Source organism: Onychostruthus taczanowskii, unplaced genomic scaffold, assembly GCF_017590055.1.
Source record: "Onychostruthus taczanowskii isolate IOZ18803 unplaced genomic scaffold, ASM1759005v1 scaffold30, whole genome shotgun sequence".
NCBI lineage: Eukaryota > Metazoa > Chordata > Aves > Passeriformes > Passeridae > Onychostruthus > Onychostruthus taczanowskii.
Window position 1 is genome coordinate 7,661,716 of NW_024500350.1, and position 70,152 is coordinate 7,731,867.

Sequence of the window (70,152 nt, forward strand, 5' to 3'; positions counted from 1 at the left end):
TTAATTCCTTGTCATTCCCACAATTAGGCTCCATGGTTTTAATTAATATCACAATATCATCCCAAGGAGAGCAGGAACAAAGCCTGGCTGCCTTCAGCAGGGCTGACGTGATTCCAGCTCCTGCTGGGATGGTGGTGCTGGGCACAAATCCCTGGGAAGCTGGCAGGTGGATTTTCCAATGGGGATTTTCCTTATTTCCCACAAAGTGCTCTGAGTCAGCCCTGGGAGTCTGAGAGGAACCCATTCCCTGAGGGCCACCAGCATCACCTCACCCCATGGAAGAGGTTCTACAGTGACTTCTGTGAGCCAGAGGGGAGTTTGATAAGAGGATCCATGTTTAACCCTGGAAGAATTCTCTACCAAGGTCATTGACACAGAAACCAAGGAAGAAAGAAGGAGAAATAAGAGAAACCTGCACCTGCCTGTTCCAATGAGCACTTTGTTTGTCTCTCCTGACCAACAAGTAAAGTGTAAATTTATGAGCTTCATAAGAATGTATAAAAAGCATGCATGCTGGAATAAAACCAGGTTTGAAGCCTTCTGAAAATTGAGTGTTGCTTTGTATTGTGACTGTCTCAATTACAACATCATCCCAAGAGATTTCTTCCAGAGGACAACACCTGGGACAAGACCTCTGGAAGACTCTCAACTACAACACCCCTAAATCCATAAGATGGCCACCAAAAAACTCCCATCTCCCAGCCTGGCCAGTCCCATCCCACCTGAGCTGGTCCCTCAGTCTTCTTCCCCCAAAATCCCTCTCCCAGGCCCCAGAGGTGCTGCTCACTCCCTTCACTGCTCCAACTTGCACAGCAGAATTCCCACAAATCCCAGGGTATCTGATTTCCCTCTGGCAGAAACCTCCCAGCTGCCCAGCAAACAGCAGCTCCACTTTTAATTTAAACCCCAGAAGTTAAACAAAAAGAACCTCAGAATGGATTCTTGGGTGATTTGGGGTTTTTGTCTTTAAAACATTGTGGTTTGGAGCTCCTGGTTGGATTTGCACATCCCCAGTGCTCCTCCAGCCATGCCAAGGAAACCTCTGGGGCTGCCCAAAAATCTCTCACAATTCTCCAGCTATTGTATTTGCGGGGTTCCCAGATGAAGGAAGGAATGATGAATCTGACTCCATGTTCTCAGAAGGCTGATTTATTATTTTATGATACTATATTATATTAAAAAATACTATACTAAAGAATACAGAAAGGACACTTACAGAATGCTAAAAAGATAAGAATGAAAACTGGTGACTCTCTCCAGAGTCTGACACAGCTTGGCCCTGACTGGCCAAAGAGTGAAAACAACTCACAGCAGAGTCCAATGGAACAATCACCTGTGGGTGAACAATCTCCAAACCCATTCCAAAGGAGCAAAACACAGGAGAAGCAAATGAGATAAGAACTGTTTCCCTTTTTCTCTGAGGCTTCTCAGCTTCCCAGGAGAAAAATCCTGGGCAAAGGGATTTTTCCAGAAAATATGACTGCCACATCCAGCCTGTCCCCAGAGGTGACAAAGTCCCAGCAGCACATGGGAAGCACTGAGGGAATGCTCAGGGAACAGCAGCAGGCCTGGGATGGATGTTTCTCAGGAGAGGAGGGAAGAGGTTTCTCCATCAGGATCCACACGAGAGACACAAGACCCTGGAATGGTTTGGGCTGGGTGACCTGAAAGCTCAGCTGCTCCAGGGGCAGGGACACCTCCACTTCTCCCAGGCTGCTCCAAGCCCATCCAACCCTGAGCACTCCAGGGATGGCCATTCCCACCAAACCCTCCCTTTGCCCAGATCCCAGCACCTCCAGTGGGAAAAGCAGAGCCTTCCCAAAAGCTCAGTGTAGAGCTGAGGACCCCCAGGCCTCTCCTTTTCCCTCTCCCACCCCGGGACCCTCTGGCTGGGGTGCGCCCGTGCCTGGCACTGCCCTGAGCCCGGAGCAGATTAACCCCCCCGGGCCGTGTCACCGCGATTAAATCAGATTTACTGCCCCCCTCCCCTGCTCCCTGCCCCTTCCCGACAGGAATTCCACCGGCTGGGCGAGAGCAAGGGTTGTTCTCGTCACTGAGAGGAGGGAAATCAGGAAATGCTTCGTTCTGCACTTGGAATAATCCTCCCCATGAGCCAAGAACCCTCGCTGGGTCCAGGGCTGGCATTGCCAGGCTGGGGTCGATGCATCCCTGCGGCTCCTCTGGGGTGCAGGGTGATCACTGATCCAAAGCCCTGGGAATCACCACCCTTCCCTGGGGCGCCGGTTAATTAGCAGGCACTAATTACCATGTGAATGCCGCTGGGATGTATTTTTAGCCTAAACCAAGGAGATCCATTTGGGTTTCTCAGCTTTCTTTCAGCACCGGAGCCCAAAGCCACAACCCTATCACCACAATAACCACAGGAGCGTCCTCCCCTCTCCGGGAGAACATTCCTGCAGTTTCCACACCCACATCCCCGGCAGCGGGCAGCCAGCCTCCCAATTACAGCAATTAACATTACGGGTATTAATAAACCAGCCTGGGTTTCCTAACAGGAAAACCTGCAGGGGCTTGTCGGAGGAACAAGGAGCCCTGGGCGATTTTTGGGGGCGGATGGGGGAAAAATTGGAATTACAGGATGACACTGTGGGGTCTCCAGAGGTTTTTGGAAGCACATCCTGCTGTGGGGAGAGGTGAGAAGACCACGAGTGTCCTCCCCACCCATAAAGCTCCTGCAGAGCCTGGAACCAGGGGGGTGAAGCTCCATTTCTATGCAGGAAGATGAAAACTCCATTCCACGGAATTATCCAGGGGGATTTCTGTGTCTGCACCCCCAGGGTTTATGGGCCACCCATTCCCAACATTCCCTGCAGGGACCAAGCTCCAGGAGGCGTGCAGGGAAACAGGGAATGTGAATATTTCCTCCTCCTGGGGCCAGGAGCAGCTCCTCACCCTCTCCTTCCAGCTTGGGAAGGTTTATCCCCCTTTGTAGGGATTTTTAAGGCAGGGTGGCTGCAGGTACAAAAGGAACCATTCGCTCCAAGCCCTGCCCTTCCTCCCCTCTTTCCCAACACTTCAGTGCCTGTTTTCCTTTTCCAAGCACCAGAGAAAACGCTCGGGAGCAAGACCAGACACAGAGAGGAAGCAGCAGCTTCCTTCCCCATCCAAGACCAATTATCCAGGTGTTACACAAGGCACCATTCCCACCCCAAACTCCGGGATTGGGATCTGCACCTTCCCCGGAGCCCTCAGGCAGCCCCTGCCTGGAAATGTCCATCCCGGGCAAAAATTCCATCCCAAGGGAGTTTTCCTACAGGCAGGAGGTGGCATCACTCCAAGCTCCCCAGGTGGGATTCCCTGGAAATGCCCCCAGGATCCTCAGAGCTGCCCAGGCATTTACATCCCATTTTACAGGGAAAACACTAACATGGGATCACACCTTTTAAAACAGATATTTCCACCTCGCTGAAGCCCAGGCTCTTCCCCCCCTCCCCACCAGGCTCTGCCATCAGGCCTCGAATTTTAATTGAAAAAACGTGATTTAGGTTAATTGGCAGCAGATGAGTTACAGGGCTCAGAAGCAGGGGAACATTTGATGCAGCAGATTTATGGCAGCAGGGACCCGACCATCCCAGGTTTTGCATCCCCCTCACAGCCCCACTGCCAAAACAGCTCAGCTGGCCAAAAAAAAAAAAAAAAAGAAATTAGTGTTTAATTTCTTAACAATTTTTTTTTACCTTCCTTTTAATTGCTCCACATAAAACTGTCCTAGAATTTTACAGCCTGGCCCAGTCCTCATTGCTGGTTTTAATTAGGCTGAGGCAGGGCTGGCACTTAATTTGGAGAGGGGGAGGACGTCAGGCCATGCTCGGGGAAGGTTCTGCCATTCCAAGCACCCGGAAAACATCAGCAGGAGCAGCAGGGAGCAGGAGCAGGGCTCCCAGAGCTGGAGCTGGGGTGGCTCATCCTGCTCATGGCTCCACAAAAGCTCTGGTGGAAGGGAGCAGAATTCTGCCAGCAGAATTTCCTCTCCTTGAGGGCGACCAAAGCACAGGAGCTTAGAGGGAAAATGAGCTTAGCTCGGGGTAGCTTTGGGGTAATTCCCATTCCTGGGGGATGAGGTTCCAGCCCTACCTCAGAGAGGGGCTCTGGCACCCTACAGAGCACTGGGAACATCCCAAAGCACTCCAGCCCGGAGGAGCAGCCAGGGAATTCCGTGCAGGACATCAGAATTCCTGCCCAGGGCCTGCCCAGCGAGGGTTAATGTTTGCATTTGGAAAGCAAACCCATAAATCCATGGATCCCTCCTGCACCCAGGCTGGGTTTCCTGGCAGGAAGGCCAGGCTGCTCTTCCAGCTGCTCACCCAGGAAGGTCCCACCCTTCCCTGGCTGTGTTTGCTCGGGGCTGGGGCATCCAAAGGCCTTTGAGGGGAATATTCCTCAGGAACCCCAAAAATCCCACATCCCATATCCCTCATAGTCCACCCCGGACCTGTCCCTGTGCCCATCCATGCATCCATGCATCCATGAAGGATTCTGTGCTGGGAAAGGATGGCACAGGGTGCTTCATAGTCCACCCCGGACCTGTCCCTGTGCCCATCCATGCATCCATGCATCCATGCATCCATGCAGGATTCTGTGTTGGGAAAGGATGGCACAGGGCCTCGGTGCTCCGGTTTAATGGACACGGTGGGGATCAGCCACAGCTTGGACTCAATCCTGGAAACCTTTTCCAACCTAAATGATCCTGGCAGAAACTTCCAGTCACCCTGGCTGCTCCCAAATAATGATTCTGAATCCATGCTCATGAGGCCACTGTGCTTTTCTTATGACAGGACCCCTTTTTATGTTAAATAATGTTCAAAATCCTAAAAAAATAATTATCATAAACGGTATTTCCACTACATAAATATCCCTTTCATGTTCTATTTCCACAGGGCACCTTCCGGTGCTTACAGGGTAGGAGGGAACAGGATCCAGGCACAATTAACAACAGGATTTTAGGGGAAATAATTTGCATTTCAGTGCCTTTTGGAGCAGGAGGGATGGCAGTGGTGGTTAAAGGCTGGAAGGGGAAGAGGGAAAGGACAGGGGAGAACTTTCCTGCAAAATGAAGGTGTTAAACTCCTGGGCTGGCTTTGTTAGGACAGGAGCTTCTCAAGGTTTCCTGGACAATCCAAGGCATCCCCAAAACCCCCTGGAAACATGGCAAATGGAAAAGCACTCACAGAGCCAAGGGGTTTATTAAATGCAATTTAATTGTGTCTGAGGGTGACATTCCCCTCACTGTGGCATTGCCCTCGCTGGGGTTTGGCTTTCCCCTGCTCCTGCTCCACAGTCCCAGCTGCACTGGGATCCACTGGGATGCTCCAGCTGTGGCACAAGGACCAGGCTGAGGCCACCCAGCACAGGATGAGCCTCTGCCAGTCTGAAACCCCAGCAGCAGCTCAGCTCCTGCTCTTCCAAAGGCTCCAGTCCCCACCACGGGATCCACTGCAGTTCCAGCATCCTCAGGAAACACCCAAAACCCCAAAAAACAGCAAAAAAAAAGAGCAGAGGGGTAAAAATGAAGACCAAAAATATCCACTGGAAGTCAAGCAAGTGCTTGGTCCTTGCCAGAGAAAAGCACTGAGCTCTTGCTTGAGCCAGGAGTTCTTCACCATCCATCCATCCATGGGCAGGATCCCAAAGGATAATTCCCAAAGCCCAGCAGAAAACTGCTCATGAGTCCTGTGAGTTCCACGTGGAGGAGCTCAGCTCCTGGAGGGATGTGCAGCCCAGCCAGGCTGGGCAGGAGCTGTGTGGAGCTGGGTTTGCTTCTGGAGCTCAGGGAAGAGCCTCTCCCAGCCCTGACGGTCCATGGCTGCCCAGGGGAGCTGCTGGTCCTGAGCTGCAGCTGCAGTGTCTGTGCTGGCCTCAGGAGCTGCTCCTGGCTGTCCCTCTGTCCCTCTGCTCCAGCTGCAGTGTCTGTGCTGGCCTCAGGAGCTGCTCCTGGCTGTCCTGGCTGTCCCTCTGTCCTTCAGCTCCAGCTGCAATGTCCATCCTGACCTCAGGAGCTGCTCCTGGCTGTCCCTGTGTCCCTCACCCCGAGCCTCCAGCACAGACCCTGTGAAGGAAAAGCAAGGTTAATGGAAAGTCCAGGCTGGGCTGGAGCAGGGGCTGATCCTCCCTCAGCACCAAATCCAGGGTTTGGGCGATGTGGAAGGAGGAGATGGAACAGCAGCCCCAAAGCCTCCTCCTCCTCTCCCCCAGCCTCTCCTGAGCACTCCCACACGCTGCTGGTGACCACAGCTGAGAGCTGCAAATCCTCCTGCCTGCCCCAACACCTCCTGCCCCCTGGGCACCATGGAGCCCTGCAGGGCACTGACCCCGAATTCCAGGGGCTGGGGTCACTGCAGAGTGGGATCTGGGATGGGCAGGGAGCTCAAACATCAGTGGTGGAATCCCAGAGGCACCCAGTGCCCCCTAGAAAGGTCCAGAGGCACCTCATCAGCATCACTGGGGTTTGCAGGGCACCAATCCTAAATTCCCAGGGGATGGGGACCTGTACACAGCAGGATGTGGGACAGGCAGGGACACTGGTGATATCCCAGAGGCACCCAGTGCCCCCTAAGAAGGTCCAGAGACACCTCATGAGCATCAACCCTGAATTCCCAGGCTCCGGGGAGCACAGACGAGCAGGATCTGGGACAGACAGGGAGCTCAAACATTGCTGGTGGCACCCCAGGGGCACCCCATGAGCATCCCCGGGATTTGAGGCCACCAACCCAACCTCCCAGGCTCTGGGATGTGGGACAGGCAGGGACACTGGTGACACCCCAGAGGCACCCAGTGCCCGAGGAGAACATCCAGAGGGTCCAAGCCCTCGGCTGGCAGCCCACATGGCCTCAGGGGGTCCCGGAGCTCCAGCCCAGCCGGGGCGCAGGGAGTGCCCGGGCAGAGCGAGCCGCGTTTGAAGCGCCGCGGCCGGGAGCGATCAGAGGGCACGGGGCGATAGCGCAGCCCGGGGCTGCTCTGATCTGTTATCTCGGCCTCCAACCCGGGCAACACCCGCACATCAAAGCGCTTCCTGCCGCCTCCACCCCGGAGCAGCCTGCGGGCAGCGCGGGATGCGCCCGGGGCTCCGCGGGGATGGGGCAGGGGGCGCCGGCACTGCGGGCACAGAGGCACGGAGCGATGTCCCCTGCCTGTCCTGGGGACATCAGCACAGCACTGCAGGCAGGGACACACCGGGAGCGATGTCCCCTGCCTGTCCTGGGGACATCACAGCACTGGACACACCGGGAGCGATGTCCCCTGCCTGTCCTGGGGACATCACAGCACCGTGGGCAGGGACACACCGGGAGCGATGTCCCCTGCCCGTCCTGGGGACACCAGCACGTCCTGAATGTGTGACCCCTGTTCAGTGTCCCAGTCTAACCCGCAGGACAGAGCCCTTTGCTCTCCCCCACCCAGACCCACCCAGACCCCCCTGCCCTACAAAACCCCGCTCCTTCCCCAGTGCCCCCCCCAGCCAGGCAGATTTCAGGTGCAGATTTTCCCGTTCCTCCCCCATTCCCCAGGAGGGACCATCTGCTTCCCTGAGCCCCAAGGAGGAGCAGCACAGCCAGGCCACACACTGCGAGCCACCAGCGTCTCCTGGCCACCAGCCCCGGGGTTTTGTCCTCTCCAGGAGCCCCCACAACATCCCAGGAGAGCAGGGAGGGAACGAGGGCTCAGCAGCATCCCACAGGAGGAGAGGATCCACCCCGAGCAACAGCGGAGGTGCTGGGTCTGCAGCAGGACAGGACCTGCACATTTTGGGATGGGATCTGCCTCCTGCCCTCTCCAAACCCCTGTTCTCCAGGAGCAGAGCAAAGTGCAGGAAGAAAACGGGAATTTTGGTTGTGGAGGGTGGGAACATCCACAGACAGCGAGAGCACGAACTGTGTGGGCAGCAAAGCCAAACAGGAAAGGGATCCAAGAGGCAGGGACAGGATTCTGGCAGCTCCCACCTCCCTGCTGCTCCCTCAGACCCCTGGGTCTGCTCAGACATGCCCCAATTCCGCTTTTAGTGCTGCAATTCTTCCATCCAAAGGGCTGGATTGACAAAAATGCAGCTGGAGAGCCACAGCCCCATTGCAGGAACTGCTCCCAGCAGAGCTGCCTCAGCACATCGTGCCCTGGCCCTGCACCCACACCCAGGCTGGGCTCAGCCTGGCCCCAAAAAACTGGAAAAGGGAAGTCCTGGCATGTCTGTGTCCATCCTTCTCTCCCTGTGTCCACCCCTCTCTCCCTATTTCCATCCCTCTCTCCCTATTCCCACCCCTCTCTCCCTGTGTCCATCCCTCCCTGAGTGTCACACGTGTCCCATCTCACAAGGGGATGCTTCCAGCTCCTTCCTCCCTGCTCCCCCACATGCAGAGCCGCCCAGGCTGGGCCAGCTCACGTCCCCAGCCTGCCCAGGAGGTGACCTGGGCTGGGAATTTGGGATCCTTGGGAAGAAACCCTCGCCACGCTGCCTCCTCCACCACCAGCACTGCGGGACGTGATGCACTGTGGACTCATGGAATGGTTTGGGGGGGAAAGGACCTTAAAATTCATCCAGGGTCACCCCCTGCCACATCCCACTGTCCCAGGCTGCTCCAAGCTCCCTGGAACACTTCCAGGGATGGGGCAGCTTCTCTGTGGGCTCCTGTGTGCCCCCAGTGCTGTCCAGGGCTGGAGCAGCTGCCCCACTGCGGGAGGAGCTGAACCAGCCCGGAAGGCTCAGCCAGGCTCAGGAGCTCCTCGCCACAGCCACAGCTGCCCTGAGCCCAATTCCCAGAGCCTGTCCCGAGGATTATCCCCAGCCCCAGCCCCGGCAGAGGTGTGGTTACAGCCAGGCCTGTTCCCAGGCCACCCGCGCTGGGAAGGTGTTAATGAGTAACCCTGACCCAGACGGCTCCGTGAGTCACCCAGAGCCGCCTGTGACTCACGGACACCTTCCCGAGCCCCCGGGCCACGGGGGATGCTCAGTGCTGGCGGTCAGACTGGATGAGGCGACCCCCCCCCCCAAACGCTGCCTCTTTAACCCCAAAATATCCCGGGGGGGTGGAGAGCTGCCCTGAGATGTCACCACACAAACCTCAGAGGTGCAGGAGGAGCTGCAGGAAGGAGCCCAGGACAGCCCAGGGATGGGCCAGGGCAGATCCAGGGATGGCCTGGGAGACTTCTGGCTCATTCCCAGAGGGATGCTCTCAGAGCATGGCAGCCCCTGCTCCCAGCTCCATCCACAGCTTCCTCCTCAAATTCCAGCCCTGACCAAGCCCCCAAACCTGAGCACAGGTGGAAGCTAAAAATAGAATTTCTCACCTTCCCCCCAGGCACACCCCTGAGGACTCTCTCGTTGACACACTCCAACCTGTTCTGCCTCCTGCTCTTTCCAGCAATTTCCCCTCCCTCCCCGCAGGAAAAGGCCACCCTGGCTCCGCAGAGCCCCAGAGGTGTCACTGGGCCTGGCAGGCAGGGCCAGGAATGAAGAAAGTCCCATTCCCCTTCATTTTTGAGAAGGATGACAAGCACGGGGTGACATCACCCGGGGCCAGCCCACGCTGCCCCAGGTTTCAGGAAGGCTCTGGCACCTGCTGACAGTTCTGGGTCATTTATTCAAGCGTCCCCACAGCGACAAACCCCTGCCAGGCTGAGGGATGGGCCTGAGCCGTGCAGGGACATTCCCTGAGCAGGAGCTCTGCTGATTTCCCAGCATTTCTGCTTTTCCTGCTGGGACTGCAGAGCCCCTGGCTGTGGGCAGGCAGGAGCTGGGCAGCTGCCCTTGGTTTCTGCCAGCAGGTTTCTCCTGCTGATCCATGTGATCCCAAAGGAGCTGGAGGGCTCTGCCCCCTCCTCACCTACAGGAGATCTCCATTTCCTGCAGGGAGGTGATGCCTCTTTTCTATTTTTCAGGTTCTGTGCTGCTTTAGTGTGTGGGTCTGGCTTCACATCAGGGGATGGTGAGCTCTGCACAGAGCAGGGAGACAAAACAATTCCTGCTCCAGCTGGGCACCAAGGACAAATGATCCAAATCTCAGCCCCAAGAGCACAAACACCGTGGGCTGGAGAGAGAAAAACAAGCAGGATGGGACTGGATGGGCTAAAGCTGGAATTGGACAATGAACTGCAATCTGCACATGGAGCAGAGCTGATCCCAGGGAGAGACCCTGTGAGCGCCCGTGCATTTTGGGACCATTTTGGTTCATCTTGGGTGCAGCCCTGGCTGGGCTCTTGTGCTGCCCAAGGTGGATCCATGGAGGAGATCCTTTGAATAAATCCCTGCTTTATTCTGTAGCTCTGTCCAGCCTCTGCTCCAGCTCAGCCCTCCCAAGGCATCACAGGGATGCTCTGAGGCACCTCCTGCACCCACAGAGCTGAGCAGGGATTGGATCTCCAGGATAAAAGGGATGACAGGGATTTTCCCCTCCTCATTCCCACACCTGTCTCCCATTCCAGTGCATAATGAACTGCTTCCAGGGTGGGAAGAGCTGCAAATCCCCCGTGTTTGTCCCCAGGGAGGGGATGGCTTTGGCTGTGCATCCCACAGGATCCCATCCCAGGGACCAGCTCTGCTCCCCACGGCCTGGGGGTGCCCCAAACCCACACATCTGGGGCAAGGTGCTCTCTGGAAAGCTCTGGATCAGGGAGTGACACCAAACAAGGGTGCAAAAGCCACGCTGGAGTCCTGGCCTGTCCCCACCCCCTGTCCTTGGAGGTGGGAAGGAGGGAGGGAAGGAGCAAAACCCATCCGGCTGCGCATTGATTTCGCAGCTCTGAGCTGATTTCCAGCCCGGGGATTACCCATTTAAGCAGTGTTTTTTCCTGTGCTGACCCTAAGCTGATTAATTCTCTGTTCCCCCCACTTCTCCCCTCTGTCCCTTCCTCCCTTCCGTGGAAAATGAAGGAATGAAATCCCTGGAACGAGCTGAGGCAGAGCTGGATGCAGTGCGAGCGGAGCCTGACGGGATCCTGCCTCCCTGCAGAGCTCCCAACCACCACAATCTTTATCTTCTTATCCCAAAGGATCTGATATCCCTGAGGAAAGGGAGAAATCTCCCTGCCCATGACCCCAGCAGGTCACGGTGAGGCCCATCAGCCCCAGAATTGTCCTCCCAGTGCAATGGGAACTGCTGGTCCTGGAGATGCTGGTGGGACTCAGCCAAGAGCAGCCAAACCTGCCCTGGCACGACCCAGCCGTGCTTCCCAAGGGCAGGAATCTCCTTTTCCAAGCGCTATCACTCCCTGTGAGCCCCGGGATGCTCCAGGGTTTGCTCCTTAAAGGAGGAATTTCAGAGGCACAGGACTGGGGGATGCAAAAAGTGCAGCCCTCGGGGAGCCCCCAGGGCACCTCCATCCCCGTGCCCAGAGAATTCCTAAAGCACAGAGCAAAGCCAGGTGTGCCAGGGCACCTCTCCCACCCTGGCACAGCAGGAAAGCTGGGAACACACCCATTCCTATAAAAAAATAATGACAGAAGCCAGCAGAGGGAAATTAGCACACCAAAATTCTGCTTAATTGCCACCCGGAATTCTCTGCTGGATCAAGAGGCAAAATTCCCTCTCAGCTGCAGCAGAAGGGCCCTGGGGCCAGGGTGAGGGGCTGGGGAAAAGTGGGAAAATTCAGGACTCACCTGGAATTATGTGTTCAGAGGGGAGTGGATTTGGGGCTCTTTGTCCCTTTTGGGTGCCCAAAGCTGGAGAGTGGCACCAAAAACCCTCCAGGAGCATCGAGCAGGGCAGGGCTTGAGCCAGGAACGGCTGGGGAGGCCTAAATGTGGGGAATTGAGAAAGGGATTCCTTGTAAATGACTTCCCTTTGAGTGGAACAGAAAACTGGGATCAAACATGGGTAAAACACTGCTAAAATAGGGATAAAATGAGTGAAACATGGATAGAACAAGGATAAAACACTGCTAAAATATGAATAAAATGGATGAAACATGGATAAAACATGGATAGAATGGGGATAAAACACTGCTAAAATATGGATAAATGGGTGAAACATGGGTAGAACAAGGATAAAACACTGCTAAGGACAGGAATGAAGCCAAGGATTTGTCACCCAATCCCAACAGATCTTTGGGATCATTCCCAATCCCTTCAGCACAACCTTCACAAGAGTCTCCTTCTCCTCCCTGACACCCGTGTAAGATCCACCTGGAGATGGATTTTGGGAGAAAATCCCAGCTTCCTGCAGAACTGGGGAACAGCTGATCCCTTTTCAACACCTCCACACATCCCAGCTGTAATTTACCGAGCTCATTTCCCCGGCACCCCGAGCTCAGCACCCGCCTGCACTGGGAGTTTTGTTTGCTTTAATTGAGGGGGGAAAAAAACCCTGGAAAAAAGCAAAACTCCTTTCCCAACGCCCTGGTTTCATTTTCCAGCTGCCCTTGATTTATTGATTGGCCCATTCCCTTTTAATGGGCTCTCCCTGCTGGAGCCTGGGGGTTTCCTGCAGGGCAGGGATTTGAGGGGGTCCTGCCATGTCCAGGGAGCTCATTCCCAACAGCATCCCTGGGATTTGAGCAGGGGGAAAGTTGTCTGCAGCTGCATCCCTGCTGGATTCTGCCGCATCCTCTGTCCCCATCCCTGCTTGTCCCCTTTCCCAACACCTTCCAGCTCCCTGCTTCCAGCATTCCCACAACAAAGCCACTCTGCAGCAAAGCAAGATTCCAAGGGAGATATTTTTATGGGATAACAAAAGGGCTGCAGGCACAAAACCTGACTTTTCCAAGCTACACCCACTTCCCTCCTCCCTCCTTCCTCCTGGCTGTGCTGGTGAAGCCATAAAACTTCAATGGGATTTGGGATTTGGGAGGGGAATCCCAAGGAGGAGACCTGTCCAGTGCTGGAGCACAGGGGAAGGTGCCCAGCAGTGCCCAGCCTTCCTCCCTCCACTCTCCTCCTCCTCCTCTCCCTTGGGCAGGATCCAGGGCCCAGGGCCTGCAAGGAGAACTCCCAGTGGATGAGATTTGCATCTCCCTTAATTAAATTGTTCCTTTGGGATTCAATCAGAGGGCTGTGCAAAGCCCAGGCTGCAGCACCAAGCCCGGAGCCTGCTGGGCTTTGCCTGCCAGGCTGGACACAGGAGCTGGAGGAGAGGGAGGCTCCACATCCAGGGGTGTGCTCAGAGCAGCTGGAGAGCTCTGGAATGGACAGAGAGGATGGGTGAAAACTCAGGATAGACATCCATGGGCAGCCCAGTTCATCCAGTCCAGCCCAGTCCAGCCCAGTTCACCCAGGGCAGCCCAGTTCACCCAGTCCCAGCACTGGGATGCTCAGGGAAGGACTCTCTGGAAGGAGCCGTGTTTGGAATAGCCCCTGTGGTTTCCCAGCTTTGGGGGTTCCTGCAATTGTCCCCAATCCCAAACTGGGATCATCTAGAAGACAGATCTCGACCCCACTGAAGGTTAAACACAACAAAAATACAGCAGGAAAATGGAGCATGCAGCAACTCCAGCCCAAAGCATTCCAGTGAAACCATCCCACTAAGATCCCACCTGCCCTGGCAGAGGAGGGGGTGCTCCCCCAGCTCCCTCTGGCCCAGTTCCACCAGTTCAGCCTGGTCCAGCTGCTGGAAGCCACATTTGCCACGGGTTTGGCCCCTCACAATCAGGGCTTTTTGAAATCCTCTCTATCTCAGAGGAGCCGAGCCCTGGCTGAGCCCCAGCTCCCAGCCCAGGATAAACACAGCCTACCTGGCCTGGAAGTGCCAGAGGCTCACAGGCACCATCCCTTTGGATAAACATCCCAGCAAAGGCAGCCCTGAGCGCTCGGGAACGCTCCGTGCACGGCTGAAGTGTTTGGGAACACTGGAGCACAGGAGATGCTCTCCCTCCCTCCCTCCTGCCTGCCCCAGGCTCGGCACTCAGAGGGGATTTAAAGGCAAAGCCCAGCTCCAGGCTCGGGAGGAGGAGGAGGCTGAGCCACCTGGGGGTCCAGGACAGGCAGGTGGAGATGTCCCCGTGTCCCTCACACCTCTGGGGAAGCACAAACGATGCTGGGCAGGCAGGAGAGCCAGGGCTGGGATGCAGAGGGGGATCCAGCCCTGGAATGGGCACTACAAGAGCTGCAGGGAAAGCCCCGAGCCAGAGGAAGTTCAGGATGAGGGTCTCACACACTGACCAGGGCTGGGATGCAGAGGGGGATCCAGCCCTGGAATGGGCACAAGAGCTGCAGGGAAAGCCCTGAGCCAGAGGAAGTTCAGGATTAGGGTCTCACACACTGACTCTGCAGCAGGGCTGAGGATGGGCTCAAACTGACACAGCAGGGTTGGGTTGGTTATGAGGAAAAACTTCTTCCCTGGGAAGGTGGGGAGGCCCTGGAATAGAATTCCCAGAGCAGCTGTGGCTGCCCTGGATCCCGGGAAGTGTCCAAAGCCAGCCTGGAGCAGCCTGGGGCAGTGGCAGGTGTCCCTGCCCATGGTAGCACGGGATGGGCTTTAAGGACCTTCCCAAGCCAAGGCATCCCAGGGTTCCACGCTCAGCATTCCCAGGATGAATGATCCTGGCTGCAGCACCCCTGCTCCGCACGGGACACTCCCCTGTGCACAAGGAGCAGGGAAAGGATTCCTGCCCCAACTTCCTGAGCAGGTGCCTCAACTCCAGCCATGCCAACCTTTCCCAAGGGACTGCCCAGCCCCGTTTCCCCCTCCTTTCTCCCTCTCCCTGCTCCTGCCCTCCATCCATTGCTTTTCCAGCCTCCAGAGGGTTAAAGGTGTGTTCTCCCTTCCCTCCCTCCTGCCCCTCTTTTCCCGGCATGGACCTGGAGACCGGAGGCTCTCCAGATTTAATCTCCAAGACAAACAGCCTGGAGCTGCTCCATGTGCTCTCAGCCCACGGATCCAGGAGCAGGGCCAGCCTCGGGGCTCTGCCCACCCCTCCCGGGGCTCCCCGTGCCAGGGAGGTCCCCAGCTTTGCAGCACGGCTGGTTTGGAGCTGGGAGTGAAGAAATTCCCACCCCAAAAACCTCTGGGTGGGTTTTTATGGGATGGGAGGAGCAGGGGAGATTCCACAGGGGCTGATGGATGTGGGGAGGGGTGAAGATGAACATGAAAACACCAAATGTGGCCCTGAGTGTGGCTCAGGGTGCTGAGGAAGTGAAGAATCAGGTGGTTTGTCCCCAAAAGTCACCATTTTATGGCTACTCCTCCTGAGAGGCCGGGGAAAATCCAGAGGAGATTTGGGAGCTGCTGGAAGTCAGCTGGCACCAGCCAGGGGTTTGTTCAAGGCCATTGCCGTGACAAAGGTTTAAATCCCACACCAGATCAGAGACCAGCATCCCACAGAGATCCAGGGAACACCTGGATGCTCCTGCTGGAAGAGGAAGGAAAACATCTCCAGGCTGTTTGGACACAGGAGCCTCCCATGAAACACCTTCCAGTGGGAAGTTGGGAGATTGAGATTGTTTTCCATGGGGAATGGGAGAGCAGAGGGTGCCAGCAGGAGCTGGGCTTAGCCCTGGAGCAACCCCAAAATCCACCTTCCATCCCTAAAAATGACAGGCAAAAACCTGCTGGGCAGGAATTGGGTCTGGTCTGGACTTTTCACTTATTTCACCCTCAGAAATGCATTTTCCTGGGATACTGTGGGACTTCCAGGAGGGAAGAACTCCCCCAACCAAACTCAGAACCTCCAGCACAGCCTGAGAACCAAATTAGCTATGAATGGAGCTTGGATCACCTGGATTTGGGATCCCCTGGGATCTGCCCACCCCCCAGCTCTAGAATTGCTCTCTGAGGATGGTGGCTGCACGAATCCACCCCACACTGAAGCTTCCATGAAAAAGGTTCTTCCATAAAACCCAGAGGAGCAATAAAAATATAAATAGTGTTGCAGGCACCACCAAACTGGGCTGTTTGAAGTGGATTTATTTTTTCCCTGCGCTCTGCAGGGTGGTATTTAAGGAAGAAGGGAGGAGGAGGAGGAGGAGGATGAACCCGAGCTGCTCTGTCCACGCTCTGGTGGTCTCCCAGAGCCAGCCAGGGGCTCCAGCCCCCCAAATTAATGACCTGTGCCACCCACAGGAATACATCAAGCTTTTCTCCCTGGCTGCAGCCGGGGGCTCCCAACACTCCAAAATCCCAGCCTGGCTCCCTCCACCCAAATATTTCTCAATATTTGCCTTTGAGATATCTTTTGATATCAAAAGGTGGCCACAGCCCCAGCCCTGAGCTCGCTGGTGGTCCCGAAATGAGCGGCCAGAGGATCTGAGCCTGCAGGCACCACCAAACTGGGCTGTTTGAAGTGGATTTATTTTTTCCCTGCGCTCTGCAGGGTGGTATTTAAGGATGAAGGGAGGAGGAGGAGGAGGAGGATGAACCCGAGCTGCTCTGTCCACGCTCTGGTGGTCTCCCAGAGCCAGCCAGGGGCTCCAGCCCCCCAAATTAATGACCTGTGCCACCCACAGGAATACATCAAGCTTTTCTCCCTGGCTGCAGCCGGGGGCTCCCAACACTCCAAAATCCCAGCCTGGCTCCCTCCACCCAAATATTTCTCAATATTTGCCTTTGAGATATCTTTTGATATCAAAAGGTGGCCACAGCCCCAGCCCTGAGCTCGCTGGTGGTCCCGAAATGAGCGGCCAGAGGATCTGAGCCCAGCCACGGGCAGGTCCTTGTGGGCAGCCACAAACCCTTCAAAGGAGCCGGGAACAGCGAGGCTCCAGTTCCCCGGGGCCACCAAACCCCAGCTGGGGCCACTGCAGCCCAGTGTGCCCCTGAGCCCGGCCAGGGGGCTGGCCAGGCAGGAGAGGCAGGGAGGGAAAGGCACAGCTCCTGTGGGAGAGGATTTTCCCTCCAGGAGGACATTCCCTGCTCACACCCCTGCCCCAGGCCAGCACAGGGACAAAGGGGACACTGTCCCTTCTCTCCCAGCTGCCCAGCAAAGGGGGGACAGCCCAAACAGCTCTGTCACCCCACCAGGGGTGCCTCGGGGGCAGAAGGGTTCTCTGCTCACGGAGCCAAAACCTCCTGGGGGTTCTCCCCTCCTCTCTGCCCCCAAGGATGGACTGGGGGAAATGGAGGAACTGTGTCCCCTGCAGCCACAGTGGGGACAAGGAACTGCCACTGGTGTGCTGGGATGTCCTGGATCAGCCCAGCCAGGATGAGGGAGAACTTCCAGGAACTGCTGGGAACAGTCCAGGGATGGCAAAACCCCTCAGGTTTTTACTGTCCCCATTAATTAGTGCTGCAGAAGTCCTCAACAGATACCCTTCCCTCTAACCCAAGGATTTGGTTCCTTCCCAAATGTTCACTCCAGCATTTTATTCCTTTGCACCTTCCTCCACTGCCACTGAATTCCCAGATTTTCAACTGCACCGGGATAAAACTCCACCTCCATTCTCTGCTTTACATCACTGTCCATGTCACACAAATGGGGAAACTGAGGCACGGGGAAGTGACCAAATCCAGAGGATTTCCCTAAATCCAGCAAGGCTGTGGAAGCCATTGCTCAGCCCTGACTCTCATCCAGGCTGGAATGTTGGATCTGTTCCTCCCCAATTCCCACAGGCAGAGTCTCCTGAGGCTTCACCTCATCCCCTGCATGACAGCAATAATAATTCACCAATTAATTAATTAATTAATCAGCTGCTGCAGTGATTCCCTGCTCCTGCTGCTCCCTCAGCACTTCCTGTCCAGCCACTTCTCCCTTTTATTTTTGTTCTGGGCAGGAATATTGCCTGGCACAAAACAGGAGCAGGAGCAGGATGGTTGTCCCAGATCCCCTGTGGGATCAGCCAAGGAAGAACATCCTCCTCTCCCAAACTGCTCTGGGAGCCAGGGAATTTTGGATTCCAAGATAACAACAGCCCCAAGCTGCTTTTTCCATCTGGAGCCTCGGGAGCCCCCGATCCAGACAGGAAGTTGGAGAGGACGAAGGGGACGTTTGTGGTGTTGGAACATCTGCTCTGCAACACCCAGGAGCCCCTTCTGGCCCAAAGCCTCAGGGCTGGAGCACGGGGGGTCTGAGAGATGCTGCAGCTGCTGGGAAGAGCCTGGCTGAGCTCCTGGCATCCCACAGCATCCCAGAAATCCTAGGAACTCAGCAGACAGAGCCCAGGGTGCTGTGCTCACACCCAGAGGGGTGGCAGGTGACAGCCCCAGGTCCTGTTTGCTGGGAAGAGCAGGGACAGCCCCATTCCTGCCTGGGAATTGCCCAGCTCTGGGCATCAGGAAAGCAAGGATCAGTCCATGCAGAACACCCAGCCCTGTGTCCAGGGGGCCTCACCGTGGCAAAGCCACCTCCCACCCCGGCTGGAGCCCCTCCTGAGCTGCTGCTTCCAACAGGATTTGCCCCCATTCAGGCATGGGAAGTGTAGGAAAACTCCCTGCCAGAAGGCAGAAATCACCCAGAGGTGTCACTGTCCCCCGTCCCTCAGGCTGAGGCACTTCAGCCCTGCTCCAGGGACACAGCAGGGATGGATCTGTGAGTGCCCTGGAGGGAACTCACAGGGATTTTAACATTTCCTGCCAAGGAACCGAGCAGATGTTGGATTGCTGGCAGGGACCTCGTGTGTGCTCCCTGAGGAACTCAGGAAAAGTCTTGGGAGTGCAGGGACACTTTCCTGTGCCCACAGTGATCCCTGCAGGGACACTTTCCTGTGCCCACAGTGATCCATGCAGGGACACTTCCCTGTGCCCATCCATGGCATTCCCCATTCCTGCACTTGGCTTTCTGATGAATTTGGTCCTGGCCAAGGGAGCAGGGATGAGCCAGAGCATCACCTGCAGGGATTAAATCCATCCCACACTCAGCAGCATGGATAATCCAAGGAGAAACCCTTGGAAAGGGGTGCAGGCATGGACACCACAGCAGGGCAGCCACAAGGATTTAGGAACCATGGGCATGATAAGAGGAGAAGGGTTCTGGGACAATGCTGACTTGTTTGCATGAGCACAGCTGATTTTCCTGGGAAAACAGCCTGGAAACCACGGGAGGAGCTGTGCAGGGATAACAGAGCAGAGGTTTGGAGAGATGGTAGGGCTGGGACGGGCTCTGGGGGATGCTGAGCTGGGATCTGCTGCTGCCATGGAAAAACAGCCTGGAAATCACGGGAGGAGCTGTGCAGGGATAAGAGAAGGGAAGTTTGGAGAGATGGTGGGGCTGGAGACAAGCTCCAGGGGATGCTGAGCTGGGATCTGCTGCTGCCCTGGGCTCATCCCGCAGCCATTCCAGCAGCGCTCTCCCAGCCCGGGATTCCCAGAGCCGTCGGGAAGGCAGAGAACGATCCTGCCCTGATGTCAGGCTCTTGGCAAGCGCCCTCCCTCCCCCGACAGACACATCCTGTTGGGATCCGGCTTGGGAACTCCAGGAACATCTGCAACCTCCCTCGCCCCAGCTGCGTGTCTGTACCTGCAGCGCCCCGCGGAGCCCTCCCACATCCCACATCCCACAGATCCCATCTCCCACCCCACACCCAGCGCGCCTGGAAAAGGCAGCACAGCCTCCCCAGCACCGGAGGAATGTTTTGTCCCCAGCGAGTCCCCCCGGGGAAATGAATAAATTGGGAATGCCAAAACCAGCATTCCATGAGATGCCTGGGGAGGCAGGAGAGGAGAAGCACACGTGGGTCAGATGTGTGTGCAGTGGATTCCCAACTCCTGAGGGAAACCTTGTCCTCTCCAGGAGGAAAATTAGGAAAAGTAGGAGCAGCAGCGTGATCCTGACAAGGATGCAGCTGGGAGCGCAGGGATGGGATGGTCACAGCTGGGAGCAGGGCAGGGATTTGGGAAAGTGAGCCTGTAAAACACTGCTAATCCCCCTGAGCACTCAGCAGCCACGGCAGGAGGGCTCTGCAAGCGTTCCAGGAGCAATCTGGGAATGACAGCTCCTGCTGTCCCATCCTGCTGCTCTGCTAGGTGGGAAAAGCTCTCCCTCGGAGCAGGACAAGCCCATCCCATTCCACCCCTGCCATGCCAGGGACACCTTCCACTACCCCAGGCTGCTCCAAGCCCTGTTCAGCCTGGCCTGGGACATTCCAGAGATGGATATCCACAATTTCTTCACTGGCACAGATGAGCTGCAGTGCTGAGGAGCATGAGGGCTGGCTCCGACACCATCCTCATCCTCACCCTCACCCCATGGACACAGAGATGGGCACAGAGAGCTGGGTTTGGCTCCCAAGGGGGGCAGGAAGTTTTGGCCATGTGGCCCTCATGGCCTGCCAAGCTCATTTGGCTGCTCGAGGCAATCAGTGGGAATGGGGAGGTCAGGGGGGGCTGGTGGGATGCACATCCCCATTCCCAGCTCTCCCCAGGCACCTCTGCAGCTCAGGGGGACAATTCCTGCTCGTGCACCTCAGGACCGAGCTGGAGAGAGGCAGACAAAAGGGACACTTCATGGAGAGGCTGAATGCATCCAGCTCCGTGAAGAAGGAAATTTGTCCCCTCTGCCAGGAGGAAAACAGAACAGAGCAAGCAGGGAAGGGAGAGCCTTTGGAATTCCAGGGGTAAATCCCCCCTGGCACTGCCACAGCCAGCTCTGTCCCAAGCACCAGGCCAAGGGCACCGTGTGCTGCCCACAGCACTCCCAGTCAGGATGCCAGGGCACAGGGAATGAAAGGGAAGAGAAACAGCTTAAATGAGAGGCTGCAGCCGGGCCCTGCTCGCCCAGGATTACCCAGAGGAATCCGAGGCTCCTTTACAGCATGTTCAGCCACTGGAAACACCAAGGAACAGAGGGGGCTGCAGGAGGGAGAGGAGGAGGAGGAAAACAAGGATTCATGTGACCTGGCTTTGGGTTTGGGATGAGGTCTGGGGGCTGCCTGAGGAGCAGACGTGACCATCACTGCCTGCTTTGAGTGGCCACAGGGCTGGTGTCACATTCACATTCTCTGGAAAAATCCCTTCGCCCAGGATTTTTCTCCTGGGAAGCTGAGAAGCCTCAGAGAAAAGGAAAACAATTCTTCTCTCATTTGCTTCTCCTGCGTTTTGCTCCTTTGGAATGTGTTTGGAGATTGTTCACCCACAGGTGATTGTTCCATTGGACTCTGCTGTGAGTTGTTTTCACTCTTTGGCCAGTCAGGGCCAAGCTGTGTCAGACTCTGGAGAGAGTCACGAGTTTTCATTATTATCTTTTTAGCCTTCTGTCTGTATCCTTTCTGTATTCTTTAGTATAGTTTAGTATAGCATTCTTTAATATAATATAGATCCTAAAATAATAAATCAGCCTTCTGAGAACATGGACTCAGATCATTCCTTCCTTGGTCTGGGGTGAACCCAAAAACAATAAGCTGGGAACTGGTGCCAGCCAGGGGAGGCACCTCTGGGACTGGAGGAGCTGCCACCTCCATATGGAGCAAAAACACAACCTAAAAAACTCCTTACTGAAGGAGCTGAGCGCCAGGCAGCCACAGGGAGACCTTTCATGGCAAGGGCACCCATCACCTTATGGGGCAATGATGGGATCCCAACCAATGGGATCTGTTGTCTCACTGGGGAGCAGGGCTGGAAATCCCCTCACCACTGTGGGATTTCTGAGGCCACTGCGGAGCTCCCAGCCACACCTCTCCCAGGAAATCTGATGGAGCAGCGTGGGTTGAGCACTGCAGAGCACTGAACATCAATCCCAGTCCCAAAGCCACATCCTGCTCCTGCTCTCCAGGGAATGCCATCCCCGCTCCCCCTGCAGCCCTGCAGGGACCTCCTGGCCACCAGGAGAGAGCCCTGGCCTCTGTCCCTGCAGCCCCAGGGCCAAGGGACACGCTCCCCAGCCTGTCCCACCACCAAGGGAAGGCACAAAGCATCTCCCAGCTGGTTTTATCACCAGTGGGAAAGCTGTGCGCATCCCAGCCCCCCGTGGTGCTCCAGGAGGCACTCCCTGATTCCTGCACCCACTGAATCTCTGGTTTATTGCCACCGGAGAAATCCGTCCTTGCCGTGGACAGGGCGTTTTTGGAAAAGGCCACTACGACCTCACAAAGCTCCTGCTCCTCCTCCAGAGCCAAGGACAGCATCCACCAGTATCCACACCCCTTCCTCAGGTTTCCAATCCACCTGATTTAACCTCCAGGAAAAAAACCCCAATCTTCAGAGAGCCAGAGGGAGTAGCACCAATAAACCAGCAGCATTTTATGGGAACATGGAAAGGTTTGGGATGGGAGAGACCTTAAATCCTATCCAGTGCCATGGGCAGGGACACCTTCCACCATCCCAGGGTGCTCCAAGCCCCGTCCAGCCTGGCCTTGGACATTTCCAGGGATGAAACAGCCCCAACCTGTCCTGCATGGAGAATTAGACCTGGCTTAAGCACTTCATCAAGGGCAAGGCAGGGCTCAGAGATGAGCAGCACCTCATGGTGGCCACCAGGACCTCGTTGGGAGCCACCTGCTCCCCCCAGACCCAGCAGGGATCAGCACATGGATAAAGGATCCCAAAACCTCACCCACCCCCACAGCCCCTTCCCAAGCTCATCCTCCTCCCCACAGGAGCTGCAGTGCAGCCCTCGAGGTGCCCACAACAAATGTGGGGGCTTCAGGATTCCCCCAGATCCAAGGAAAAGAAAGAAAAGGTTAAACAAGCACAGAAAGCAACGGCAGCTCCATCCAAGAGCAACAGCCTTTGGCAAGTGGCTTTGGAAAAATTCATAATTCTGCAAAATTTCAACAGCGGGGAAGAGGATGGGGAGAGGGGGGAAAAAGGCAGCCTCGAAATTCAGAAATCCCTTCAAATTCTCTCCCCAAGCCCAAGCAAGGCTGGGAAAGAAGGAGCAACACAACATGTTGTTGATGACTTTTCCATTAAACCCACACTCTAAACCCCCTCTTTGTATCCCAACCTTTGCTTGCAGCTCAGCAGGCCCCACTTCTTTTTTTTTTTATTATCCCTCCCCTGCTCTCCCTCCTTTTTAATAATAATAATAAAAAAAAGTTATATGACTTTAATTAAATGCACTTATTAAAGGGTGAGCTATGTGCAGAGGCTGGGTTTGTGCTGCAGGCACATTTTCCAGGGAGCTGCCGAGTGTCTGCATCCGCCCGCCCCGGGCCCTTTTTAATGCCCAAATAAATCCCCACCTGAGGTGCTGACAGCTTTTTATGCACTCAGGCAGCCAAGAAAGTAAACACAGGGGCAAAGTTTTAACCTCTTGCAGGCACAGAAACTCCCCCCAGTTAGGTCCGGCTCAGGTGGGAGGGCCCAGCAGCAAAAGCGTCCCCTCAGTGTCCTGCCAGTGTCCCCAGGGCACACCTGGACAGGTCTGAGCCATTCCAGCCTTTCCCAGCCTTGTCAGCTCAGGGACCCACTGACAGCAGCAGTAAATAATTGTCATTAAATGCTAAGCAAGTCCCAGGGCCACGGAGATGCTGCAAGGGGTGGAGCAGCTCTGGAGACTGGGAGTGCTCACCTGGAGAGGGGAGAGCTCCAGGAGAGCTCAGAGCCCCTGCAGGAAGCTTCTAAGAACCAGGGGAAGCAGAGGCACGGAGCAGCCGGAGAGGCAGGGCTGTGCCAGAGCCCTGGGAACAACCCTGGTCCCTCTCCCCAGGGCCAGCAAGGCTGGCAGCACACAGGGAATGGCTTCCCACTGCCACAGGGCAGGGATGGGTGGGATATGGGGAGCAATTCCTGCCTGGGAGGGTGGGATGGCCCTGGAAGAGAATCCCAAGAGCAGCTGTGGCTGCCCCTGGATCCATGAAGTGTCCCCAGGCCAGCCCGGGGCAGTGGGAGATGTCCCTGCCCATGGCAGGGGGATGGATCCATGGCCTGCATGGGATTTCAGGTCCTTTCCAAGCCAAACCACCCCCTAATTCTGTGATAACAGGAAAGCTCTGCCTGTCCCAGTTGGAATGCAAGGCTGGAGAGGTGTCAAGTGATGGAAAACATCCTCTCCTCCCTGTGGGAGCCTCCCAGCAGCAGCCCTGAGGGTTGGGGTTCCTGGGATGCCAGGCTGGGCCTGACTCCACAACACCTCCACATCAGCCAGGATTTGCATCCCTGCTTCATCCCCAGCCCGGGGTTTGCATACTGTCAGTGGGGGAGCAAAGATGGAGCAGATAGTGGCAAACTCCAAACAAACTCAGGCGGGAAGGAAAGGAACCAAATGCTGCTTTTTCCCTGGGCAAAACGTGGTGTTCCCCTTTTCCAGTGCTGAACAGGAGTTTCACCAGAGCTGCCACACTTGGAAACAGCAACTTTGAATTCTAAACGTGTCCAATTCCCAACCTCCCAGCGCAATTAACAGCCACTAATTAACTCCATGTGCTCAGGCCCTGCCAAAGCCAGGCTGGGCTCCTGAGAGCTGCCAAAGCAGCACCTCCCAAAGCCTGGATGCAGGAAGCTCCTCCCCGGGATCCCAGGATGCTGCAGCCACCTCCTCCTCCAAAAACCAGGAGATTCCAGCAGCCCCAGCTCCTGGATGAGGAATTCCCTGGGGAAATAAAGAATTCCCACACAGAGCTGGAGGCTGCTGGTCAGCACTGGGAAGGGATGGGCATGGGATAATGGGATCGGGATGGGGTTGGGATGGGATGGCACTGCTTCCCCTCTGTAGCACACACAGATCCCTGGAAGCCAGGGAGTCTCAGCCCTGCTCCAGAGGGAAAAGCTGGGATCCTTTGGAATATCCTGCAGAGCACCAAGAGTTGGATGCACCTTGTGAGCCCCGTCCAGCCCGGGATATTCTGGGATGCTCTGGCACCTCCCATCCCAGCCACGAGTGGAAACCAGCAGGATCCTCCATTCTGCCAGCAACAACGCTCTGCACTGCTATTTTTAAGGACATTTTTGGGAATTTGCAGCAGCCCAGCCCTCAGTGGGTCACTGGGACAGCGTGTGGCAGGGCTGGGCTCCAGCAGGAACCTCCCCCTTGTCTGGAAAAATTACGGCCTGGCCGCTGCTCCCACATCTGACAAGACGCCGCATGCTCGGCTAATCCTGCCGGAGATTAACTCTGCATCTGAATTCCTGCCTCTCCATGTGGCAATTAGCAAAGGTGCTGCTAATGGGGGGGCTTTTCCCCTTCTTTAAGCTCTTGGCAAGGAGAGCACAGCACTTTCTCCTGGCTGGCTGGGAAGGGTTGGGTCAAGGTGGATCTGGGGTCACTTCCCCCCTGCTGTCACCCCAAAGGTGCTGCCTGCTTGTGGGGAGAGGAAAGGAGAAGCTGGTCCAGTCCTAGGAGAAGATCTGGGATGGATTTGCTGCCAATGGATCCTCACCAAAAACTGCTCCTCCTCCTCTGGTTCAGGAGCCCCCAAAGTGCCACATCTCACCCCAAAACAGCTGAGATCCAACAGGGGATCCAATAGGGGCACAAAAGGGATCAGCTGCTCCAAGGAATCCCAAAAGCCCGAGGCCTTCAGTTGCCAAACAGGAACAATTCAACCTAACCCAAGACTCAGAGAGGAAATAATTCCAAAAACATGAGGAGATGATTTTTTACGGAAGCCCCAGCCTGGTCCCGTGCAGATCCCAATCCCACACTCCAGGGCAGCTGTTCCCACTCCACAGACACTGAGTGACTCCAGCAGCACTGGAAGCAGCTTGTGGGAAACTCAGGAGAGGATTCCCTCAACAGAGCAAAGACAACTCCTACTGTACACTGAGAAAAAGGGGAAAAAAAGGAGAAAAAAAGGAGAAAAAAAAAATGTATCGAGTGCCTGGAGCTGTCAGAAAGATTTCTGCAGCTTTGGCAAGACAGACACAACTAATTTAGCACAGCCTGGCTGAGGAATATTAAGGAATATTAAGCTGTCAGTCTGGATGATAGGAATTTAATCACTGGGAACAGATCAAAGCTCGGCAGCACCATCAGTGGTGGGCTGGACACGAAGGGATCGGAGGGTGGGATGGGCAGGAAAAGCCTGTCCTGCAGGAACAGCCCCCTCTGGATGTCACTGCCACAGGGACTGTCATTTTGGGGTGCTGGATCCCCTAGGGCAGGCCCCAAGGATGGGAATGCCATGGAGAGGGAGGCTGAGGCTCAGGAGGGCCCTGGATTCCCACAGAAATCCCTCCCCAGAGGGTGGCGAGACCTGGCACAGCTGGGACTGGAAGTGTCCCAGGCCAGGTGGGATTGGGCTGATCCCAACTTCCATCCCCCTGTGCAGGAGGAGCAGCTCAGCCTCTCCCTGGGATCCCCCAGAGCTGTGCCAGGGCCAGCAGCTTCCCCTGGCACCACAGAGCCAACAACATCCCTTTGTGCCACCTCCCTCCGTGTCCCTTTGTGCCACCGCCCTCGCAAGCAGAGGAAGGGGAACAGCAGCTGGGGACAGAAAATTCCCAAGCAGACCCCACTGCTGCAGGGATTTAACCTGGGTTGTTCCAGCCTTTGGCTGCTCCAGTCATTTTTCCTGGGTTTTTTTTTTGGGCAAGAAACAGAATTCCCATAAAATCTGCCCACACCTGGGCCTGGGAAAACCCAGAGCTCACTGCCGGGGGAACAAACCAGGTGGAGACCCCACTGCTGCAGGGATTTAACCTGGGTTGTTCCAGCCTTTGGCTGCTCCAGCCATTTTTCCTGGGTTTTTTTGGGCAGGAAACAGAATTCCCATAAAGTCTGCCCACATCTGGGCCCAGAGCTCACTCCTGGGAGAACAAACCCCTCTGACACTGGGTGGGCACTGGATCAGCCCAATCCCTCCTGGTGCAGACAGCTCCTGGGAGTCTCAGCCCTGCTCCAGAGGGAAAAACTGGGATTCTTTGGGATGTCCTGCAGAGCACCAGGAGTCAGATGCACCTTGTGAGCCCGAGATATTCTGGGATGCTCCAGCACCTCCCGTCCCAGCCACGAGTGGAAACCAACTGGATCCTCCATCCTCCCATCACCAACTCTCTGCACTGCTATTTTTAAGAACTTTTTTGGGAATTTGCAGCAGCCCAGCCTCCAGCAGCTCCAAGGCCTCAGCAGCCCCCAGCGTGCTTCCCAATTAAGCAGCGCAGCCCTCCCCGATTAGGGAGCCCGGTTACATAAACCTAATTAGCAGGGCTCCACTTGCAGCACGGCCACTGGCTCTGCTAATCCAGGATTTGTCCCCAGGAGCTGCTGGGAGCTGGCAGTGCCAGCCAGGCTGCTCACGTGGGCCGGGCACAGCAGCTCCGTGCCCCCAGGAATGAGGCAGCAGAGGGGAGCCGGGCTGGCAGCACTCGGGGCTTTAATCCTCTCAAACAGCCCCAGACAGGATGGACTGCTGCAAAGAAACACCGGGAAAACTTCCCAAAAGCTGGGGAGGAAGGTCAGGATTAGGCTGGAGCAAAGCTGGATCCTTCACTGCTGAGGCAGCTGCAACAGGAGCTTTTTGGGATGGGGGAGAGGCTGCAGCCACTCTGCTGGACCCCAAAACGTGCAGCAGCTCTGCTGCATCCCCCGAAAGTCCTTCCCAACGACTCTGGAGCTTGTGCTGGAGGAAAGGGAAGCTCCTGTGCTGCCAAGTTCAGCAGAAGCAGCTCTGAGTTAAGCTAATCTTAATGAGGGATCTCCAGGCTAACCCCACATCAATTGCAGGATTCCCCAGGCACTGGAGGATGGCACCAGCTCCTGGTAATTGGATCACTCGGGCTTTGAAAATCAGGATTATTCCAAGTGAAATAAATCCCCAGATTTGACCACAGACAAAATTCAGATTCTATTCCTTTTTTTTTTTTCCTTCCTGCCTTTTCAGAGTTTGGGTCTGTGTTACCAAACTCAATTTACAAACAGAAAAGCTGCAAAGTTGCTCAATAAAACAGAAAAACGAGGTTGCAGAGCCCTCAGCCGACAGCAAGATCTCAAATTTTAAGCAAAACCATCGCCCCAGAGCCAGGAGAGGTCCCAGCTCTGGCTGCTCTCACCAAGCCCATCCAGAGGGACCAGAGCAGGGCCCAGCTGGGATGGATTTCATGGATTTTCCTGCTCACACTCCTGTCCTTAGCCAAAGGGAGCACTTTATTCCCTGGATTGTGGGGAGGTGAGGCCAGGACAGCATCCAGAGCTCTGGCAGCAGCGTTCCCCCTACAGCAATCTGAATTTAAAACCTGCTCGTGGCAGCTTGGAGAAAAGCAGGCATTGGGCTCCTAATCCCTAAAATTAAAGGGGATCCAGAAATCCCAGTTTGGGAGTTTTCTCCCTCCTGAGCTTCCCACAGACAACGTGCTGCAGCCTCGGCAAAGGCAGCTCTCACACACAGCCTTAAATAGAGGTTAAATCCCACACTGACACACAGCTCCATCACCCCAGAGGATCCCAAAAATCCCTCTGGCAAAGGAAACTGCCCCTCCTGGAGCCCGGAACTCCGGGGATTCCAGCCCTCACTCCTTGGTCCTTAGGGCTGCTCCTGCCTCCACGGTGATGCTCCCGAGGTCGGAGCAGAGCCAGGCGCAGCCCTAGGGACAGGGAAGGGACCAAGCCCAGCCTCCAGCTTCCCTCAGGTGAGTCCTTATCGAGCAGCCCCACCCCCCAGGTGAGCCCTTATCAGCCCGCGGCACCACAAAGGGCCATAAAGGGCCGGGAGGTGACAGCTGTGCTCCAGGTGTGCCCCAGGTGGGGCAGGGCCCTTTCATCTCGCCTCAAACCTGGCACAGACCGGGGAAAAACCCAGCAGGATGGGCTTGGGGCTTCATGGAGACCTTGGGAATTTGTTATTCCCTGGCATCCATCCGTTGGGAGCAGGAGGAACTGGGCTTGCTGGCACTGCCCCGTCCCAAGGGATTTAGGGGTGACATTTCAGCAAGGAGAGCCCCAGCAGCATTCCTAAAGGAAGGATGTGGCTGTGGGGACAGCAAAGTCCGGGAAAAACAGCAAGTGGAAGCTTGATTTGTGACCAGACCTTTCCTTTGGCCAAACTCCCTGAGGACACAGCACAGTGGGAATTTAACAAGAGTGGGATTTTAACCCCAGCGGGATTTTAACCCCAGCCCAGCACATCCCAAGGGCAGAGGTCGCTCCTCCTTTTTCCCTTTCAAGCTCCAGCCAGGTGCCAGCCGTGCCCATGGGAAGAGCAGTGCCAGCCCCGCCAGATGTCACCACAGGTGTCACCCCAGGGCCAGGGGACCTGTCCTGCCTGGGCAGGGGCTGGCCCTGTCCTTGGGCTGGCAGCAAACACCCCTTATCTCCCGTCCCTTATCTCCTGGGCAAACAGCGGGGTCGCTCCGTGCCCTGCCCGGACAATGTTTAATTACCCCAATGTTTAATTACCCCAATGTTTAATTACCCCGATCCTCGTGGGAAGGGGCAGCCGGGGGGAGGTGGGAACTGCAGGGGAATTCCACAACGGGAGATGAAACGGAGCTGGAAAAGCAATGGGTAAACAGCCAGGGAATGTTCCTGGGGGGATCTGCTCAGCCTGTAGGAAAAGCTCACACCATTCCCAAATTCCAGCCAGGGAATGTCCCTGTAGGCTCTGCTCAGAAGGGCTCACACCATTCCCAAATTCCAGCCAGGGAATGTCCCTGGGGGATCTGATCAGAAGGGCTCACACCATTCCCAAATTCCAGCCAGGGAATGTCCCTGGGGGATCTGCTCAGAAGGGTTTACACCATTCCCAAATTCCAGCCAAGGAATGTAGTGGGATCTGCTCAGTTCCCTGCAGGAAAAGCTCACACCATTCCCAAATTTCAGCCAGGGAATGTCCCTGGGGGCTCTGCTCAGTTCCCTGCAGGAAGGGCTCACACCACATCCCAAATTCCAGCCAAGGAATGTAGTGGGATCTGCTCAGTGCCCTGCAGGAAAAGCTCACACGATTCCCAAATTCCAGCCAGGGAATGTCCCCGTGGGCTCTGCCCAGCCTGCAGGAAGGCTCACACCGTGTCCCAGACACCACAACCCCCAATCCCAGGATGTTTCCCCCCCGTGTTGTGTGAGCAGCTCCCTTCTCCCGGGAGATGGGAATTCCCAGCTGGAGCAAGGGCTGCTTCTACACCGCCTTGATGGATGCAGTGCTGGCTCCCCAAATCCCTCCTCGCCCTTTGAGGGGTTTGCTGATCCCCTGAAGCCTCTCCCGGCTCTTCCCCACCCGCATTCAGAGCGGGGCACGGGGGGCACAGCCCCAGCAGAGCCCCCTGTCCCCATCCCCTGGAGGGGTTTGGAGAGCCCGGCCCAGCAGCTCCATCCCAGCGCAATCCCCGGGCGCATCCCAGAGCCAGGAATGCGCCGGGAAGGGCAGGGAGCACATCAGGGAGGTGTTAAAGATCTCGGCAGTTGTTTATAACCCTGATTACCCCTTAATCCTCTCGGAGCGCCGCTTTACGAGCCGGGCCTTCCGCGGAGATGCAAAACACCTGGGCAAGGAACCGTGGAGCACAAAAACCTCATCCTCACCTGCCCAAGGAACCCTGGAGCACAAAAACCTCATCCTCACCTGGGCAAGGAACCCTGGAGCACAAAAACCTCATCCTCACCTGGGCAAGGAACCCTGGAGCACAAAAACCTCATCCTCACCTGCCCAAGGAACCCTGGAGCACAAAAACCTCATCCTCACCTGCCCAAGGAACCCTGGAGCACAAAAAACTCATCCTCACCTGCCAAAAAAACCCTGGAGCACAAAAAACCTCATCCTCACCTGCCCAAAGAACCCTGGAGCACAAAAACCTCATCCTCACCTGCCCAAGGAACCCTGGAGCACAAAAACCTCATCCTCACCTGCCAAAAAAACCCTGGAGCACAAAAACCTCATCCTCACCTGCCAAAAAAACCCTGGAGCACAAAAAACCTGAGGGAGCAGGGCTGGAGCTGAGGAACACAACAAGGGCTTTCCAACCTTGCTGTCCTGCAAATCCAGCTCCTCCCACCCTGCCCAATCCTGCCAAATCCTCCTGGAACTTTTGGGACTTGGAGACAGCTAGGTTTAGGAGCATCCTGAGGAGTTTTGGGAGACAGCTGGGTTTAAGAGCATCCAAAGGAGTTCTGGATTTGGAGATGCCAGGTTTAGGAGCATCCTGAGGAGTTTTGGGATTTGGAGACTGTTTGGTTTAGGAACATCCAGAGGAGCTTTGGATTTTGAGACTGTTGGGTTTAGGAGCATCCAGAGAAGTCTCGGGATTTGGGTTTAGGAGCATCCAGAGGAGTCCCAGCAAAGCAGGGGAGGTCAGCACAGAGCTCCTTCCCCATGTTCTGCAAAAGACACCATAACCCCTCGGCACAGAATGCTCCAGCTTTACCCCAGAGCCCGAGCAGGAAAAGCCCCAGCAGCTCCCACCCTCTGCTCCTGCCCCTTGGGATTTTTAACTGGATAAACTGGGAGCTATTCCCAACTATCCAACACCAGCTGCTGCCTCTCAGCCAGCCCCAAAAAATTCTGAAATGCCAAATTCTCCCACCTCACACATTGCAACTTGGAGCATTCCCATCCTCAGCCCGGCCTGGGACAGCTGGGAAGCCCCAGCCCCACAGCCTGGCATTCCCACAGCCAGCTGGAAAAACAGCCCTGGCCCAAAACCTGGCTCTGGGTTTGCTTTGTGATAAAGCTGCACGCAGAGCTCCCATGCCTTGATCCAATTTGGGGCAGTTTGAACACAGAGCAGATGTGGAAAGCATCATCCAACACTCCTGCCAGGGAAAAGGGGCATTTCCCATGGAAAAGGGGCATTTTCCCCATGGAAAAGGGGCATTTATTTTCCCCAGGGAATGCAAAAGCAGCACCCACAAAATACCAGCCTGCAGAGAAGAGCTGAGCAACAGCTCCAAGAGAACAAGAAGTGCTCCCCCTGTGCAGGTGCTCCCCAAAATCCCCCAAATCCAGAGCTGCTCCTCCCCCCCCTAGATGTGTCCCCACCCAGAGGAAGCTGCTCTCCACCTGCCCATGGATTTGCCTGAACTTTGTTTTCCAAGATTTGCTTATCACCCCCATCCCATGGCTGCTCCCAAGTCTCTCCCACCCACAGGAGGGAAAACATCAGGAAAAAATAAGAAAAAATAAGATGGGAATGACTCAAGGGAAAACTCCTAGAGGAAGGAGAGAGAGTTTTCATTTTAAAATTACTTAAATTTGTTTAATTTTAAAGTTGAAGTTATTTCATTTCGAAGTTATTTCATTTCGAAGTTATTTCATTTTAAAATTTTAAGGGATTTTCAACCACTGTGGTTTTCTCCTGGGGAGCTGGGATGCACTGGATGTGACAGATCCTGAGCTCAGTATTCCATCCCAGCCAGGAATTTTACAGAGGGGCTCCTGAGGAACTCAGGGACTTGCAATTCTCATTCTCCTTAAGCAGGAGGCTTTAGGAAATCCCAGCCCTAATGCCTGTGTGCCTGCTGTAAAAATGGGATAATCTCTCTTATCCCAAAGGAATATCAGCCTGGAGCTGCTCAGAGCCTGCCCTGGGAAGAGCCTGGAAGCCACTGGGCAGGGAATTGCTCCCCAAACTCAGCTCCTGCAGCCCCTTTTCCTTGGGATCCCTTTCCCCACAGCTCAGCTCAGCCATTCCCAGAGCCAAGGATCCAAACCCATCAGATCCCACCATTTCCACGTGATTTTGGATTGGTTATTTCACCCCTCACAGGCTCAGTTTCCCCCCTGGATCAAGGAAAAGGACAAAAACACCTTCCACCTGCCTGGTCACAGGGGTTTCCAGCCCCAGGGGATTCCAAAATCCTTGGAAAAGAGGGAGGAAAAGCGTGAGAACAGCCAGAGCCCCCATGGTTGTTTATGGGATGAAGAAATTGAGGCTGAGTCACAGAGCTAGAGCTCAGCATTCCCAGGAGAGCACCAGACTCCCAACAAACTGGTTCCAGAGAGGATTGCAGAGCTGATCCCAGAACAGCATCCCGAGGTCCCAACACCAAGGATCTGGCAGGGCAGGAGCACCTGGGAGAGGATCTGGGATCACTTGCAGGGGAGGTGGAATAAACACTCCACATCCTCCCAAAACTTCCCAGAGGAGCATTCCCAACCACCCCAAGTGAGCTCTTTTATCCCACATGTGCCCCCCTGCAAAAAAGAGCGAAGAGCTGGGGTTATCCTGGGAAAAAGAGGAGGGAAGAGCTGGGGTTATCCTGGGAAAAAGAGGAGGGAAGAGCTGGGGTTATCCCTGCAAAAAGAGGAGGGAAGAGCTGGGGTTATGCTGGGAAAAAGAGGAGGGAAGAGCTGGGGTTATCCCTGCAAAAAGAGGAGGGAAGAGCTGGGCTCACCCCTGCCAGCAGAGTGGGACCCCACAATTCCCTCACCCTTTAAACCCCCCTGGTCCCTGCTCCTGCCCTTGCTCCCTCCCCATCCCGGGATATTTCCTCTCCTGATTTCCCGATCTGCAGCACATGATGCCAGAGCAGAGCTTGGCACAGAGAGGCAGCCACGAGCCCTGGGGGATGTGGGAAAGCACCTCCCTGACTCCTGCAGGGGCTGGGGACAGCAGGATGAGGGCAGCAGCTCCTGGGAAGGATGTTGGAGGTGGGAAAAACAAGTGGCTGCTTCCCCAGGGACTCAGCTGAGTCACAGTCCCACGATGGAGCCAAGGGCCAGCAGGACTCCCAGGATTCCATCTTTCCACAGATTTCATGGAGACAGAAGGAGGAGATCTCCCTGTGTGGGACAAATTCCATCCCAGAACCATCCCCTGCACTGATTATTGCTTTAGAGCATTCCCAAATCTGATCCTGCCCTTTCCTCAAAGGAGGAGATCTCCTTGTGTGGGACAAATTCCACCCCAGAGCCTTTCCTGCACCCTTTATTGCTTTAGAGCATTCCCAAATCGGATCCTGCCCTTTCCTCAGACGGAGGAGATTTCCCTGCATGGGAAAAATTCTGTCCCAGAGCCTTCCCTGCACCCTTCATTGCTTTAGAGCATTCCCAAATCTGATCCTGCCCTTTCCTCATGGAAAAGAGAATCCCTCTGCAGTCAGGCCAGGCCAGGCTCCTTCCCAAGGGCAGGGAAAAGCCTGGAAGCAAAGGAACTGCAGCAGAGCAGGGCAGGGAAAGCCTGGAGAGCCTTGGGGCAGCTCCTGCAAGGGCAGCAAAGCTTCCAAGGGAAAAGCAGGAGTTTCACAGGATCATGGAATGGTTTGGCTTGGAAAGGATCATTCCGTTCTACCCCCTGCCACGCATTTGGTGGCCAAAAGCCACCACCAGCCCAGGAAGGAGGACTGGAAACAAAGCAAAAAGGAGAGGGAGGGAGGAAGAAGGTGAAGGGGATGGACAGGAGGGGATGGAAGCAGAGGGAAGGATCTGCTCGGAGCCTGTTCCTGAAATTTGCAGCCCGTGTGCCAGGCACTCCCGAATACTAATCAGAGCTGAAAAAATATCAAACAATTAGGAAGGAAAGTCTCCTGGCAGGGTTTCTCCTGGAGATGTCGGGCTGGTTTTGTTTATGAGCGGGAGGAAGTGGGAACCGCTCCTGTTTGTTCTGCGGGAGAAAAGAGAAAGCTCCAGTGTTTTAATTTCTCCGCTGAAAACCCTGGAGATTTGGCCTGAAACGGAGCAGAGAGGCTGATCCAGATTCACCCGCAGCCTTTTGTTACAAGAAAATATTTGAGTCGTTTTTTTCCTCCCTCCCCTTCTGCGTGGGCAAAGAAAGGGGCAGTGGATACAAAGCCGGCATTTTTTGTTCCCAGAAAATATCAATGAAAAGAGCATTCCAGAGGCCAAGGGCGCAGCGCAGCTCCCAGGGCACTGGAGGTGTCCTGGCTGGCCAGATGCACCCCAGAAAAGGCAAAAATATCACCTCAAAAACTCCTTTTTGTTAGAAAGGCAGGTGAGCAACACTTGGGAAGCCTAAATTGAGTTTTTAACCAGGTTTTTCCTCCCAGGGACACACACGAGGCTGGGAGAGGATGAGGTCACACGAACTTCATTTACTCGGAGGTGCAACTTGCAGCTCCTCAGATGAAAAATCCCTGGATCAACATTTTCCTTTGGTTTTCACACGGGAGGGCCTGAAGCAGCACCTCAGAAGAAAAGAGAAATCGGGTTTAGTGCGGGCTGTAACAGCAGGAGGAGCTGGGGAAGGAGCTGGGGAAGGAGCTGGGACAGATCCTGGGTGAGGAAAAGCAGATTCCAGGACAAATCCCAGCATCCCAGGGCCAGAAGGGACTCCTGGGGCGCAGAGCAGTGTGAGAACCGAGCTCAGGCTGTGTCCAAGGCTCTCAGGGCCCTTTCAAAGCTCTTCCTCCACAGGGAGCAGCCCGGGGATGGACAAAATGTGCCATTCCCGGCTGAAAACTTCCCAAAAACCCGGCTTTTCACAGCAAACCCCAAATGCCTTCACCATGGAAACCCAGCCCGGGGCTGGTATCGCCACTGGAATTCGCCCTTGGCTGCAGCTCGGGAGGAGCCCGGACAGGGAAACCTTTCAGCTCGGGAAGTGCCAGCCCAGGAGCCTGGGACTGCTCGGGAAGAGCCTCCAAGGAGCCAAAGACGCGGGATTATCCCGCAGTAATTCACCCCCTCCCAGACGCAGCCGTGTGCCAGCGGCTCCCGATCCCGATCCCTCTTCTCCCCGGGGAGCTGGGGCAGGGAGGGGAAGGGAGAGGCACAGCAGGAGCTTTCCAAGCTTTTTTGGGGGAAAAAGGAGCACACTGAGCCATCCCACGAGGAGCACAGCTCCGGGAATGCGGGAGCAAACCTCACCCAGTGTGCTCCTGTCCCTCGGCACGCTCCCCAAATCCCACATTCATGATCAGCAGCATTCCAGATAAAGTTTAAAGGTTTCCCAAGTGCCACAGGTTTTTAACTAAAGGCAGGTTTGTAAAAGTCACATTTATCACCTCAGATCTGCTCCTCCTCATCCTCATCCCTCAGCACTCTGCTCTGGGGAGTCAAGAACCAGACTTCTCAGAATTCTGGAATAGCCAGAGCTGGAAGCGACCCACAGGGAGTAAGTCCAACTTCCGAATAACTACTCAGGTTTGGGGTCTGTGCTTCCATGGGCACGGGAGGCTGGAATTGCCCTTCCCGGGGAGCAGCACCCTCGGGAACCCACGGTCCCAGGGCGGGGTGGGAGCCACAGCGGAGCAGGAGCGGGGGATGGAGCAGGGGATGGATGCGGGGGGTGGAGGCAGTGCCAGGAGCGGGAATGCCGCAGACCGGGAATGCCGCGGAGCTCCGCTGCCATCCAGCGGCCGCGGGACGCGGCTCCAGCAGCGCCCGTGGCTTCGCTGGAAGCCGCTGTCACCTCCCGTGCGACTTGTGACACAGCCAACACCCCCTGCACGGGTTTTCCTCAGTATCCCACCTCCTCCGGAGCAGCCCTGCGGTGTTTAACTGCTGCTCCCAAAGATATTGATCGTTCCATGAGGTTTTTACACCTTTTTCCAGGGCTGGAGCACCTCTGCTCCAGAGCCAGGATGGGAAAGCTGGGAATGTTCAGCCCCGAGGAAAATCTAAAACCCCTTCAAAGAGCCTGAAGAAGCTCCACAAGAGCTGATGAGGGGATTTGGACAAGGGATGGAGTGAAAGGATAAAGGGAATGGCTTCCCCACTGCCAGAGGGGGCAGGGATAGATGGGACACTGGGAAGGAATTCTTGGCTGCACCATCCCTGGAAGTGTCCAAAGCCAAGTTGGAGGGGCTTGGAGCAGCCTGGGATAGTGGAAGGTGTCCCTCTCATGGCAGGGGTGGCACTGGATGGGATTTAAGGTTCATCCCATCCCATCCCATCCCATCCCATCCCATCCCATCCCATCCCATCCCATCCCCGCCCCTCCGATCCCAGAGAATCCCGCGCGCCCCCTGCGGGCTCCGCCGGGCACTGCAGGCGCTGCCGCTGCTGCCGCCAGGGGTCAGCGCGAGCCCGGGAGAGAGACCCCGATCCCGCTGGAACCGCGCTTGGATCCCGCTGGAACCGCGCTTGGATCCCGCTGGAACCGCGCTTGGATCCCGCTGGGATCAACCCCGCTGGGATCCCTCTGCAACCAACCCCTCTGGAATCAACCCCGCTCGGACCAACCCCACTGGGATCAACCCCGCATTTACCACCCGGGATGTGCCCCCATCGGCATCCAGCATCCCACGCCTGGGATGGGCTCCCGACTCCCGGTGGTGCCCCATCCATAGGAAACCTCTTCCAAAGGGAACCTGCGGCACTGGGAACATGGGTCAGATCCATACGAAATCCCTTCCCAAGGGAATCTGTGGCACTGGAGACATGGGTCAGATCCATAGGAAATCCCCTCCCAAGGGAACCTGTGGCACTGGGGACATGGGCCGGTGGTGGCTCTGGCTGGACTCCCTGACCTTTGAGGGCTTTTCCAGCTGGAATGATTCTGTGGATTCCATGCGATGCTGCAGGGCCTGAGCAGCATCAGGGAGTTCCTAAAACTGTTTGCACGTGGGTTTCCCTGAGCCCAAACCTCACCTGCCCCCAGCAGCCCAGGGCTTCCCTGGAGCATCCCTCAGGGACAGATCCTGCCCTGGGATGCCCGGGGCATCAACCTGGACTGAGCAATTGATGGGGATAAAGTGCTCAGGACAAGGAAGATTTCACAGCCAGGGCTTGAAAAGGGACTGCTGAAGATCCTGATGAAGATCTGGCCTGCACCTTCCAGTGAGGAGCTCCACAGCTGGATCCATCCTTCCCGCAGGGCTGCAAGGCCAGCTTGACCTTGTGCTAAGGAAGGTGTTCCTTATCTTTGGTACAAGATAAACTTTAAGATTCCAAATCCAAACCATTCCAGGAAGAAGTGCAGCACTACAACAAGACTGAGCCACCACAAGCACCAACATCTGCACCACTGACCCAGAAACCATAGGACATCCCTCAGAAAAAAGGGAAAAACACAAAAAACCCCAAAACAAACCCCAATATCAGCCCAGCCCCACCTCACAGAGGAGCCAAAGAGGGCTGGGCTGCTTTACACCAGTGCAGTGGTAAAATCTCTGCCTAACTCAGCCCAAAGAGCTCAGCTGGAAAACGTGGAACTACTTTGAGGTCATGGGCACAAATCTCATCCCTCCTCCTCTTCCCTGCATTCCAGAGGAAGGACAGCACAGGGTGACTCCTGCTGAAAGGGATGAGGTCAAGGGCTTGATATGTTCATGGGATCATCAGGGGAGAGCTACAACCCATGGGATCATCAAAGGAAAACCACAACCCATGGGAGCATCAGGGGAAAGCCACAATCCATGGAATCATCGGGGGAGAGCCACAACCCATGGGATCATCAAGGGAAAACCACAATCCATGGAATCGTCAGGGGATAACCACAGCCCATGGGATCATCAGGGAAAGCCACAATCTATGGGATCACCAGGGGAGAGCCACAACCCCAATGGACTGGGGAAGAGTCTGAGCAGCACCAGCACCACTCAGAAAGTGACTGAGAGGAAACACAGCCCCAGCTGTGCTCAAACAGATGCTGCAGTGCCTGAGGACTGAAATCAAGAGCTGCTCCAGCAGAGCTCCAGGTTTGCATTTGCCCCCTCTGGGAAGAGCAAACACCAGACCCTCCTGGATTTGTGGTCCACAGCAGCTCATTCCCCACCCAAGAAATCCCACTCCATCCTCCCTCTTCCAGGCCAAACACGCTCAATCCCCAGCTGTCCCCAGTAGCTCCTCAGGCACTTGTCCCATGTCACACCCAGATGACAACACCAGCACAAATCCTCTCAAAATCCAAGGTCTGGCATTGTTTTCTAGGAGGAAAATGGATTTTCCATCCCAAGGAGGTTCACAGCAGCCTCCCTTCCAAAGGGAACCTTCCAGCTCCTCCCCTGGAGCCACCAGGAGCCCCTCAGGACAAGCCACATGTTGTTCCCAGTGACCCTGACAAGGGTCCCCCCTGCAGCCACCACTGGCTTAGGAGAGTGGAAAACCATCAGGATTCCCCTCCTGAGGGAAGGAAAGGAAAACCTCCTGGGAAGCTGCAGCCTTTAACCTTTTATCCATCACTCAGCTGCAGCCTTTAACCTTTTATCCATCACTCAGCAATAAAACTCCAGGGAAAAATCTCCTATTGGGGACTTCAAGCTGGAATGGCACTAAAAAGTTCATGCATTGATTAAAGCCAGTCCAGCTGTCAGAACAAACCTGTCTGCTCCCTCATTCCCTCACAGCAGCTCCCTGGATTGGGCAGGTTTTTCCCTCAAGACAGGGAAAATATCATTTTCCAACGGGTCCAAAAGGAAGGTGCTTAAAAGGAAAAATTCACATTCTTGACTCACATCAGAGCAGCAGGATTTGTCCTCCAGGAGTGCATGGAATCCTTCCTCCTGCAGAGCCAGGATGCTCAGAGTAGCCCAGAAAAAGAGGGAATTGTAGCCTCAGGCTGCAGGCGCTGCTTTTCCATATCCGTCCCTTGGGATATTCCCTGTGCCGAGCCAGTCCCAGCAGGACGATGCCAAAAGCAGTAAATCCACAGGATTTGGGAGGAGCAGGAGGAACGGCCCTGCCATTCCAGCTGCAGACAGAAGGGAGCATCCAAACCCCAGCCGAGGCTCAGTGCTAGGGATCCCAGCGCAGAGGAACCATCCAGGGACAAATCCTGCCTCGGGAGCCTTCCCTGGCGGAGGGGACAAGTGCCACTCCTGCCCTGGTGTCCTCACCGCTGGCACAAGGAGGTTCCAGCAGCTCCTGGGGCCGATGGGAGCTGTCCCTGCAGGAATACCGAAACCTGTGGAGGAACAAAGGTCAGGGTGAGGGACAGGAGTGACCTCGGCCACTGCAGCATGACCTGGTGTCCAGCCCTTGCTCTGCTCGGGGCAGCTGAGCACATCCCGCAGAGCAGGGCTGCAAGAGATGCCCAAATCCAGCACCCAAAGGGTGCCAAACTCCGGGAGGCAGCTGGATTTCCCTGCTGCTGCTGAGCAGAGGCGCTGGCCACACTGGTGGCCACGGCCCCAGGGAGCACTGGCCACTTCCCCAGCCAGGACCGGTGCCACTGGCTCCTGGCACAAGGATTCCTGTTTAGATCCACGCAGGGAAAAGAGCCCGGGACTGATTCCTCACAGGAACCACAGCAAACACCCAGAGGTGACAATTCCCAAGCTGAATTCCCATCGGGAACAGGAGCTGAGCTCTCCTAGGGTCTGGGCAGCACTCAGAGAATGTGGCTGTCCCTTATCTCTGGTGACAACCCCAGCACCGCAGCAGCTCCTCCCCAAACCAACCCGCGGCAGCAGGAGCAGGGACAGCAGCGGGGACAGGCAGCAGATTTTTTGGGGGGTTTGGAGTCCCTGCCGTGTGCCAGGTCCCCCCGGAGCCCCTGACGTGGCCACCCGGGCTCGCAGCAGCCCCGCTCGGGCTCGTTAGGGCGCCGCTGCCGCCGGCACAAAGTCCGTATTTGTTTCCCCGCAGGGGTGGAAAGAAAGGAGGTTTTGTGTTTTTCTTCCTCTGCTCTTTGCAGGCTGCGGGGAGTTTATTTGACACTCCAGCACTCTTTGTGAGCTGAGTGCCCCGGGATAAATGCTACCCTTAAGAGTTATTTGGCGTTAGACAGAGGGACCCTCTTCAGAGGAGAATGGGGGCTTGTTGGGATGGGGTGGGAGGGGGCACGGGGAGGGGGGCTCGAGGAGAGCCCTCATAGAAGGGTCTCTGTCCTGGCCTCACAATGGAGTGAATTCTTCAAGATACCGGGAGCTGAAAGGAAGGAAGGAACTTTCCTCCTTTTAAAAAGGATTTTCAGGAACAATTGAAGAAGCCATAAAAAGGGGAGCATTATTCCCCATCCAGGCCGCTGGGCTGGGAAGCTTCTCCCTCCCCCTCCGAGCCCTGGGCTGGGCACATCCCACAGATCCCACTGGGACAAGCACAGGGCTGGCACGAGGGTCACGGGCACTTTATGGAGGGGACTGCCCGGACCCTGCCAGCAGGAGATGTCCTGGCCCTTGTCCTCCCTCCCACAGCCAGGTGCCACTTCCACAAGCCACCTTTTCCTGCCTGCAGGTCCTTCTGCCTCCGCAGGAAAAAGGGATTGTCCCAGGAACAGGGATTATTAAACACCCGCTGATGCCGCTGTCCCCAGGGACACAGCGCGGATCCCTGCAGCCAGAGGATGGCATTGCCATGAAAAAAAGCTGGAGAGGGCCCTGCCAGGCACTTCCAGGTGAGCAGCTCCTCCTCCCCAGCTCATGGGGAGTTTTCTGCACACCCTCAGCCTCACACAGCCTAGGAAGAGGAGCTCAGCTCTGGTTAGGGAGCTTCACCTCCAGCCTGGCTCCACCACAGATCCCAACCCCCTCCAGGGTGATGGATTCACCTCCCACTCCCTCCCAGTGGCCACCGGTGGCTGGGTCCCCCCAAGCCCAGCCCAGCAGGACCCTCCTGCCCCCACCCCACCCGAGGGGCTGCAGTGCAGCATCTCCAGCCCCTCCCCAGAACCCCAAATGGAGCCCCAGGGGATCCCTCCTTCCTTCATCCCCTCCCCCTGCTCAGGAAATGCTGGAACAAGAACCAAACCAAGCCCAGGGAAGAGCTGGCTGTGAGGAAACCTCCTGGAGCTCATCCCACCCCCCCAGCAGGGAAGGGACCTGCTCTCCAGGCTCTAGAATGGCAGGGAAGCTCTGGTCAGCTGGAATTCCTGCAGTTCCAGCCTCAGGGACAGGCACCTGCCTCTTGGTGTCACTGGCAGCCCAGATGCCAGCGCTGGCAGCAGCTTCTGTCCCTCCAGGGCCACCTTCCCTGGTGCTGGGGCAGTGCCAGCCCTGGGTTTGTCTGCAGGGAATGAGGATGGGCAGGGACAGCATCACAGGAACCCCCTGAGCTGCCACCCCACAGCTCCCAAAGCACCCCTGGCTGCACCTCAGAATTCACAGAATCACCAGGTTGGAAGAGACCTTCAAGATCGAGTCCAACTCAGCCCCAGCACCTCAACTAAACCCTGGCCCCCAGTGCCACATCCAGGCTTTGTTAAACACACCCAGGGATGGTGACTCCACCACCTCCCCGGGCAGCCATTCCAGAACTTTACCACTCTTTCTTTGAAAACTTCTTCCTAATATCCTATCCTCTTCCTGCCAGCAGGACCCTGCACCCCAAAAACCCTCATGTTTTGGCCTGAGAGTGAATTTAAAGGAGCAGCAGCAGGAGCTGAAGCAGCTCCAGTGACAGCAGTGACACTGCAGCCACCCCAGACTGGGGACAAGGTGACACCGGGGTCCCAGAGCAGCTTCTGCACCCAACCCCGAGCAGGACTGGTTCCAGGAGCCCAGGTCCAGGAGAACCAGGAGCCCAGGGAGATCCAGGAGCCCAGCAGGATCCATGGAGATCCAGTAGCGTAGGTCCAGAAGCAGGAACCCTGCAGGATCCAGGAGCTCAGGCCCAGGAGATACAGGAGATCCAAGAGCCTGGGTCCAGGAGATCCAGGAGATCCAGGAGCCCAGGGAGATCAGGAGCCCAGCAGGATCCATGGAGATCCAGGAGCCCAGGTCCAGGAGATCCAGGAGCCCAGGGCAGACCCTCAGATCCAGCCTGAAGCTCCCTGAAGCAGGGCACAAAACCCCTCTGGCCCCGCTGATCCCAGCCTGCTCCCAGCAAGGCTCGAGGCTGCCTTAGGCTGAGCTTTACCCAGCAGAGCCCTCGGGAGGTTTTCCTGCAGCTCTTGATTCCCTGCCAAGGAGAAAAAGCAGGAATAAAACCTGAGGAATCAGCTTCAGGAACAACCCCAGCAGACGACTTTGCTCCCCATACAAAACCCATTCCGAGATTGATTTTTTTTTTTTTTCCTCAGGAAAGCTGCACAACCACCCAGGGATCAAACACATTTATTTAAAGGCTTAGGTTTTAGCCCTCAAAAAAACATCTGTGGCTTGGCAGAAGGAGCAGCCAATTGAAAGGGAAAAATGTTCCTTTCTGAGGGCACGGCAGCAGCACGGCCGGGCGAGGCCTTCGCACCTCATCAGCTCCGCGGGAGATCGCGCCCAGGAGGGCCCGGGGTGACAACAAGCCCCCTGCCAGGCCAGGAAAGCTCTTCCTGCAATTCCAAAGCGCTAAAATCAGGCCGGGAGCAGGACAGAGGCACAGAGAGTCCCCAGGGAGTCGTGAGGCAGCAAACCCTAATCCTGCGCTGAGAGCTCTCCTCAGAAAGGAGCAGCATTTATTTTATATAAAAGCCTTTCCATGCCGTGTTTACACCAACACGGAACGCTTTTTTGCCCCCTCATTTCTGTTTTAAACCCATCCTTCGTGGTGGAAGCAGCCCGGCTGAACAAGGCCACGCTTTGTACAGCGGTTTCAGCTCTGGGCACTGGCAGAGCCTGGTCTCTCCTCAGCCTCTCTTTTGTTGCTTTGCTTTTCTGTTCAAAGTTCAAACAACCCCTAAACCCCCCAGGAAGCTGCATTGTGCTCCTGGCATGATCCCCCGCTGTCTGGGCGGCGGGTGTGGGCCTAAACTTTTGATCTCTGAAAATTTAAGGATCATTCCTTATCCAGGAGAATTCCCAGATGGAGGAGCTTGAGTCCAAAACTGTCCAGATCTGAGTCAGCTGCTGCTAAAAACCGACAGGGACAAGGGATGCTGCTGGATTGAACAGATTTAAAACCAGGCAGGAGGGGAATGGAAAAAGTTCAGCCTTGGAAGAGCCAGGTCAGAGCTGGAGGCTTCCAGATGTCACAGGCAGAGGGATCCTAAAAAAAGCCAGGTCCCTACATCCCCCAAGTCCTCTCTGCACCTGTAACCCTGAGCCCAGCTCAGCCAGGTGCAGGTGAAGTGACACCTGAGCTTAGAGATCCCCTGAACCCCTCAAAATCCCTTTTAACATCTAAGCTGTCCCTCAAACAGAGCAGGTGACACCGCTCTGCTCCTGTGGCCACCCGATGTCCCATGCTGCTGGGACATTCCTCATTTTCCAGCCCTTCAGGGCTGAACCCACCTTCCCCAGTAGGTCCCAGCCATTCCAGAGGGATCTGGGGGATCCTTCAACCAAGGGGAACAGCCCTAGTTCAGCACCTCCAAACCAAGTCCTGCCAACACCCCAGAGAGTGGGATGAGCCCATCTGGGATCTTTTCCCTGCCTCAGCAGGCAGGAGGATCCTCCTGGACTCCACAGCCCTGAATTCCTGGCTTGGCAGAGTGAGCACGGACACTCCTGCTCCCAAATTCCTTGGGCAGGAGAAGCACCTGCAGCTCCTGAGACCAGCCAGAGCAGAGAACCTGAGCCTGCTCCCCTGTCCTGGTCAGCCTTCCCAAAATCCCTCCTGCTTGGGAGACACCTCAGCCCTCCCCAAAATCCCTTTTGCCTCAGGAAACACCTCAGCCCTCCCCAAAATCCCTCCTGCCTCAGAAGACACCACACAGATGTCACCACTCCTGCCCACAGTGGGATTTTGCCTCCTCCTGACCCCACAAGAATCAGGATTTGGGGTTATTTTCACACTTCAGCTGAGAACCTCTTCCCAAAGGACTGATATTCCCACAGGCAGAGTGACCCCGCTGCCTCCCCACGGCCCCAAACGGGGCAATCATTGCCACATCAAATGGAGTTTGAGGGGTGCCACACCTCCCAAACCTTTGTTTTGGGACACCTGAACATGGGAAGCACCTGGTAAGCTTAAAAAAACCCAAATCTTGATAGAGCTGGTTTTGCAGCAAAGCCTTGGAAAATGAGAGCACAAAGTGATTGTCTCCATACCAGGGCTCCAAGTCCCCTCACATGGCAGATCCCACACCTGGGGGTGATGCCTTAAATTTCAGCTTTCGTATTTGAAGGGTTGAGGCAAACCAGGAAGATTTCTCCCCCGCAGCTCTACAGGGAAATGAGAAATTTGACGTCCTGAAAGCATCACCTGCCTGCCAGCAGAGAGGGCCGCTGTCCTGGGGAGCCCTGCTGCAGTTTCCCAGCTGGGATCTCCCCTCCACAACCCCGGGCAAAGCCAAACGCAGCCTCTTCCCAAGGCCTGAGTCACCAGCGCTCTGCCCCCACTTCCCGCGGCTGCGCCCGTGATTATAAAAAGATGTCTCAATTAGCAAGAGCTGAGCAACTCCCGCAGCCTCCAAAGCCTTCGGAGGAAATTCCGAGCCAGCAGCGAGCAACACCAACAATGTCCGGGCAAAAAACCTCCTGTTGTTCCTATCGGAGTAAGCTCAAACATCCTTTCCCCAAAGCGGCAGCCCTCCGGAGGGATCCCGGGCTGGAGTTCCCCAGGACACTCCACGGAGTGGAGCAGACAGCGCTAATTTCTGTCTGTGCCGTCGGGTGCAGGTCTAGACTGGTGTGGTCTTTTTGTTGTAGCCAGCGAAAGAAGGGAGTCGTTCATATTTTTTTCCAGGATTCACACAAAAGTGCTCTTGTGCATCCCAGACCCCGCGAACGGCTCGGCCCGGGGCTGGGACACCCCGGCGGGAGGGGACGGGCTCCGAGGGGCTGCGGACGCTGCCAAAGCCCCGCCCGAGCACCTGCCCCGGGGCGAGATTTTGGGGAACGAATTCCCACGGCAGGGAAGGGAAAAGCCGAGTGTAAGTCCCTAAAAATAAACCAAAAAAATAAAAAAACTTAAAAATAAACCGCAAACGATGAAGGAAACCAGCGCTTTTCCTTGGAGAGAAGGGGAAAACTCCACCAGGAGCATCCCGGGCCGGAGCCCCGAGCCCCGGGCAGGGGAAGGGACACAAAGGAGATGGCACAGGGGGAGAAGCGATAGCGGGTGCGGGCACCGAGGGGACCCGCAGTGCGCGGCACAGCCCCCCAAATGCCGGGCAGCAAGTGCGGGGCGCAGGAGCCCCGTGCTGAGCCCCGCATCCCCCGAGCCGAGCGGGGCACCCACCTCCAATTCCACCTCCGCCGGCAGCGCCCGAAGCCTCCCGGGGCTGCGGCTCCCCCCGTGCGCGGAGCGGCATCCTCCTCATCCTCCTTCTGCAGAGCCTCCGGGAGTCCGGGTATCGCCCCGCTCCCACCGGGAATATCCCCGGGAGCGCCGGGATGGGCAGCGGGAGCGGCTCCGCCGCAGCCAGGGATGCTCCGACTGCGGCTGCCGGGCCATTCCCTCTTTTATAGCCCCGCGGCGGCGGCGGGCGGCGCGGCTTCACGGGACTTGTAGTTCCTCCCCCCGGTCTAGAGCCGCCTCCCTCCGCCCTTCTGTCCCTCCCTCTCTCTCTCCGTCCTTCTGTCCGTCCGTCCGTCCCTCCGTGGGACGGGAAGGGCTCGGGCAGTTCGGGAGGAGCCGAGGGTCGGGGCGCTTCCGCTCCTCAGCGGGACCCCGTTGCTCTTCAGGGAGGGAAGAGCCGATGGTTTTGCCTGGAAAAGTTCGGTTTTCCCCGGGATTCCGGGAGCCGCATCCCTGGCACAGCCAGCCCGACGCCACAGCGGCCCTAAAGTGAATGAGTAACCCCAAAACCCCGGCACGAACAGCGAGCGCTTCAATCGTGCCGGGTATGGCTTATTGTTTTGTTTAATTATTCTCCCAATTATTAATTTAACTTAATTATTAACCCATCCGAGGAATGAATGAGCAATTAACCGTGCTGTTGACTTCGGGGCTCATTTAAGGCCCGTTGTCCCCAGCCCTGAGTGCTGGCAGAGTCACCCGGCAGGATGGAGCCGTGTTCCACAGGTGCCCTCTGAACCCCACGTGCTGTGGGGAAGGTCCTGCAGGGCACAGCAGGCATGAGGAGGGGGTGGCACTGTGCCCGCTGTCCCCTCCAGGAGCTGTGGCAGAGGGGAAGGTGCAGAAGGTGCTGCTCAGGGGGGATGATCCTGCACAAACCTGCTCCAGGTGGGAAATGTCCCACCCCAGCAGGGACAGGGACATGGATCCAGCCCCTTGCCACCTGCACCAGGCTGGGATTTACCATCCCAGAATTGCTGCTGAAGCAAAACCACAGAAGTTTTTTAGGACAAGGGGGGCTAAGGGAGCAAAAGGGAGAGAGGAGGGAAAGGCAAAAAATCCCTCCTGGCAACTTTTCAGGGCCCGAAGCCGGAGTGGAAATGCTTCCCTGCCCGTAATTGCTTCGAGAGCAGATGAATTTCTTGAAGAAACCGCAGCTGAAACGCTGCACAAATCACATTGTTGTGCTTGTGTTGGCTGCCTGCTGAAGGAGGGAAAAGGTCATCATTTAGGGGATATTAAAAAGGGGAAAAAGCCATATTTTAGCGCTGTGCAGGAGGGGGTTGAGCTGCGTTTTCATAACCACGGTCTGGAAATTCAAACCTGTTTGGCAAGAGGTGGAATGGGGCTCACAGAGAGGAAAGAGCTGGGAAAAAGCTCCAAGGGATGGAGCTTATCCTGCCCCTGGATCCCTGGAAATGTCCAAGGCTGGGTTGGAAGAGGCTTGGAGCAACCTGGGACAGTGGGAAGTGTCACTGATCCAGCACCACCTGAGCTGGGTGTCCAGAGGGCTCACAGAGCCATGGGATTGGATGTCCGGGATTTCCAAAGGCAAATTTCCCTTTTTGGAATTGAATTCCAAAGTTTTACTCCCTTTTTCAGTGGCATTTCCTTCAGAGCCACGAGCCCACAGGACACAGAGCTGTCAGACATCATCTCCCAAAAGAAACCCTGGAGCCAAAAAGGCTGTGCCACAGCTTTTGTGTCACCCTCTGAGGGTGTAAGGGACCACAACAGCCCCTGGGTGCTGCTCAGAGACCCCCAAAGGAGCAGGAATTCCCATGGAAAGCTGCAGGACTCGTTCCCAGAGGATCCTGATGCTGATTTCTGGGATGCTCCCAGCCCTGGCTGTGCCTCCACGATGCTGGAAGGTGTCGGGAGATGCCGGAACAGGATCCAGCTCCAGGTGAGGCAGCATTCCTGGCCCTGCAAACACACTGGCATTGTGGGAAGTGCCAGCCGTGCCCCTTCCCGGCTCCTTGGAGAGCACAGCATTCCTGCCCTGCATTCCTGAGCCATAGGGAAAAGCCCTGGAATGCTGGGGCAGGCGGGGTGGGGTGGGCAGGGGAGGAGCAGGATTGCCCATGGAGCAGGGAATGAAGAGCCTGGGGGTGGGAGGATGGCGGCCAGATGTTCCCAAGGCGTGAAAAATCCACTGGGAGCAGCTGGAATCATCCTTTATCCTCCAGGGATCTGCAGCTCCCTGGTGGTGTAGGGAGCACAGAATCCCAGGATTATCCAGGCTGGAAAAAACCTCAGAGATCATCGAGTCCACCCTGCAAATATCAAATCCAACATGGGAATGTGGCCACTGGATCTGCTGGAGCTGAGTTTTGGGGGAGCTTTGAAGGGAGGAAATCCTCAGTGCAAGGGCCAGGGAAAGGGGAATGGTTTCTGCTGGGAAGGGAAGAGGGGTTTGATGGAAAGGGAAAGGGAAGAGGGATTTCCTGGAAAAAGGGTTTTCCTGGGAAGGGAAGACGGTTTTGATGGGAAGGGAAGAGGGTTTTGATGGAAAAGGAGGAGGGTTTTCCTGGGAAAAGGGTTTTGCTGTTTTTGCTGGGAAGGGAAGAGGGTTTCCTGGGAAGGGAAGTCTTGTTCCTCACTCCAGGGATGGTTTTGGGGCTCCCAAGGAGATCACCAGGAGGATGGGCTGGTTCTTCTCCAGCAGAATCTTCCCAAGATACAGAACTCCCAATGGCCAGGAATTGCCAAGGAGGAAGGACTGGGTTGTTGACTCCTCCAGGAAAACAGGGAAAGCTGTGGGAAGCAACAGGAGCCCTGCCCTGGGAAGGGAGAGCCAGGAAAACCCTTAATTCTGTCAAAGTCGTGTTGCTCCCAACACTCTGTGGAGCAGTTTGGGGTCACAGCCCCAGCTCGTGTTGATTTTCCCACCCCAGCTTAGGAATGGCACATCCATAAATCCACACCGTGGAATTTGCTGGTGGTTTTTCCCAGAGAAACAAGAAAATAAAGTGTTTAGTGATGGGCAGCACTGGGAAAATACAGAGACAGGGAAGGGTGAGCTGGGAATGAGTTCCCACAGGATGGCTGTTCCCTGTTCCCAGGCCTGGCCAGCACAGTAACCTCTGCAAGTCCTCTGACCTTCAAATACCCTCCCCAGCCCAGTTAAATCCATATAAATATATGGAAATATAGGAACAAAAAGCTTTTTCTTTCCAGTGCTGAGAGTGCCAAGTGCTGCGGGAGCCAATAAAGAGCTGCTGCTCCAGGGAGCTGTGGCAGGTAAAACACAAACAGCCCCAATCTTTCCCCAAAACTGCAGCCAATCCCCAAATTAAAAAATAAAAAAGAAAAATAAAACTAAACCCAAAGCTGAGGTTTGTAAAAGAGGAGGAAAATGTGGTTCTGTGCTTTTAGCTCTTGCGTGGTGCTGGATCCCAGCCTGGCCCACAGGCCTGGGAAGGAGCACTGGGGCCAGGCTGGGAGCTGGAGCAGGGATGGGGAACCCTTGGGGACACTCCTGTCCCCTCCACATCCCTCTGTGCTCCGGGGACAAAGGGACACAGAGCAGTCCCAGTTTGGGACTGTCCCAGGAACACGGGGAGGATCTGCTGCCAGCGCCAGCCCTGGGGTCTGAGCCCCCCAGATCCCGAGCAGAGCGGGTGAGGTGGGATCAGCTCCTGGGAACAGGGACAGGAAACAGCCTCGAGCTGTACCAGGGAGGCTCCGGGTGGGTGTTCCAAAATTCCTCCCTGCAGGAGCAGCCAGGCACTGCAAGGGGCTGCCCGGGGCACTGGGGGAGTCCCCGTCCCTCAGAAAGGAGCACAGGTGGCTCTTCTCCACCAGCTCTGGTTGACAGGGGGGTGTTTGATGGAGGTTGGACTTGATGCTCCTGGAATTCTTTCCCAACCTTTTTATGGAGCCACAGAGAGGGAGAGCCGTTCCACACAGGAGCAGTTTGGTACCTGGAATTCTCTGCCTGCTCCCAAGATTGAGCCAGGCTCCAGGAGCTTCCCAGCAGCCTGGGAGAGGAGGAGGACAAAGGCAGGGCTGAGCAGAGGCGCAGCGTCACCTGTTTGCTCAGTGACACGGGCACAGAGGTTTAAATGCCATGGCCAAGGTCATACGGGACACCTGGGACACAGCATGGAGCTTCCAGACCCTGCCCCATCAGCCAGGGAAGGGAAACAGCCTCAAACCCCACGGCAAATGTCAGAAAAACCCCCCAAAATCACCATGAGCCCAAAGCAGAGGAAGGGGACAGGTAAAATGATGAACCCCAAGAGCCAAACCTGTTCCTCAATGGGACAGGGACACTGAAAATCCCAATTCCTGCCACGCCAGTGTCTGGATGGGCTCAGTGTTTGATCCTTAAGCCACTTAAAAGGAGCCCTAAAGCTAAAAAATCCCTAAAAGTGTGCTCGGCTCTGAACCCACCGAGGTAACTCAGCCCCCACCTCTGAGGAAAAGGCACCAGCAGCCACACGGGCTGAGCTCTGAGCTCTGCTCCGAGGAGGAGGGCAGTGATTTAGTGTCTCTCCCTTTCTCTCCCCACACTCCTTGCCTCCTGCACAAGGATCCATTGAGAGGCTGCAGAACAAACGTTCCCTTATGCAGCTCCAAAAAAGTCTCGGTCGGTTTGTGTGAGGCAGCTGCCTCGGAGCTCGCTGTGGTTACTCATTAACCGCGGCTCCCAGGGCACGGGAAGGAGGAATCAACTTAATAGACCCTAAAAAAAAAAAAAAAAGGCAGGAAAAAAAAAAAAAAAAAGAAAGAAAACAAACCGGCAATGAAAATAAATACATCAGGTGTCCTGGAAAAGGACTTGGAAAAAACAGGTGGCCCCGGGAGCAGCTCCCGGGCTGGGATGGGCTGAGGGAGCAGGGGGACAATGGCACGGAGGGAAATGTGTGGGGACAAAAGGGGACGATTATTAAAGGGAAGAGAATACAGAGGGGACAGAGAGGCGCTTGTGCTCCACAGAGAGGGGTTTCTGTGCCCGGGCGGCGGGGCGGGATCCGCTCCCCACCCGAGCCATTCCCTGCTCCGGAGCCTTTCCCTGCTCCTGCCCCCGGCGCGTTTCCCAGGAGAATGAGGCGCTGCGGGGGCTGGGGAGCGTTTTCCAGGTGTCACTCCCTGCTCCCGGACAGGAGAGCCCCGCGGTGACTTGTCCCTGCAGGAGAGGGTGGAGCTGCTCCCTGGATTCCCACCCTGGATCCCAAAGATCGGGAGCCTGCTCCAGCCCAGCGGGATTCAGGTGCTGCCGTGGCCAGGTGAGCCCCAGGTGCTGCCCTGGCCATCACCACGTCCTTCAGCTGCTCCTGCACCATCCCTTCCATGGAAAACAGCCCCTGTGTCCCTTCATCCCTCACCTCCCCCAGATTTTGGGGAGAAAGGTGTCCCTGGAATTACAGAATACGTTGGAAAAGCCCCCTAAGATCACCCAGTTCAACTTCCCTCAGCACTGCCAGTGCCACCACTGCCCCTGTCCCCAAGTGCCACATCCACACGGTTTTCAATCCCTTCAGGGATGGGGTCTCCAGTATCTGTGCAGGGCTGCACAGCCCTTCCCATGGAGTCCTTCCCAATATCCAACCTCAACCTCCACTGGTGCAACCTGAGCATGTTTCCCATTGTCCCATCATTTGTTACCTGGGACAAGAGCCCGACCCCCAGGATTTGTGCATCTCCTGGGCTCACCTGCTGCATGGAGAGGGTGGGGTCCAGCCTGTCCCCAACCTCTGTCCCCAAGGTGGGAGGCACCTCCCTGCCCAGCCCTGAGCCCACAGGAGAGGGAATTCCTGACACCTCTGTGAGATCCCAAGGGAGAACCACAATTAGAGCCAGAATAAAAAGCTGAATATTTCTGGGACCAGAATACGGAGCTCCCTGCCAGGCCAGCCGGTGCTCCAGGGGAACAGGTACCTGGTGCTGGAGTTTTTGTGGGATGAGGAACATCTGGAGCTCAGAGGCACAAGGCAGCCTTTGTGCAGCTGGGAAAGGCTGAGCCAGAAGGCAGCACTTGTTTGGGACAGCTTCAGGGAGAGGGGGAGGGAAAGGGAAAAAGAGCAGAGGGAAGCCACCCCCAGCAGGGAAGGAATCTCAGCCTCCCCTCGGACTGTTCCCACCTCCCCCACGGGGCTCTCTGCATCCCCCTCCCCGTGGGAATCCCTGCAAGCAGCACTGTGGAGCTGGTCCTGGCTGTATTAAATAATCACATCAAATCATTTGGATGCCTTTTGACTCTGGAAGTGCCATCATCCCCTCCTGGCTGGTGGCATTCCAGCAGCAGGGATATTTCCCGCTGGGATTATCAGATATCCTGATCTGAGAAGTGCTGATCAGCTGATAATTCAAAGCGTTGGTATCCCGAAGGAATATCCCAGGCAGAGCTGCTGGGCACAGGGAGCTTGGGAAAACTAGAGCTGAGGATTCCCGTGGAGGCTCCCGATGCTTCTCCTCATGGGCTCTCATCCTGCTGAGCACAGGCAACCCGGGAAACCGGAATTCGGGATTCTCACACCTCTCTGGAGCCACGGGAGCTCGGATAGCCCACGCGGGTTTTTTGCGGGGAGGTGGCTCTGGTCACCTTCTCAGAGGGAAAAACATCTCCAATGGAATGGGAATGTTCCTCTGGAGCCTGGCAGAGCTGGGAGCAGGGGCAGAGGCCGTGGATTGGGAGCTGGGGTCCATGAGAGAACTGGAGCGCACTGGGCAGGACTGGGAGCTCTCCCACACCTCCCCGGGGACAGGGACCTCATCCCAGCTCATCCCAGGCTCTGCTCCAGCACAGCCGAATCTCCGAGCACTCCATGAATCTAAAAAGAGCTGGAGCTGCTGCTGGCTCTGCCAAGGGAGGAAAAAGCCCCAAAATCCCCCAAAAATCCCCCCGAATCTCTTTGTCTCTTCCACCCAGCAGAGCTGCAGAGCAATTACCGAGCCCCCGGGGGTTTCACACGCAATCACAGGGGCCTCCTCCTGCTAACACTTAATTTGTTTAATGACTCGGGAGGCCCCGGGGGGCTCCTTGGTGTCAGCATTCATCTCCCTGCTCTCCAAAGGATTTTCTCTCCACCCAAACTGGAGGGATTTGATGAAATCCTCACCAAGACAAGATTTAAGAGATATTCCCCAAATTCCTGGGGCTGTCTGACCTCCAGGGTTACACCAGCAATGTTGGATTCCAGGGAAAGGACCAGCAGATCCTCCTGGATTTGTGTCCATCCACCAGCAGAGATGAGCTGGGATAAATTAGACGTGGGAAAGGAAAGGAAAAAGCCAAACATGTTGTGAGATGTGATTTGTGTTTGAAATCCAACCTCACTCCTGCCCCTGCTGCCAGCCTGGCCTGACACATCAGGGTGGGAGGAACTGGGATGCTCCAGTTCCTCCTTGGGAAGGAGGGGGAACCTTGGGAAGGAAAGGGGAACAAAAAAAGTTTGGGAATGCTGATGCTGATGGTGTGTCCTGCACAGAGTGGGGGGAGCAGCACTGGAATGGCAGGATGGGAGGCTCCAATGGGATTGGGGTCATGGAGGAGATGGGGGGCTCCAATGGGATTGGGATCCTGGAGGAGATGGGGGGTTCAATGGGATTTGGGTCATGGAGGAGAAGGGGGGTTCAATGGGATTGGGATCCTGGAAAAGCTGGGGGTCCTGACAGGGGTTCAATGGGATTGGGGTCATGGAGGAGATGGGGGGTTCAATGGGATTGGGGTCATGGAGAAGCTGGGTGTCCTGACGGAGGTGGGATCCTGCAGGAGGTGGGATCCTAGAGGAGATGGGATCCTGGTGGAGATGGGATCCTGGAGGAGATGGAAGTTCCAGGGGAGTTAGGATCCTGGTGAAGGTGAAGGTCTTGGGGGAACTGGGTGTCCCAGTGAAGTTGGGATCCTGGAGAGGGGATTCCTGATGGCGACTGGAGTTCCTGATGGAGGTTGGGGTTCCTGATGGTGACTGAGGTTCCTGATGGAGGCTGGGGGTCCCTGGAGGAGCTGGGGGTCCCCGGGACGCCGCGGGCTGTGGGACATCCCCACCCCAGCCGTTACCAGCACCTCCCTCCATTGTTTCCCAAGCCGTGTTTTTCCCTATGACCTCATCTTCCCTTGGCTCCTGCTGGTGATTTTATGGCAGGGAAATGATTCTGCAGCCAAAGGAGAGCAGATCCAGGGTTCTCTTCCCCCCCACCCCGTTTCCAGCCGGGTTTGTTTCTGCTCCAGGCACAGCAGAGGGATCGTGTGAGACGAGCTGGAAGCTCCAGTCAGGAACGTTTTCCTTGTTCCTGCAGGAACACGAGAGGCACCAGCCAGAGGTTGAAACAATTCCTCCCCCAGGAACCAGCCCTGGACACAAAAGCTTTTCAGTTATCATCAGCATTTTGTAAGATTATATTAAAATAAACCTTCAGGCTCCATTTCCTGCTCTGGAGATCCCCCTGGTAGGATTATGAGGCACAAAAAACACTTCCCAGAAATCTCAACCAAGGCCGTACCAGGAATGTTTTCCCCCTGTTCTCACACAAACCCTGCATTGCTGTAAAAGCCTCACAAGAAGAAATGAGGCACTAAAATGGGAGCTGGGCCAGCTGCAGATCCCACAGAGGGGGATTTTCCCTCTTTTCCCATTAGGAACAACCCTGTGGGTTGAAGATGTGGAGTTGGAATCTTTCTGGGACCGATGGGATTTGACCTTTCCCACCTCACACAGCTCCTAAGGAAGCACATGGAGAACATCCCCCTGAGGTGGCACAGTGAAAATGAAGCACTTTAGGTAAAACAACCAGGAAAAAGGGAAGCAGGAGCTCATCCATGAGCTGCAATCCCAGGAATCCAGCACAGAGCTGTTCAAGGGCTGGTTGACCATGCAAGACTAAACAAACCTGCTGAGAGAGAGCCAATAAATACCTGAAAAATAACTGGAATTAAATTAAAAGTTGGGATTGCTCAGCCCGGAAAAGAGAAGAGTCTGGGGAGACCTCAAGCCCCTTCCAGGGCCTAAAGGTGCTCCAGGAGAGCTGGAGAGGGACGGGGGACAAGGGATGGAGGGACAGGACACAGGGAATGGCTCCCACTGCCAGAGGGCAGGGTTAGGTGAGATAGTGGGAATTAGGAATTCCTGGCTGGGATGGAATTCCCAGAGCAGCTGGGGCTGCCCCTGGATCCCTGGCAGCCTGGGACAGTGGAAGGTGTCCCTGCCCATGGGATGGTGGCACCGGATGGGATTTAAGGTCCCTCCCAACCCAAACCATTCTGGGATTCTCCAAAATCTCCTCTCCAAAACTCAATAACCCCACACACAACATCTGCCCTGGCAAAAGCCCACCCTGAGCCGAAATCCCCTGCGTTCCCCCCACTCCCCAGGGCCAGGCTGGTTCGGGAAGGAGGAACGCGGCCCCTCCAGGGGGGGACTGGGGCACGGGAGGGCTGCGAGGGGCACGGGAGCATCGGGAGGCGAGCACCAGCGGCTCGGCTTTAATTGCGGCGCGGCTGCCAAGCCCAACAAAGCCGCGCACGAAGAATAGAAGTCATTTATTCTGTCTGCAGGTCGGGATTGTTGCCGTGCCGAGGGAGGGGCGGGAGGTGAAATCCATCCCTTTCCAGGCAGTGACTCAGGTGCCGCGATCCACCCCGGGCGCGCATCTCGCACCGCGAGCGGCTCCAGCCGCGCTCGCCGCGGGCTCATAATGGGATTATTGTTCCTTTGCGTGCAAAGCCTCGCTGGGGTTGGTGTCCCCGCCCTGCCCTGCAAACCGCAGCCGCCTGCGCCTTCCCAGCCCCGGCACGGCACGGGCCGAGAGAGAGAGGGAGAGAGGGAGAGAGGGAGAGAGGGAGAGAGGGAGAGAGGGAGAGCCCGCTCGTTGCTGGCATCCCCAGAGCCGTTCCTGCGCCCTGAGTCACCGCCGGGCTGCCGGGGATCACCGGGAGCAGCTGGGAGGGACCCAGGGGTCATCCAGCCCCACAGGGACCGTCACAGGGGACGTCCAGCTTCACAGGGATCATCCAGCCCCACAGGGACCATCACAGGAACCATCCAATCCCACAGGGATCATCCAGTCCAACCCCTGCCCCGACACCCCAACAATCCCAGCTGGGAGTGCTGTCCAAACCCTCCTGGAGCCCTGGCAGCCTTGGCAATGTGCCCATCCCCTGGGTACCCTGGGCAGTGCCCAGCAGCCTCTGGGAGAAGAACCTTTTCCTAAAATCCATCCCAATGCCCTGCCACAGCTCCAGCATTGCCTGGGTCCTGTCCCTGTCCCAGTTCCTGCCCCTCAGGAGGAAATTCCCCTCCTCTGCCTGCACAGCCCTGGGCAGGGACAGCCCCCACTGCCCCAGGCTGGCCTTGGGCACTGCCAGGGATCCAGGGGCAGCCACAGCTCCTCTGGGAACCTCCCCACAGTCCCAGGCTGGAATTCCTTCAAAATCCCATCGAAACCTGCTCTCCCTCACGTCAGGGAGGGGAGGGGAGGGGAGGGGACTCCCCTGGTGCTCTGCTGGGAAGGGAAGGGAAGGGAAGGGAAGGGAAGGGAAAAGCTGGGCATTGCACACCCCGTGAATCCCTGGATGAACAGAGGCCAGTGCCTCCAGCTACCAGCAGCCTCCATCCTCCACTTGGGATTGGTTTCAGGCCAAGCCCAGCTCATCCCTCCTGCCTGGGGACGAGTTTCCCTGGGGATTCCTCCACCATATCCTCGGCAGCCACCGATGGTGCCAGTCCCAGGCAGCGCCTCCATGGTTTGGCCTCTGAAACACGTCAAAAAAAAACCCAGAATAAAAGCAGGAAAATCCACCCAGCCCTGCATTCCTGGGCTTTTCCACAGCCACGGTGCTTGGCCAAGCCCTGGGAGCAGCAGCTCGTGCACAGGCAGCAGCAGAACACCTCCAGTGCCAAGCACAGACACCCCCGGGGCTGGGAGGAATTGGGGGATTTCCCATTACTTTCCCATTATTTTCCCATTCTGGGGTCACCCCATTCATTAGCAGGGTTTGGAAAACCCCAAAACATCCACAGAAACAGCAACAAAGAGGCTACAGATTCAGGCTGGGGGATGGGTGGAAAAAGAGAAGAAAAAAGGAAAAAAGAAATAGAAAAAAGAAAGGAAAAGGAGGAGAAAAGAAAAAGAAAGGAAAGAAAGGAAGAAAGGAAGAAAGGAAGGAAGAAAGGAAGAAAGGAAGGAAGGAAGGAAGGAAGGAAGGAAGGAAGGAAGGAAGGAAGAAAGAAAGAAAGAAAGAAAGAAAGAAAGAAAGAAAGAAAGAAAGAAAGAAAGAGAAAGAAAGAAAGAAAGAAAGAAAGAAAGAAAGAAAGAAAGAAAGAAAGAAAGAAAGAAAGAAAGAAAGAAAGAAAGAAAGAAAGAAAGAAAGAAAAATTTATTTGGGGGGTTGAAACTGTAACTGGAGAGGGGTCACAGTTTAAGTTTCCCTCCAACCACTGCTAAAATTTATTATGATTTTAAGACCAAACTCAGGAATCTAAAGGTTTTACTGAAAAATTAGTGGGAGGTGGGGAGAAATCCCCAGCTAAAATTTGGTATTTTTCTTGCAATAAGCTCACAGAACATTTCAAACCCCTCCAATGGCTGAGTCTTCCCATGGAAAGGATGGAAAGAGAGGGATAAAGCTTCCCTGTGCTCAGCAGAGCTGTGCTCCAGGGCTGCTCCCCTCTTCCAGAGGCTGGGACACGGCTGGGGCTCCAGGGCCACTCCCTGGCAGGGGGAGGGAGCACAGAATCCCTTGGCTGCATCCTGACCCCCAGGATCCCAAACCCCATCTCCAGCCAGGGGACAATGTCACTGGGATATCCTCTGGCAAATCCCTTCAGCAGGATTTCTTCTCCTGGGAAGCTGGGAAGCTTCAGCTTCTCCCTGTTTTGCTGCTTTGGAATGTGATTTGGAGATTGTTTACCCAGCATGTGAAATTGTTTTAATTTAATGACCACTCATGGTCCAGCTGTGTCGAGGCTCTGAGTCAGTCACGAGTTTTTATTATTCATTCTTGTTAAACCTTCTGATGTATCCTTTCTCTGTAGTTTAGTATCGTTTTAATATAGCCTTCTTTAATAGAATATCATATCATAATATCAAATAATATCATATCATATAATAAGAAATCAGCCTTCTGAGAACATGGAGTCAGATTCATCTCTTCCCTTGTCCTGGAGTCCACAAAGACCACAGGACAACTTCCCCCTTTCCCTCCAGCCAAGGAGCAGAGCCCATCTCCGTGTCCCAGGTCTTGGCTGGCTGTTTCCATCCCCTCTGCTCCCAAATTCCAGTTTTCCATGGCCATTTCTTATCCACAGGGGGAATTTCTGGCCCTGTGGCAGCTTCCAAGGAATGGGGAGATCATTTCATTCCCCTCCAGGGGACAAACAGAAAATAAGGATTTTCCTCTGGGATTTCTGCCTCCCTCCCTCCCTGCTCCTTCCCTAGGCTCCATCCTCATCTGGCCTGGCTGCATCCAGGCAGGATTAAATGCTTTTGTGGCATTATCTCCCAGAAATCTGATTACAAGGCTGCCTCCAACTCTCTAATGTTTGGGGTTTTTTTTTGTACCAGCTGGCACTACACGCCAGGAATTAAACCAGGAAACATCCCTGGCAGGCTGGAGAACCCCAAGCTGTGGACATCCCAGAGCATTTGAAGGTTTTTAAGCTGGAAACAGAGGGCTCAGACTTTCCAGAGCCTCCGGTGTGGGTGGAATTAGGGAGGGCAGTGAGAGATGCTCCAGCCCTGGGAATGGGACACTGGAAGGGCTCTGATGCCCAGCTGTGGCAGATCCCTTCCCTCTCCTGCCCTGGGATGCAGGGACAGCTGTCACCTTTTCAAAAGCACCCCCTGCTTATCCTGCTAAAGGCTGAATTCCCAAATTTTCCAAATTTCCTTCGTGCCTGGAGGGACCCAGCTCAGCCCCAGGGTGCACGCCCAGGGTGAAACTGCCTCTCCTTGGCTTTTCCCCATCTTTTCCCATCTCCAAGGAAGCCTTCCCAGCCAAGAGGCAGGACCTTGGAAAGCCAGGAACAACGAGGCTGGAGGAAGGAAACCCAACAGCGTGGAGGGAGGAGGAGCAAATCCGGATTTATGGCACCAAAACAACTCCGTGCAAACTCCATTTCCCATTTATTGAAAGCAATCACAGTTAAAAGGTCAAACCCATCGGCAAACAGGAGCTTGGGATCATCCAGAGGGACACACAAAGGAAATCCATCCAAAAAACAAGGACCAAGCCAAATGGAGAGCTCAGTTTATTCCAACCTGTTCCCTTTGGCTCTGGCGGGACCGGAGGTGGGTCTGGGATATCCCAGCCCCACTTCCAGAGGGACAGAGCAGCAGGAGGCAGCCAGGTGACCCAGCTGTTCCCACAGGAGGGTTTAGGGAAGCCCTTTGTGCTGGAGGTCAGAGCGAGGGGGAGCTGGGATTTGCAGCATCCTCCCAAGCCTGGCAATTCCCTCCTCCCTGGGCACAGGGACGGATTCACTCCTCAGCCTGCCTCGATCCTCAGCGCTCAGGAAGAGCCATTCCACAAGAAACGCTTGGGAAGCATCAGGAGAAGAGGCAGAAATGTCCATGCATGGTTGTGGCTCTCCAGGTGGGATAATTGATTCATTCTGAGGGATTAATTAACTCATTCATTCATCCCGGATTGCTCTGCTGCTGGCTCAGCTCCTGCCCTTCCTGCAGGTGAAGGGTGAGCAGGATAACCCTGGCTTGGCCCTTCAGGGAGTTCTGACCACTGCCAGAAGCAGCTGAAATCCAGAATCCCTTGGGAAGGCCAGGCAGCTCCACATGGAATTGCATGGAAAACACTCAAATCCTCCTTTCCTGGTGTTTTTCCCATAGAAAACCCCGGAGCATTGGACATAGCACAATGGAGCAGTGCCCCTCTGAGACAAATTCAGGAAAAAAATGACATTTCCCTCTTGCAGAGATCCCAAAAAATTCATCTTTATTTGCCTGGTCTATCTCCATGCATCCAAAGCAATTCCCTGCAGCGTTCCCGAGGAGCAGCAGGATGTGGAAGACCTGTGATCCCATGGCTTATCACAGTCCTCATGCCTTCAACCTTCCCAAAAAAGGGTGCAATTCCACACTCCATAAGGAGCTGACTCCATTTCTAGACCTCAGACCAGCCTCCACATGGGACAGGGAATTCCCAACCTCTGACAGAGCAGAGAGGATCAAAATCCCAAATGCCTTTCCTTGGAGAAACCAGCCCAGCGTCATCCAATGCCCCTTCCAAGAGGAAAACCAAACCAGGATCTGGGAGGACCCACCCATATTTGTGCTTGGAAACCATCGCCAGGAACTCGGAGGGGAGGGGGAGATACAAAATCAGAGGAAATCAACACCAAACCAGATCCCAAAAATCTATGTACAGATCCAGTCCGGGGCCAAGGCGTGGCCGGCTCCCGATCCCGCGGCGCGGGGCTCTGCTGTCTCCTCCTGGGAACGCAGCTCTGCCCTACCCCAGCCCCACATCCAGGGACATCATCACCACAAACCCCAGGATGGAGGTCCAGGATGCCAACTTCCCGTTGCCACTGCAGGGAGAGGGGAATGTTGGAGGAGGGAATGCCGCTCGTGTCCCATCCCAGCCCCGATGCTCCCGAGCCCCCCCTGCCCACGGGGGTCATTCCCTGGCATGGGGAGGGAGCACAGCAATCCCTTGGCTGCATCCTGACCCCCCCAGGATCCCAAACTCCATCTCCAGCCATGGGATAACTTTCCCCTTTTCTCTCAGTTTGCTCCCGGAAGGATTCCCAGCCCCTCCATCCAGCCAAGGATCAGAGCCCTCTCCACTTCGCAGGCCTTGCCTGGGTGTTTATATCCCCTCTGCTCCCAAACTCCCCCTTCCCATGGACACTCCTTGTTCCCAGGGGTAACTGGGACCACCCCCACAGGTCAGGGGGGTCTCACCTGGTCTGTGCCTCGGGAATGATGTCGTCCATCACCACATAGACCATGGCTCCGGCAGCAAATCCCAGCGCGTAGGGCAGGAGCGGCTCTGCCAGCAGCACGGCAAAGGCGCCCAAAACCCCGGCCAGGGGCTCCACCATCCCACTCAGCTGCCCATACCTGCCAGAAAAACAGCCAAAACCTCCCTGCAGACCTGGAGCAGGGCTGGCACAGCCATCCCAAAGGGATCACGGGGCTCACAGCGCCCCATCCCCGCTGTGCCCCTGTTCCCAGTGCCTGGAGGAGTCGGACACCGGCCACGCCCAGCCACAGCACCTGGATTGTGGTAAAGGGGAAGGGTTTGACCTAACCCAGCTGAGTTTTCCAGGCAGGATCTAATTCCTGCCCCCAACAACTCTGTGGGATTTGGGGATCCTGCTCCCAGGCAGAGGGAACATTTCCAATCAGCACAACTCAGTCCCAAAGAAGACACCTGGCCCCAGCCTCAAGCAGGACAAAGCCACGTTCTTCCCACTCCTTTTCTTTCCCTCTAGGATTGTTCCCACCTCTCTGGACCATGGGAAATCCCTTCCCAGGAGCAACAATCCTGCTGCAAGTCCCAGCACTTAAGGAGGTGGGTGGGAGGAAAGGAAAACAAAACTCTGGAGAAGTTTGGGAGCCTCCCCTGCCCTCCATCCATCACCCAGAGCAGGGCAGGAACGCAGCTCCTGCTCCCAGGGTTTGTGCCCTTGGCTTTTGCACCTCAGGGAAAAGGGGCAAAAATAGAAGTGGGGTTGAAATCCAGCCTGAAGGGAAAGAAAAATGAAGTGACAGAAAAATTTAATAATAATAATAATAATAATAATAATAATAATAATAATAATAAAGGCAGTGCAGGATCTGGAGCTTAGCACAGGCACTGAAATGGGATGTGGTGATGTGTCAGGATCAGGGATTCCTCCCCTGGGATGTGGTGATTGCTGGGATCAGGGATGCATCCCCTGGGATGTGGTGATTGCTGGGATCAGGGATGCATCCCCTGGGATCCAGGGGCTGGGATTTGAGCTTGGAGGGTGTGGAAGGAGCAGGATAGAGCTGGAGAGCTGCAGCACTCCCAGCACCAGAGGGAACACAGCAGATCCAGAGCAATCCCATCCAAAGGGCATCTCCCTGATGGAGCTGCACATGGGTGTGGGGGGATCAGAGGCAGGAGGGGCTGGAGAAAGCTCCTGTCCCTGGAGCACAGGGAGAGCTCACCAGAAGGCTTTCCACGTGGAAAATCCAGCGCCGCGCAGGGGCAGGCTGACAGCCAGGCCCTCTGGGAAGTTCTGGATCCCAATCCCAATGGCTAAGTTCCTAAAAAAAGCACAAATATATAAATTTGGTTTTGTTAAGGGCAAAGTTCAGCCTGGGATAGGCTGCTGGGAGCAGGGAAAAAGGGACATGACTAAGGATTCAGGGGAAGTTCTCTCGACCCCGCTGCCCAAATTTAACAGGATCCCAGCAAATTCCATCCTCCAACAGCTCCAGAGCTTCCATCAGCTCCACCACCAGCCCATGGAGCAGCAGGGAGCAGATGGAGGAGAAGAGACTGGTCCTGGGAGGCCCCTGGAGGGATTCCAGCCCAAGGATGCCTGGGAGCTGCAGCATTCCCAGTCCTGGGCACCTGGAGCAGCCCAGGTTTGAGGGAGGGCTGAGGCTCCTCCTCCTGGGGGCTTTGCCAGAGGGGCCCCAACACCACAGGGCTTTGCTTTCTCTCTTTTCCCCCTCTTGCATCCCATGGAAAGGGAACACTTGGACTTCCAGGGTCAAACTCAGGGCAGGGGAGAGCAGGGCTGTCCATTGGTCATGGAATCCCAGAATCCTGGAATGGTTTGGGTGGGAAGGGATTTTAAAATTCATGCCATTCCACCTCCAGCTATCCCAGGTGGCTCCAAGCCCTGTCCAGCCTGGTCTTGGACACTTCCAGGGATCCAGGGGCAGCCCCAGCTGCTCTGGGAATTCTATTCCAGGGCCTCCCACCGTCTCAGGGAAGGATTTTGGCCTCACAGGGAAGAATTCCTTCCCTGAGCAGCTCCTGTTGGGTCCCTGCTGGAGCTGTGCATGGCTGGCACATCCACCTCCCACCCTTCCAGCTCTGCAGGGGTTTGGGATTTTGGGGAATGTTTCAGGCACCAAACAGGGCTCCTGTTTGTTTCAGGGCTCCCCACACATCCCGGTTCCACACTGGAGCCTTTTCCAGCTCTGCTGGGCTGTGTTGGTGGCACTGGGGGACACCAAGAGTGGGACCACCCTGGGGGGCTCCAGCAGTGGGGGTTGGGCTCTGAGGGATCTCCAGAGGGATCCCAGAGCCTCTCCCAAGCTCAGTTCCTGCTCTGCCACAGCTGCCAGCTCCCTTTTTTCACCCCCTCGTTTCCTATGAGTAAAATAAGCCCGGTGAGAAAAACCTCTCCGGGTTGTTTAAACTTCTCCCAGGGTTTACAGAAGAGGGGAGGGGAAGTGGGAGAGGCTCCGGGTTTCCCTGAGCAGGACAGGCCATTACAATCACAAACATTATTCCAGGCAAAGAGAGGGAGGACGGAGGGGGAAAACCATCCCTGCTGGAAAACACTGGAGCCGCTGTCTGGGCTCGGGGTTTTTTTTCCTCCTTCCCTCGCTCAGCACAAAGCAGCTATTGCTGCTCCTGGCCACAACAAATTAACAGGGAGGGAGCTGTGAATGGAGGGGTCTGTGTGGGAAGGGTGGGGAGCTCCCCCCCATCCCGATCCCACCGGGAATAGGGACCCCCACACTGACCCCCGAGGGGCAGGAGGAAGGGATGGAACTGGGGGGAGATCCAGGAGAAACCCAACAGGGCTGTGTCCCTGCTCTCCTCCTGCCCTCCTTCCCACACACCCCCAGGACAATCCATGTGGGCTCCCCAAAACCAGGAATAACCCCAAAACTAGGAACAGCCCCGGGACAATCCATGTGGGCTCCCCAAAACCCAGAACTCCCCATAATTCCCCCATCCCGATCCCACCGGGAATAGGGACCCCCACACTGACCCCCGAGGGGCAGGAGGAAGGGATGGAACTGGGGGGAGATCCAGGAGAAACCCAACAGGGCTGTGTCCCTGCTCTCCTCCTGCCCTCCTTCCCACACACCCCCAGGACAATCCATGTGGGCTCCCCAAAACCAGGAATAACCCCAGGACAATCCATGTGGGCTCCCCAAAACCAGGAATAACCCCAGGACAATCCATGTGGGCTCCCCAAAACCAGGAATAACCCCAGGACAATCCATGTGGGCTCCCCAAAACCAGGAATAACCCCAAAACTAGGAACAGCCCCGGGACAATCCATGTGGGCTCCCCAAAACCCAGAACTCCCCATAATTAGGCTCCCCAAAACCAGGAATAACCCCAGGACAACCTATCTGGGCTTCCCGAAACCAAGAGCTCTGTGCCAGCCTGGGAACACCAGGAGAGCTCCATGCCAGTGTGGGAACACCTAAACCTTCCTGTCTGCCTTGCTCTGGTCACCATCCCAGGGGCCACCCCTGTTCTGGCCAGGAGAATAAAAGGGGATTCACCTCCAGTGCTCCAAATAAACCCATCCTAAGGGATATTCCATCCCAAGGGATACTCCATGCCAAGGGATACTCCAGTCCCAAGGGATACTCCATCCCAAGGGATATTCCCATTCCAGGGATATTCCATCCCCAGGGATACTCCATCCCAAGGGATACTCCCCACCCAAGGGATATCCCATCCCAGGGATACTCCATCCCCAGGGATACTCCACCCCAAGGGATATCCCATCCCAAGGGATACTCCATCCCAGGGGATACTCCATCCCAGGGGATACTCCCTCCCAAAGGATATTCCCATCCCAGGGATACTCCATCCCAAGGGATACTCTATCCCAAGGGATATCCCATCCCACGGATACTCCTGTCCCAAGGGATACTCCATCCTGAGGGATACTGCTGTCCCAAGGGACACTCCATCCCCGGGCCATCCCTGCACAGCTCACACCTTCCCGCAGCCCCGGGGCGAGCAGGAGCAATCAAAGCCGCATTGTGTCCAGGGGAACAAAGGCGCCTTTTGACAGAAATAGGTGGGGATTCTTGGAAGGCTTCCCCCGGCTGCAAGGGAATACACTGTAAAACAGGCACAGAGACATGGCCTGGCCCGGGGAGCCTCGGGTGGCACAGGGACACGGGGCAGAGGGACACGGGTGTCACCGTCATATTGTCAGGAAAAATCCCTTTGCCAGGATTTCCCTCCTGGGAAGCTGAGAAGCCTCGGAGAAAAAGGAAAACAAGAATTATCTGATTTGCTTCTCCTGTGTTTTGCTCCTTTGGAATGTGTTTGGAGACTGTTTACCCACAGGCGATTGTTCCATTGGTTTCATGTGAATTGTTTTTGACTTAATGACCAACCACAGCCAAGCTGTGTTGGACTCTGGAGAGAGACACGAGTTTTTCATTATTATCTTTTTAGCCTTCGGTCTGTATCCTTTCTGTATTCTTTAATATAGTTTAGTATAGTATTCTTTAATATAATATAGATCATAAAATAATAAACCAGCCTTCTGAGATCATGGAGTCAGATTCATCATTCCTTCCTTCGTCTGGGAACCCCCAAATACAAGACACAAGCATGAGCCAACAAGAAAATCCATGGGGTGAGGGGTTTGGGGTCTCCAAAGAGAGGAGAAGAAAGGCGGGGTAAGGAGTAGAGAGATGATGGAGCCAGATCCCATCTGGTCCGATTTTTGCCACCCCTGGAGGTGCCCAAGGGTGTGGCACCCAGTGCTCTGGGCTGGTGACAAGGTGGGGGTCAGGCACAGGTTGGATTTGGTGATCCTCGAGATCTTTTCCAACCTCGGTGATCCTGGGATTCTGGAGATGGGGCAGCTGTGTCCAGCTGGACAACCTGCGGCTCATCCCCAACCTACAAACCTCAGCTGGTCTCACAGAGGCACATCCAGGGAAAATCACACCAGGCTCTGCCTGGGGATGCGCCAGTGTCCCACTGGTGGCTCTGTCACCAGCACAAAAATGTCACTTGGGTGGCTCCTCCAAGCCTCAGTGTCCTTGGAAGCATCAAGCACGCAACACACACGGGATGTGCTGCCTTTCCCAGCTCTGCTTCAACTTCCCCATCTGTAAAATCAGGCTGGGGACAGCCATGGGACAGCCACGTCCCCCAGCAGTGCCCCAGTACCTGTGTCACCCACAGGTGAGCTCTGCCCTGGCCCTGGCTCATCCTGCCATGCAGCAGAGCCCAGTTTTTGGGAAGAAAAGATAAATCCATAAAGCCCTCCTGTGGGGCTCCCCCACGGAACAGCTCCGTGTCCCCCGGGAACATCCCGGGCTGGACCTCCTACCCCCTCTCCTGCCAACTGCTCCGGCACCACGCTGCGACACTCCAAGTTCACTTGCAAAAAAAAGAGTTGGCATCTCTGCATATTTGCAAGGTCAAGGCACAGAAAGCCTTCTATAAGCCTAAAGCCTTGTTTTCAAGGGCCTATTCTTTGACGGAGTGATTATGAAAGCAGGCTACATATTCTTAACAAGCCCCTTTTCACTCGGGCTTTCAGTTCCCCGCAGTGGAGAATGTGCATGTGTATTCTTGCATGGCAGCCCTTCCATACTGTTGGGATTGTTATCGGGCCGTGAAAGGCCCGATTGTTTGGGGTTGCCGCGATTACATCACGGCTGCCCCCGGGCCGCCCGCCGAGGTGTTTGATCAGGGCTGCAGGTGGGAAGGAGCTCACGGGGCCCTTTCCCCAGACCTGCCCTACCTGTTCAACCCTGTTCCACGCAGCTGCTCCTTCCCCCTGTTCAACCCCGCTCCTTCCCTCTGCTCCTCAGCCTCCTGCTCCAGCAGCGCAGGAAGAACCAGCCCCAGTGTCACCCAGATGTCCCCGATGCCTTAAATTTTAGCTGTTCTATTTCCCAGACTCTGCACTGCATTGGTGTATAACTCTGAACTCCATATAAAGTGTCAGCAGCTCTCCTCACAGCTCAGGCACACAGAACAATCCTTTTCCAGCCCCAGAACCAAGGACACCGCTGCAGCTTCAGCCCAAAAAGTGCAAACAACAAAAAGGCCCAAAAGGCCCAAAAAGTGCAAACAGCAGGGAATTGAGGAGAGCAAACTGGGAGGATGGGACTGCAGAACCTGGAGCTGGAAGTGGACAATGAACCCCAGTGTGGAAATGGACCAAAAATCAAAGTGTGAAAACTCGTGACCCATCATCCATCTTGGGTGTAGCCCCGGCTGGGCTCTTGTACTGCCCAGGTGAATCCAGGGGCAGCCACAGCTGCTCTGGGAATTCCATCCCAGAGCATCCCCAACCTCCCAGGGAAGAATTTTTTCCTCCCAGGGAAGAATTCCTTCCCTGAGAAGCCCCTGCTGGGTCTCTGAGTGTGGCCATCACATCTGGAACACCACCTGCCCTCCTGCCACTCTCCATCCCAGCACTGCTCCTCAGGAGCCACTTCCACTTCCCTTTCCACCCCTCTGTCCCCATTCCCAGCCCATCCCTGGTGCTGGCAGCTCCGTGTCCCAGCTGCAGCCTGGCCCCGTGCCAGCCCTGCTCCCCCTGCCCTGCACGCTGCAAACCTCAAGGATTTTAGGAAATTTCACCCTCAATTTCTCCCCAAGGCACAGGAGCTCGGTTCAAAGCTGTAAAACCTGCTCTCCCCTCTGAGTGCAGCAGGAATTCAGCTGCAGTGAATTCAGGAATTCTCCACTTTTCCCCACACAAATCCCATCAGGGTCAGCTCAGCCCAGAGCCCTCTCCAGCCAGCCTCAGCTCCTTATTCCCACCCTGGATCCCAAAGATCAGAAACCTTCTCCAGCCCCAGCAGGATTCAGGTGCTGCCCTGGCCAGTGATGCCTCAGGTTCAGCTTTTCCATGTTTCAGGTTCTGTGCTGCTTTAGTGTGTGGGTCTGGGTTCACATCAGGGCATGGTGAGCTCTCTGCACAGAGCAGGGAGACAAAACAATTCCTGCTCCAGCTGGGCACCAAGGACAAATGATCCAAATCTCAGCCCCAAGAGCACAAACACCGTGGGCTGGAGAGAGAAAAACAAGCAGGATGGGACTGGATGGGCTAAAGCTGGAATTGGACAATGAACTGCAATCTGCACATGGAGCAGAGCTGATCCCAGGGAGAGACCCCGTGAGCGCTCGTGCATTTTGGGACCATTTTGGTTCATCTTGGGTGCAGCCCTGGCTGGGCTCTTGTGCTGCCCAAGGTGGATGCATGGAGGAGATCCTTTGAATAAATCCCTGCTTTATTCTGTAGCTCTGTCCAGCCTCTGCTCCAGCTCAGCCTTCCCAAGGCTTCACGTGGTGAGCCCCAGGTGCTGCCCTGGCCATCACCACGTCCTTCAGCTGCTCCTGCACCATCCCTTCCATGGAAAACACATCCCCTGGGTGCCTTCATCCCTCACCTCCCCCAGGGGTGGATTTTGGGGAGAAAGCCATCCCAGGAACTCAGAATCAGGGAATTGTTTTAAGGAAAAGACCCTGCAGATCACCAGATCCAGCTGTTCCCCCAGCACTGCCAAGGCCACCGCTGGTGTCCCCAGGTGCCACATGCACACATCAGCTGTTAACCCCTCCAGGGACAGGGACTCCACCACTGCCCTGGGCAGCTGTGCCAGGGCTGGGCACCCTTTCCAGGATGGAATTTTCCCAGTATCCAGCCTCAACCTCCCCTGGTGCAACCTGAGGTGATTTCCTCCTGTCCTGTCACTTGTCACTGGGGAGAAGAGCCCAGCCCAGCCCTGCAGAGGTCCCAGCCCAGTTCAAAACCTCCCTGCTGGCCTGGGTGGGCAACAGGAGACCCAAAGTGGAGTTCACTCCCTGTCAGGGCAGGGAATCCAGGCCAGACCCCAGGGATGGATCCCACTGTTTAGGGACTGCTGATTCTCTGCACTTTTCCAGCCTTGCTCCTTATCTGCCTGGCTATTTCAGGGACTGTTTGGTTTCTGAGTCAGCCTCAGGCTCAGGGTGAAGGTTCAGCTCTGCCTGGGGTGGGAAGCACAAAGCCACACTTCAGGAGCTCCTTCTGCTGTGCTCTGACCTCTCAGAGCAGCAGGAAAAGCTCAGGGAGCCTCAGCACCTTCTCCAAGTGCAGGAACTTGGCCTGGGAGCTCAGGATCCAGCCAGGCCCCGGCTCTGCAGGGCTGCAGATCAGGTTTGTTAACCTCCCTCATCCTCCTCCCCTTTTATTTTCTGTAAGGAACGTGTGATCCAGGCAATAAATCCCTAAAATCCACCCCTTCAACCATTCCCCCACCCCAGCACGTCCCTTACACTGAGATTTCATGGCCAATCAAATGATTTCCAATGTGAAATTGAGCAGAAGATGAAGCCCTGGAGCTGCTTCCTGGAAAATTCCTTTGCAGGAGGTGGAACTGCCCTGGTCCTGCTCCCACAGCACTCAGGAAAAAGATCCAGGGCACAGACACATTTATACTTGCTCAGCTGTGGTTTACCAAGATTAAAAGTTCACAAATTCTTGCAGAAAATCACAGAATGGTTGGGAAGAACCCCAAAAGTCATCCAGTTCCATGGGCAGGGAATTGTGGCACCTTCCACAACCCCAGGCTGCTCCAAGCCCCATCCAGCCCAGCCCAATCAGAAATGTTGATAAAACACCAGAAGCCCCTTCCCAGGGCCACCCCCATGCTGGTTACTGGGCTAAAATCCTGCCCAAGGAAAGGGATCAACAGCAGAATATTCCCAAATATTCCCTTCTCCAGCTGGTTGAAGATCAAGGAATGCCCCCAAACTGCTACAAGAGATCTGCACCAACCCAAAAAAGCAAACTTGGTAACACAGTTCTAGTTTAGCTTTGCTAAAAAGCAAAGTCTGTGGGGATGGAGAGAGCTCCTCCCTCACCAGAGCTGATTCCTGACAGGAATTCCTCCCTTTTCCAGCAGAAAAGCAAGGCCATCCTTCCCTGGCAGCACCAGGAGGTTCCAGTTAAGCCCCTACCCCCCTATTTTTAAATACCTTAAGACAATCCTCATGTGAGGCTTCGTTAATTCTATTTTAAACAGCATCAGCCTGCAAATAATTTCAATTTTTACATATTCATAGACGACCAGCCCTAAATAAAGTGGGATTTAACGAGGTGGCTGCATTGATCTGGGGTAGGGCTGGAGCTGCAGGGACATACAGAACTTCCTAAAGGTTATTAATTTTTTTTTTTTTTTTAATTAGACACCCACAGAAGCTGGGTGGTCTAAAAGCAGGGCTGGGACTGTGCTGCACATATAAGAATTCCCATTTAACGTTTATGGCTCCATGCAGAAAACATCAATCCTCTCCTTTTTGTCTGGATATTGAAAGTGGGAACACATTTCACATTGAAAATCGTTTGGTGTGCCATGAAATCTGAGTGTAAGGGACATGTTGGGGTGGGGGAGTGGTTGAAGGGGTGGATTTTAGTGATTTAGTGCCTGGATCACACGGCCCCATTCCTTACAGAAAATAAAAGTAAGGGAAGGAAGATGAGGGAGGTTAACAAACATGATTTTCCTTCCTAGAAAGAACCCACAGGGAACCAAAGCCCAGCTGAATATAGAGATAAAAATAGGGATGGAGGTAAAAATAGGGATGAGGGTAAAAACAGGGATGGGGGTAAAAATAATAATGTGTGATAAAAAGAGGGATGTGTGATAACCCAGGGATTAATGCCAAAATAAAGATGTGTAATAAAACCAGGGTTGTG

At 55.6% G+C, this 70,152-nt stretch overlaps 1 protein-coding gene and 1 long non-coding RNA gene across 2 annotated transcripts in view; both read right to left on the reverse strand.

Annotated features, from left to right (window-relative positions):
• Positions 1–11,609: 11,609 nt before the first annotated feature.
• Positions 11,610–45,619, reverse strand: LOC121338498. The gene is made up of 3 exons (XR_005953036.1): positions 45,503–45,619; positions 38,968–39,416; positions 11,610–11,739 (listed from the first exon to the last, which is right to left on the reverse strand). It is a non-coding gene; the product is annotated as an uncharacterized LOC121338498 (long non-coding RNA).
• Positions 45,620–59,436: 13,817 nt separating this feature from the next.
• The window catches only part of SLC39A11 (solute carrier family 39 member 11), a 71,994-nt gene continuing 61,278 nt past the window's right edge, over positions 59,437–70,152 (reverse strand). The window contains exons 8-10 of the mRNA XM_041409551.1: positions 61,667–61,765; positions 60,431–60,589; positions 59,437–60,054 (exon numbers count right to left, since the gene is read on the reverse strand). Coding sequence (XP_041265485.1) covers positions 59,976–60,054; positions 60,431–60,589; positions 61,667–61,765 — 337 coding nt within the window. The 3' untranslated portion in view covers positions 59,437–59,975. The remainder of the gene's footprint in view (positions 60,055–60,430; positions 60,590–61,666; positions 61,766–70,152) is intronic.